The sequence below is a fragment of the Nyctereutes procyonoides genome, unplaced genomic scaffold, assembly GCF_905146905.1.
Source record: "Nyctereutes procyonoides isolate TBG_1078 unplaced genomic scaffold, NYPRO_anot_genome, whole genome shotgun sequence".
Taxonomy (NCBI): domain Eukaryota; kingdom Metazoa; phylum Chordata; class Mammalia; order Carnivora; family Canidae; genus Nyctereutes; species Nyctereutes procyonoides.
In genome coordinates this window covers 34,201,874-34,273,962 of record NW_026575042.1, presented here as the reverse complement: position 1 = coordinate 34,273,962, position 72,089 = coordinate 34,201,874, and positions in this window count along the sequence as shown.

Below are 72,089 nucleotides of genomic sequence, written 5' to 3'. Positions count from 1 at the left end.
TTTATCAGCTGTGAAACTGTCATTTCATATATTTTATCTATTGCGTTTTTGGGTTTGGATGTTTTTAAATTATTTAAGGCAAGAGGGTAAATCTGTAACCTATTGCTCCCTCTTGGTTGGAAGCAGATGTCTGCCACTTTTCTAATATTTCATGTAAATGAAATTGTATATTTTGTAGTTTTTTTTCTATTTTGCTTCTTTCATTCAGCATAATGCTTCTGTGATTCATGCATATTGTTGTATGTATCAGTAGCTTGTTTCTTGTTACTGCTGAGTAGAATTCTATTGTTTGGATGCACCACAGTTTTATAATTTAAAATTTTTTAACTTATTATATTTTTATTTTAATCCAGCACCACAGTTTTTTAAATTAATTCTGAGTGACCAGTATTTTAAACCTTTATACTGAAGTATAATTGATATTCAACATGCTGCTCACAAATAAAGTTAAAAATGTATTAAGTTTTGACATACATATATACCTATGAAATCATCACCACAATCAAGATGATAAACATAAAGTTTCCTTATGCCTCTTTATAATCTTTTCTTCCCTCTCCTTTCCACCTCTATCCTTGGACAACCATTGATGACCTTTTTGCATTCTCTAGAATTTTATACAATGTAATCGTACAGTATGATTGTCTTTTTTGTCTGACTTGTTTCACTCAGAATGAAAACATATCCATGAATGTTCATGGCTGCTGTACCTGCAGTAGCCAAAGAATGGAAACAGTTCAAATATCCCTCAACATTTGGTGAATGGATAAATCAATTGTAGGACATTCATATAGTGGAATATTACCCAGCAAGAGAAAGGAACAAACTATTGAAATATCTGAAACATGGATGAATTTCAAAATGATTATGATGATAAAAAAGCTAGACAAAATCAGTATGTACTTTATGGTTCCATTTCTAGAAAATTGAAAACTGTAGAAAATGCAAACTATATTACAAAAGCAAACTATATTATAGTTGCTTGGGGATAGGGAGTGGTGAGGAGGGTGTGAGTGAGTAATTACAAAAGGGCATGAGGAATCTTTCGGGAGTGATATGTTCACTGACTTAGGATGGTAGTTTCATGGGCATATACATATGTAAAAACTTATTAAATTTTACATTTTAAATACATGTATTTTATTTGTCAAATCTCAATAAATCTGTTAAAACAAAAAAACAACTAGGGAGCATTTTCCCAATAAACTTGATTAAATGAAGAGATAAATGTCAACATATGTCCAGGGGTAGAAACTCAGTAGAGGAAGCAGATCATAAACATGTAAAGGTGGGTGGGTGATGAGTGAATAGGTGATAGGGATTAAGAGTACACTTTATCATGATGAGCACTGAGAAATGTATAGAACTCTTGAATTCTTAAATCACTATATTGTACACCTGACACTAGTAAGATATTGTATGTTAACTACACTGGAATTAAAGTAAAAAAATGTAAACATATAAACAAGGAAGAGCAAGTCATTCAGCAGGAGTTACCCTAAAACTGACGTGTTGGGGGGGTATGTATGTATGTATGTATGTATGTATAGAAAGTCTACTGTAGCCTCAGAGTCCAGGAAAGGCTTCGCTAAGGAAGACATATTGGAGTTGACACCTGAGTGATATGAAAGGACAACATGTTAAGAATAGGACAGAGCTTTCCAGATAAAAGAAGCAGCTAATAGGGATGGCGCAGCGGTTTAGCCCCTGCCTTTGGCCCAGGGCACGATCCTGGAGACCCGGGATCAAATCCCACGTCAGGATCCCTATATGGAGCCTGCTTCTCCCTCTGCCTGTGTTTCTGCCTCTCTCTCTCTCTCTCTCTCTCTCTCTCTCTATCATGAATAAATAAATAAATAAAATCTTTAAAAAAAAAAGAAGCAGCTAATATAAAAGGTCTCAGGTGGAGCCTACTCATCACATTCAAGGAACAAGAGAAAGGCCAGTAGGGTTGGAGCAACTGAAGATGGGAGAGGCAGCAGCATTGCAATCAGGCAGGGTCTTGAGTCCCTGAAAGGAAGGACAGAAAACTCTATGGTTCTTGTCTCTTCCAATATTCTACTGCATTCATCTTGTCACTGTAATTATTTTGTAAAATGTTTGAGATCAGTGTCCATGGCTTTTGTTTTTTTTCTAGATCCCAGATCAGTTCATATCAGATGCTTGATTTAGTGCTTGTTAATTTATTGCTTATCATGTGAATTATATCTAAAATATACTGAGTTTAATCTCCTTGAGAACTCTTCTGTGTTCTTTCTTAAATCAAACTCATTCCTCTATTACAAAAGGAGAGCCATTGACTGAGAATTTGATGTTCCCTGCATCAGTGCTACTCTTGAATTCTGGAAGTTTTGCTTTTGATTTTCTGATAGGCAGAATAATGTTTAGAAAGGAAAGCTGAAGCTTGCTGGAAAAGATTCCCTTGGATAAGCAGAACCCTAGGAAATATATCACCCATCCCACTGAAATTCACCAGACAAAAATTGGGTGCCTGCTGTGTGCCATGTTCTGTGCTCAGCCATGGTGGGATCACATTGTTGGGTCACAAGCATAGACTCTGGAATCAGACTGTCAGGGTCCAGATTCTGGCTTTACCAATTATAAGCTGTAGGACCGGGTAAAAGTTAGCTAACTAGTCTTATCTTTCATTTTCTTTTCTGTAAAATGGGGATAATAATAAAACCTGCTTTGTAAGTAGTAGTGAGGGTCAGAAAAGATAATATATATAAAGTTTTTGGAATAATGCCTAAAGAATTTTTGCATAGGTACTGAAAAATCTGGCTATGGGCATACACACTTGACATATTTGTGTTGAACTCAAGGATCCCAGATAATGGCTACAGCCCTTCAAAAGGTAAGGGCCTGCCCATGGTAGCTGTGCTCTGAGGACCAGGGGCAGGAGGCCAGTGGGCTTTGCAGATTGTCAGCATGAGCTACAGCTGCACAGAAACAACCCTGCACGGTGGGACATCTCAGAGTGGTATTGACCTCGGCCCTCATTACTTGCCCATCTTTTCATTTGACATTCGATTAAAATCATGGCAGGAAAGAACTGGAGGTTAGGGTTTGTGTCAGTCCTTACTTTTCTATCATTACATTATACTAGCACCCTGGGACTAGGGCAATAGAAAGACAATTTTTATAAGATCAGTAAATAACCTTCAAGCAGATAAAGAATTATTACATAAGGAATGGTGTATCATTAATTATTCTCCATTTCTACAGGGGACAGGCAGTGAAAGTATGTTTGGCATTCCACGGGAGAGAGAAGTTGGCTAACCAGAAGAACTTCTTGACAAGGGGGCTATTAAACGCTATAATGTATATTAAGGATTGTGGATAAGTCTCTTACTAGAAAACATTTTAAAATAGCAGAGCCGGTTGTCTATCTGTAAGTTAAGCTGGTCCTGCTTGGTGGCACTGAACAAAGGAAGATTTCCAGCAGCCTGTGGTTGCATTGAAGCAGACAATGATACTCAACAGTGTTTACTAAACTCTCATTCTGTGCCCAGAGTACTGCTGCTGGGGATACAGGCCTGAACCAGAAATAGGCCCTACCCTCAGTGAGCTCACATGTAAAACCAAGTGTCCCGGGGGACCAAGTGTCCTGGGTTTGAGGGTATGTGGAGGTTGAAGACCATGGAGAACCATGGGTGGCTGACTACATGTTTCCCATACCGGACCTTGGATACCTGGTAGATGGGCCCCAAGGCACATATGCCCATTCAGCATGCCCATATGAAGCAGATCTTCCTGGTTTCTGTTGAATAGATGGCTACAAAGGTGACCCTTAGGCTATTCAGCTTCAGTCCCTATCTGTACACCTGTGGACTTATATCACAACTGTAAACCTGTTCAGGCAGCTCTCTCTCACTCTTAGCTCAGTTATGAGAGTCTAAGGACTAAGATTTTCCACTCTGACTCTCTTATCCCTGTGAGAGTTTAATAAACCTAAGAAAGATTGATTGAAAAGAATAGATGATCTACTTGGCTCTGAGAATGAAAAGTCCTGAAAACATCAGCCTCTTATCTTACTGAGGTGGTACAGTCCTTGTTAGGAGCACAGGCTTAGGAAACAGGCAGAAGAATGGTCACTTTCTATTGAGTGACTGGGCCTACTTACCTAACTCCTCCACATATCAGCTTCTGCATCTGTAAGGAAATGAGATAGTATATGTGGGAGGAGTATGACCAGCTGGCCTCAGTTTGCTGTGGAACACAGGATCCATTCTATCATTATCCTCTAAAAAACAGGAAGGTTTGTGGGCACATCCCTCAGGGGCCCCTAAGATGTCTGGTCCATGGGTGATTGAACCCAGACAACGAACAAGCCAGTGAGAGAGTGGAAGGAGAGAAAAAAAGTGCAGAGCCCAGAGATGCCAATATTTAATTTTATTTTATCTTTTTAAATAAGATTTTTAAAATTTATTCATGAGAGACAGAGAGAGAGAGAGAGAGAGAGGCAGAGACACAGGCAGAAGGAGAAGGAAGCTCCATGCAGGGAGCCTGACGTGGGACTCGATCCCGGGTCTCCAGGATCATGCCCTGGGCTGAAGGCAGCGTTAAACTGCTGAGCTACCTGGGCTGCCCGATGCCAATATTTTATGGACAAGATTAATAATTAAAATATGTTTGTGTTGATTTGTACCTTGATAATAACATTTAGTAACAATTAGGTTTTTAAAGTCTGTATTACAAACCCTGTAATCATTAGAAATACTTCACTAGGCCTGTGTGTGTCTGTGTGTGTGTGCATGCATTCCCTTTGACTATTTAGGGATGCCTTGCAAAAGATGCATCTAGAAAATGGAACAGTGTTTAAAATACCAAATGTAATTTCTGAGCTGGACTCCCACAGCAGTTATTATCTGCTTTTTTTTTTTTTGAATTCCATTTCTTTCTTTCTTTCTTTTTTTTAATTATTTATTTACTTAAGTAATCTCTACACTCCATGTGGGGCTGAAACTCACCACCCTAAGATCAAGAGTAGCATATGCTCTTCCAACTGAGCCAGCCAGGTACCCTAGCTATTATCTCTTCCTGGTCCTCTATGAGCCATGCAGTGTCTAGTTGTAACTCTTCCATTGCCCTAGGTGCATACAGAACTTTTCAGACAGACAGAACTGGCACACACTCCTCTGGGAATAGCCTGTTTGATTCCAGCACTACTTTGAAACTACTTCCAACTGCTAAAATGTTTTCTCACTTTCCCTTTGACCACAGTTTCCTCCTCTCCCCCTCTCTCCTTGTTCAGACTCATCTCATCTCTCTGTCTCCTTCATTCTCTGTCCCTCTCCTCTCCCCTCCCCTCTCCTCTATCTTTCCCTCTCCTGTCCTTTCCCCTCCCCTCTCCTGCCCTCCCTTCCCCTCTCCCCTCTTTCCTCCCCTCTCCCCTCTCCCTTTTCCTCTCCCCTCTTCCCTCTCCTCTCCCTTCTCCTCTCGTCTCCCCTCCCCTCAGTCTCTCTCTTTCACAAACATACCCTTCTCAATCCTGCAGCCACACACAGATAGCACATCTTTCTATCACTACAGTTTCTTCCTATTTCCTACCAGTTCCTGTCCTCGATGCCCTGCAAATGAGCAGTTGGGGTGGAGCATGAACAGTCAGGAATATTTGATCCTGGGATGTGAGGTGTGCATGTGTGGAGGTTTTGGGAAGGAAGTGAGGATGTGATACAGGAGAGCACGGCTTCACCTGGGCAGCAGCCTTCGGTTCCTATGCTCACCACAGATGAGATGATGGGTGTTTTGTTCTCTGTCCAGCTGCTCCTTCCAGTAACATGTGGAACAAATGTCTCTTTTGGACCATGATGAGGCAGCGTGGATGGGTCTGTAGCGTCGCTGCATTTGGACTCTCAGCTGGTTTTATTTCCTATTGAACCTTTAATGGAAACGCATACACAGCAAGTCAAGGCCTGTCCCTTTTCCCTTTTTTTCTTTTTCTTTTTTTTTTTTTTTTTATTTCTTCCAGGAGTGCTGATGATAAGGAAAGCGATGTCTAAATCTTCTTAATGGTGTTTATGCAAGCAGTTTTGCTTAGCCGCAGACTGCACAGCCCCCTCCCCGGCCCCCTCCCCTCCCATCACCCTGCTAATATTGCTGCTTCATTCCCTTCCCTGTTGGCTATTACTATGGACTACAGCAAATCTAAAACTAAATAATCCCCTTAGTGTCAAGTTTTCGGGGCTGAGCAAATAAATCTAACGAAATGCATTATCTAGGCGGAGGAGGCTGTTGTAAGGGGGAAAAGATGAAAGCTATTTTATTTTAAGGCAGAGAATAAACTGTCCATCGTTTGGGGCTCAATTGTAATTTTAAGTATTGTTATTTTATTTTACTTAACTACTGTACATGCCCTTTTTGATTGTAATTAAAAACCCCTGCAAAGCTTCTAAAGGCTAGAATTAAAGGGAGGAAGAGGGAATGAGGATCTAGTGAGGGAGTTATGCAAATTCCTTCCAGTCCAGGTAGTTCTAATATTCTGATCAGGCCAGGGTGCTATGAATGCACAATGGCACTTCTTTTCTTCTCTTTTGTACACTCTCACATCTTGAATGGGGACAGGGACCAGAGCAAAGACATTAACAGAACAGAGAAATGAGAAGTTGTGTTTATTTAGAAGAAATACCAGTCGGTGTATAGTCTGTGTGTGAAGCAGTTTTCCTTGCAGAAGGAAAGGAAGAGTTTCTGTCCCCTTTCTACCCATTTTTAAGGCCAGCTTCAAGGTCTAGGGAGCCTCTCAGTCAGCTGGGCTGAGGTCTTGCTTACCAGGTTCTTCCTCCTATTGGCTTTTTCTTAAGCACCCCAGAGAGGACAGTTCAATGAAGCTTGGTCTTTGAGCTTTACAAGTCTGAAATGGGAAATGTAGCCAAGATGGGTAGAAAGAGTCAACAGATGCTCTCTATTTATTTGCTCACTTACTCATACACTTATTTATGAATTCATTCTTCAAAAAAATGAGCATTAACCAAGTTCCAGAGATTATTCTGGGCACAGAGATTATATAGCAATGAATAAAACAAAATTGTCCTCATGGAGAGGGGAGACAGCAAACAAACAAACAAAAAAGGTTAAAACAGTCAAAAGTGGTGACAAGTGTTATAAAGAAAAGTTGAGTCAGGGTGATAGGAAGAGACAGGGAGATCATAAAGGACCTACTGTCTCATTCATTTATTCAACAAATGTTAATTGAGCACCTATGAGGACCAGGCCCTATTCCAGGCTCTGGGGATGCAACAATGAGCAAAGTAAACAAATTTTATGCCTTCATTGAGTTTATATTCTGCTAGGAGAAAGTTTCAATAAACAAGGCAAGGAAAATGTGTACTGAGAAAATTAAAGTCTAAAGAGAAAGGGAGTGGGGCATTGGGAAGTAGAAATTTTAGCTACAGTGACATTTGAGCAGAGACCTGAATTGAGGGAGTGAACTACATGAATACCTGAGAGTAGAATGTTACAGACAGAACAACCAGTACGAAGACCCTGAAGTGGAGCCCAAGCTTGGTATGTTAGAAGAAGAACAGAGAAGCCAGTGTGGCTGCAGCAGACTGAGTGCAAGAAAGTGGGCACTAATATGGTGCTCAGCAAAGTGAGCCACCCCTGTGTTCTGAAGGCCTCTGTTGCTTTCTTCTGTCACCATGACCTTTGCTGTTTGTCCCAGAGTGTTTATGCATCTGTCTCTGCATCACAAAAAGAGACATCTTTTTATCCTCTGAATCCTCAGCACTTGACACATTTAGATGAAACATGAAATGAGTAAATGGCACTTGTCCTTTTTTTCCTGATTCACACTTTTAATCTATTTTTTATGAGAAAAATCCTTGTTGGCAACCCACCACAAAAATCTCTCTATACCGAGAAGCTTCAATTTCAATCTCCCTCACTCTTCTGTATGGTAAGGCCCCTCCTCAAAGAAAGAAACCTGGTAACAGAATAACACAGTCTTACTGACTTACTGTATCAATAGGGAATACTACTATACAGGCGATTCTTAAATGGGGTTTTATTTTTTTATTTTATTTTTTTTTAATTTTTATTTATTTATTTATTTATGATAGTCACACAGGGAGAGAGAGAGAGAGAGAGGCAGAGAGACAGGCAGAGGGAGAAGCAGGCTCCATGCACTGGCAGCCCGACGTGGGATTCGATCCCGGGTCTCCAGGATCACGCCCTGGGCCAAAGGCAGGCGCCAAACCGCTGCGCCACCCAGGGATCCCTTAAATGGGGTTTTATAATGAAAATGGGGTGCACAATTTTTATTGCTTATGGGTTGAGCTTGGAAGTTCTTAGGGTAGGATATAAGAAGAAGGTAGTCTTTGGTTTAGTTGTTTTCTCAGGATGAGGGATGATGCCAACAAAGTGAGGTTCTGAACAAAGGAGGAGTTCTTAAAGTCACAGACATTCTGCAGTTGTGACTGCATGACTGATGGGAGTAGATGTGCTGGTTCAGATCCCTTTTACAATGACCCCCAATTGCTTTAGTTTTTTCTCGTATCTGTTTAGCACCCCCTTTAGGCAAGGCCACTGAGAGCCATACAGAGAAGTCTCAGAAATTCTCTTCAAGCTCTGAGCACAGGGCTCTGAGATGGACACAGCCCAGGTAGAAATTTAAAGACCTGCATTTCCTGCATGATGGCAGCGCCATGCCAAGACTTCTGGGAGATTTAAATAGAGACACATGAAACTGCCTCTGGCAATTTTCCATGAGAAAGATTGCGTTCTACAGATGCAGCCTCCAAGACAAAAGAGAACAAGGTATAGATGAAAAAGATTGTTACTTTTTTATTCTGAAATTATTTTAGACTTACAGAGAAGTTGCAAAAAGTAGTTCAGAGAATTCAGTTATATCCTTTATCCAGCCTAATGTTAACAATAGATACAACAATCACACAATTCTCAGAACTAGGAATTCACATTTCATATTGGTACTGGTACCACACCATTAACTAAACTACAGACCTTATTTGAAGGAAATTTCTTTTTAAGGCAGACTACCCTCCCTCTGATAAGTGTTAAACTCTGATAAGAGCAAAATTCAGCATCATAGTAAAGTTCTGTGCCATCTGTTGCTCTATAACAAACTGCTAGAAACACAGTACCTTAAAACAAGAGTCCTTTATTGTTACATCCCATGATTCTGTGGGGAGGAAATTTGGACAGGGTGTAATGGGGATAGCTTCTCTCTACTTCCTGATTTCTAGGTTCTCAACTGAAAGACTCAAATGACAAGGGTTGAAGCAATGGGGGACTGGCCGTGGATCAGCATCTCTATCTTCACATGGCTAGCTTGGGCTTCCTCACAACGTGGTGGCCTTGGGGTAATTGATTTCCTTCCATGGTGGCTCAGGGCACAGGGTAAGGAAGCAAAACCTGACAGTCCTCTTAGAAGTTGGGCCCAGGATGGGCACTGCATCTCTTCTCCCATACTCTGGATCAAAGCAGACACAAGTAAGCCCAGATTGAAGAGGAGTGCCGATGTGTCGCCTCATGATCAGAAGAGTGTCAAAGAATCTGCCATCAGTTTTACTGTGCTATAGGAAACAGTTGTATCAGCTAATTCCATGTGTTAGAGAGGAGCAAGTTACCTTAAAGCTGTTCCTGGACAGTGCTTTGGAGCGCAGCTTTATACATCTGCTCAGGACGATCTATGGTAGCTCTCACATCACATGGGCAGAGTCGATTAGTTGCAACAAAGACTGCATGGCCTATCAAGCTAGAAATATTTACTGTTTGACCTTTCATAAGAAAAGTTTTCTGACCATAATTTAAAGAATAAAAGTTTAACTGGAAAAAAAAATTCTTTATTCTGATAAAGTCACTTGGGAGGCCTTTATCCCTTACTTTGTAGGGAGAAGAAATGTAAAAAAGGTCTTTCTTCCTCTACATGGTTTAGCAAAATCTATCCCACTTCTTGGTATCCAGAGCTCTGAAGAAGGACCAGGGGTTTTCTCTGTATAAGGAACCCAGGGGTTTTCTTGGAAGTAAGGTTCATAGTTAAGGGAGACTGTCATGGGATGACAGTGATTCTGGTCAAAGTCAGTGGACAGAAAAAGACACCAAGACCATCTATAGATGAATGGATAAAGAAGGTGTAGTATATATACACGATGGAATGTTAGTCATAAAAACAAATGAAATCTTGTCATTTGTGACAACACGGATGGACCTAAAGGGTATCATGCTAAGTGAAATAAGTCAGACAAAAAAAGACAAATGCCATCTGATTTCATTTATGTATAGAGTCTAAGAAACAAATGAACAAACAACAAAAATAGAAACAGACTTGTAAATACAGAGAATAAACCAGTAGTTTCCAGAGGGGTGAAGGAGATAGCTGAAATAGGTGAAGGAGATTAAGAGGTACAAACTTCTAGTAAGAAGACAAATAAGTCATGGGGATGAGAAATATAACATAAGGAATATAGTCAGTAATATCATAACTTTGATGACAGATGATTACTATATTTATCATGGTGAACATGTCATAATGTTTATAATTGTTAAATCACTGTTGTACATTTAAAACTAATATAATATTATATGTCAACTGTATTTTAATTAAAAATAAAGAACTAGGAAAAGAAAAGGGCACCATGATCCCTAGGGAGGAGCTAACTGATAGGAAGGGGCATCAGGATTAATGACCCAGGCCACATATGATCCTACAGGTTTGGAGGAAAGAGGTAATTCCAGCAGCCCCACTAGACCCAGCCATCTTGACATAATAGCTTTGCTCTGAAAATAAAACATTTACCATGTGCATGTGACATGGAGAGGGTACCATCCTGGACTGTGTGGCATCTGTACTAAAGAGAATCAAGGCAGTGGCAGACAAGGACCCACCAAGGACAGAAGCAATGGGCAGACTACCGAGTTCCCTTCTGCTGGAAATTAGAAGTAGGACTTATTCCTCAAGGTTGCTGGACAGTTCTAGGGAAGGGAGAAAGATCTTAGGAAGGGAGACAGCAGACCGGCTCATAAAAGCAAAGAGGTGCCTGTATAACAGGAAAATTTGAAAGGGTGTGGGGTCTTTTTCTTCTGGCCCTTAAGAAGTGAAGAGGACCAGTCAATTATAGCAAAGATCAGCAAACATTTTTGGTAAAGGACTAGGGAGTATTTTAAGCTTATAGGACATATGGTCTTTATCACAGCTACTCAACTGTGTACACATCATAGCATGAAAGCAGCCACAGAAAATACATAAACAGATGAGATTTTTAATTATGGGCACTGAAACATGAATTTTATATATACTTAACATGTTATAAAATATTATTTTTAAAAATTTTTCTCAATCATTTAAACATGTAAAAACGATTCTTAGCTCACAAGCCACACAAAAATGAGGAATGGACCAGATTTGGCCTGTGGGTCACAGTTTGCCAACCCCTGAGTTATAGTAATAATGTATTATTCATTTGGGGTTTTTTACTTACCTAGGATGTTAGACAATATTTTATTATCTCATTCAAGAACTCAAAAGATAGGTAATTCCTGGGTTGGTTAATTCAGAAACATTAGGATTCATCTTCTACATTACTCAGTGCTGCCATTAGAATTGAGGTCAGAGACCAAGGAGGATACAGTAGCTCCAAACATCACCTCCTTACCAGTGGTTCTCCAATGTTAGCATGTAGCAGATCATCTCTGGAAATTGTTAAAATACAGTAGCGGGGGCCCACCTCCAGAATTTCTGTTTTAGTAAGTCTGGGATAGGTCCTAAGAAGTTATTTGTTGGTTGGTTCGTTCGTTCGTTTGTTTTTAGTACTCAGAGCTAAGATTTATTACAACAAAAGGATACAAAGCAAAATTAGCAAAGGGAAAAGGCGCATGAGGTAAAGGCTGGAGGAAATCACATACAAGCTTTCCAGAGCCCTCTCGCACTGGAATCACACATTGGATGCATCTAATTCCTCCAGCAATGGGTTGTGACAACACATACAAGATGTTGTCTACCAAGGAAGATCACTAGAGACTCAGTGACCAGAGGGATATTCACATAAGCATTTTCTGCCTTGTATGTACCAAAATTCCAGAAAGCAGCTGTTCAGTATAAATGATATTATTTTTAAAGTTTAGGCATAGTGAACTATTCTGAGCAGGGAGTGATGGGAACCCTCCTGAGATCCAGTTTTCAGACACCTTGTAAGCAGGACCTTCTAAGGAAAGCAGTCACCAGGCCTGCTATGCTAACATTTTTTAAAATTTTTTATTTAAATTCAATTTAATTAACATATAGTGTATTATTGGCTTCAGAGGTAGAATTTAGCAATTCATCAGTTACATATAACACACAATGCTCATACATCAAATGTCCTCCTTAACACCCATAACTCAGTTACTCATCCCCCCCACCCCCTGCCCCTCCAGCAATGCTCAGTTTACATCCTATAGTTAAGATTCTTTTATGGTGTGTCTCTCTGTTTTCATCTTATCTTATTTTTCCTTCCTTCCTTCTTCTTTACATATTTATCTGTCAATGGGCATCTGGGCTTTTTCCATATTTTGGCTATAGTGCTATAAATATTAGGGTGCATGTGTCCCTTCAGATCACTATGTTTGTATCCTTTGGATAAACACCTAGTAGTATAATTGCTGGGTTGTAGGGTAGCAATTTTTAACTTTTTGAGGAACCACCATACTGTTTTCCAGAGTGGCTGTACCAGTTTGCATCTCCACCAACAATGTAAGAGGGTTCTTCTTTCTCCACCAACATCTGCTGTTTCCTGAGTTGTTAGTTTTAGCTATCTGACTGGTGTGAGGTGGTATCTCGTTGTGGTTTTGATTTGTATTTCCCTGATGCTGAGTGATGTTGAGTACTTTTTCATGTGTCTGTTGGCATTTGTATGTCTTTGGAGAAATTTCTATGTCTTCTGCCCATCTCTTGACTGGAATTTTTGGTTTTTGGGTGTTGAGTGTGATAAGTTCTTTACAGATTTTTGGATACTAGTCCTTTATCTGATAAGATATTTGGAAATATCTTTTCTCATTCCATAGGTTGCCTTTTAGTTTTGTCAACTGTTTCCTTTGCAAAAGCTTTTTATGTTGATGAAATCCCAATAGTTAACTTTTGAGAATATATATTTTAACAAGTTGCCCAATGGTGTTATTGTTGCTGTTTGGGGACCACACTTTGAGAACTACCAGTTCCTTGTAAGTCCACAGTTAGGAAACAGGCTGGTGCAAAGCAGGGGCTTTTTCTTTGTAGCCTTTTACTCCTTATAGGGGAGGGAAATCCTTCTTTAAAGAAGGAAATCTTCTCTCTTTATATTTATTTGTCCAGAACTGGTTCACTTCAAAGCTAATCACTGGCTTGACCAACTTTGATTCATTCCTGAAGCTGGACAAATGACAATCCAACCGAAATTAAATTTCTATCACAAAATCAATATATAAGGTTTCTAGCTCCAGCACTTAGCCAACTAAGTCTTCCCTCTTTAACCTCCGAACTTGTGAAACAGGAATCTTTAGGTTGAAAGACCTTTCCAGTGCCAGCTGTGACCACCTGAGATGTGGCAAAGTATTACTCCCTTATCTCATTGCTCCGTCAGTTCAGCTGGCTTTGCTGTACCACCTGGGTACAAGGCAGGGAGGTCAGCTCTGAACTTTATGAGCAATTCAATCAGTCTTTCTTTAATATTTTGTCTAAAGAGAACAGACTAATGATGGGGCTCTTAACTAGGTTTTGTTATCCTCTAGAAAGTGTTCTGTGAACAGATAGGTACAGTTAAGTATTTGATCAAACATCAAAATTGGAATGAGTCTAGTCCAAGAACTTCAGCTTCCAAGTTAGGAGAGAATCTTTCATAACAAAGTATCTGTCTCATTATGGAATTTTTATTTTACTTCAACAGGATCCAAGTGATTCACTAACATTTTTATTAATATTTCTCATATCCTACATCAGTCGCATTATATTGATACAAGTATAATCAGTAATTTCCTCAAGGCCACACAATAAAGCCTTTTAAGAAAGATGAGCCAAGAAATATTCTATAGGGAATAAACCATGTGTGTCATTACCCAAAGAATCTGAAGTTCACTTCCCTAGGAAATAATCACTCTGTAAATTAAGAATCAATACCACAGTAGCTCTAACCTTTATACCATGATTTCCAATGTGAACTCAGCTTCAAAGAAATAACCCAGAAACAGTATAAAATCCTAAAAAGGCTGACCCTACTAAATTATTTTGGCTGCCCTTCCAGTCTCATTCATTCTCTTGGCTTCCTTGAACTTGAAGACAAACATTACCCTTATCTCTAGTAAACTAGACTTAGGAAGATGAATTTTAAAATGCCAAAGATTATGCCATGATTTCTGTCAAAGACAAAGAGATTAAAGAAACAGTCAGCAAGGAAGGTAATGATGACTGCTCATATTTTGAAAAACAGTCTGGCTGTAGTAGGTTATAATAAAATAGGCACAAATTAACCCCTGATAGCTCTGAAAAAGGGGAAGACTATATGGTCACACACTCAGATGAAGGCTTAAATAACTGAGAAGATGCTTTGGTTACTAAAGATGTACCTGTTTTTAAAGGGAACGTGATTTTTTTTAAAACTCTTTCTAGCTTAGAAAAAGATACCACAATGATCAATTTAGAGGTGTAAGCAACGTTGAGGATACATGCTAAGATATTTTGCTTGTCTTTCACTTAAACTCCAACTATACAACTGAAGGCTAGGTTGGTTGGTGTTCATTATCTGACCTCACAGTGAAGTAGCCAACTAATTCAGAGCACAGAGAAGAAATGTGGACCTCAGCTCTTAGGAAGTGTTCTTCTATTTCTTTTTTAGGATGGGTTCTTCTAAAACAGAGATACTTTCTTCCAAATGTGGGAAGTTGTATCTGCTAAGGAAAACTTGCTCCAATACTCCAAATCCCTAAACCCATTATTTTTTCAATGGAAAAATAGAGATCTTTCTGATGTCATCTCAGCACAAAAACCCAAAATTAATATTATGGTAAAATGGGAACCTAGTTATAGTCTTGGTTGTGACCTAAGCCAGGCTGACAAATACATGACATGCTATGGGTTCAGTCCTAAATTTTATCCATTGCAGACACAGCTAACTGATCAAGGAAACTCATTGTCCTCAACACAAGTATCTAGACATGAAAGGGTGTTCATTTTCATAGTGACTAGCTACATCTGGCTACTGAGCACTTGAATGTGACTAGTCTGTACTGACATGTGCTTGCATGTAAAACAAACACTATATTTTGAAAACGTTAAAATATATATAAAATATTTAATTAATAATTTTATATCTTGGGGCACCTGGGTGGTGCAGTTGGATAAGCATCTGCCTTCAGCTCAGGTCATGATCCCAGGGTGCTGGGATTGAGCCTTGCATCAGGCTCCCTTGCTTGCTGGGGAATCTCCTACTCCATCCCCCTCTGCCCCTCCTCCTTGCTGGTGATCTCTCTCTCAAATAAGTAAATCCTTTAAAATATAAATTTTATATCTTGAAGATTTTAGATATATTGAGTTAAACTACACACACACACACACACACACACACATATCATTGATAAATCCTGTTTCTTTTTTTAAAAAAACATGATTTCTAGAAAATTTTAACATTACACATGGGAAACCCTCAGCACATGGTCAAATGATCTTTGAGAAGGATGTCAAGTGTATACAGTGGGAAAAAGGATAATTTTTTCAACAAATCATGCTGGGAAAACTGGATAGCCACATGTCAAAGAATGAAACTGGACTGTTATCTTACACCATGTCCAAAAATTAACTCAAAATGGAGTAAAGATAAGAATAAGACATGAAACTGAAAAACTCCAATAAGAAAACCAAGGAGAGCTTCATGACATTGAATTTTCCCATGATTTCTTAGATATGGTACCAAAAGCAGAGGCAACAAAAGTAAAAATGGAGAGGATGCGGAGAAAAGGAAACCCTCTTACACTGTTGGTGGGAATGTGAAATGGTGCAGCCACTCTGAAAAACTGTGTAGAGGTTCCTCAAAGAGTTAAAAATAGACCTGCCCTATGACCCAGCAATTGCACTGTTGGGGATTTACCCCAAAGATACAGATGCAATGAAACGCCGGGACACCTGCACCCCGATGTTTCTAGCAGCCTGTCCACAATAGCCAAACTGTGGAAGGAGCCTCGGTGTCCATCGAAAGATGAATGGATAAAGAAGATGTGGTCTCTGTATACAATGGAATATTCCTCAGCCATTAGAAATGACAAATACCCACCATTTGCTTCAACGTGGATGGAACTGGAGGGTATTATGCTGAGTGAAGTAAGTCAATCGGAGAAGGACAAACATTACATGGTCTCATTCATTTGGGAAATATAAATAATAGTGCAAGAGAATAGAAGGGAAGGGAGAAGAAATGGGTAGGAAATATCAGAAAGGGAGACAGAACATGAAGACTCCTAACTCTGGGAAACGAACTAGGGGTGGTGGAAGGGGAGGAGGGCAGGGGGTGGGGGTGAATGGGTGACGGGCACTGAGGGGGGCACTTGACGGGATGAGCACTGGATGTTATTCTGTATGTTGGCAAATTGAACACCAATAAAAAATAAATTTATTATTAAAAAAATAAAAATGGACAAATGAGACTACGTCAAACTTAAAAGTTTCTGCACAGCAATGGAAACAACAGAGTGAAGAGGTAACCTACAGAATGGGAGAAAATACTTGCAAATTATATATCTGAAAAATGGTTACTAGGTAGGATATACAAAGAACTCCTACAATTCAATGCCACAAAACAAATAATTTAATTAAGAAATGGGCAAATAACTTGAATAGACTTTTCTCTAAAGAAGATATACAAATGGCCAACAAACATGTGACAGATGCTCAACTTCCCTAATCCATAGGGAAATGCAGATAAAAACCACAATGAGGTATCACCTCATACTTGTTAGGATGGCCACTGTCAACAAAGGCAGAAAATATCAAATATTAAAGATGATATGGAGAAATCAGAACACTTGTACACTATTGGTAGGATTATAAAATAGTATACCCACTCTGGAAAATATATGGAGTTTCCTCAAAAAATTTAAAATGGAGTTATTATATGATCCAAAAACCCTACTTCTGGGTATTTGTCCAAAAGACTTGAAAGTAGGATCGTAAAGAAATATTTACATACTCATGTTCATTGCAGCATTACTCACAGAAGCCAAGATGTAGAAACAACCCACATGTTTGTCAATGGATGAATAAATAATAAAAATGTGATACATACATTAAAATAGAATAATATGCAGCCTTAAACAAGGAAATCCTGTCACATGCTACAACATACATGAACCTTATGCTAAGTGAAATAAGCCAGTCACAAAAGGACAAATACTGTCTGATTCCATGCATAGAAAGTATTTAAAATAGTTAGAACCAAAGAAAGAGAGAGTAGAGAAGAGGCTGCCAAGGACCAGAGGAGGGGGAACAGGGAGTTTGTGTTTAATGGGCATAAATTTCAGTTTTTCAAGATGAACAATTTCCAGAGAACTGATCCATAACCAGATGCATATAATTAAAACTACTGTACTGTGCCCTTAAAATGGTTAAGAGGGTACATTCTGTGTCATGTGTTTTTTACCACATTTTTAAAAATTTACAAATGTGGCTCACTTTTATGTTTCCCATATTTCTATCAGACAGCACTGCTCGAGATAGCCACTGCCTGTCAGTCAGAGTTGGCACATAAGACAAAACCTATTGGCCATGACAGGCCTGCCTGAGCAGTAGTGTCATGTTTTCTCAGATCTGGAGCTAAATTGAAATTTTCCACTTTTTAAAGAATGTTTATTAGAACACTTGGTTGCAAAGCATTTTTAAAACCTAAAAATCAAAGGATAATAACAATACATATATATATATACACACACACCCACACATATATAGTTGTATATCATACATTACAATATTATATATCATATATATTAAATAACTGTATTTGGGGATCAAATTATAGATTATGAAGACAATAAAAGGGATTTTAAGGAGTATTTGGCAGAGATTTCATACCCTATCAACTGGAGAGATGAGGCCCAGACTGTGAGAAGCTTTCCTAAAGTCACACAGAGCTCTTTGAACCCAGAACCTCTACTTCCTCTTCTCTCCACCAGCACTGCCTCTGGCTCATTCTAATTCCTCCTGTTACCTATAGGCTATGACCAAGTGGTTTTGTAACATTCTGTGCTTTTCTCAACGGAAAGTCCTTCCCTCATTGTTTAATCATCCCATAAGCCTTTTCATTCTGAGTTCTTCCCAGGGACCCGAGAACAGATTCTCTCTCTCCATGTCTTTACCCTTCTACCCTCCCTTGATCAGAGTGAGAGAGTGAAGTTCACATTGGTGTGTCCCTCTCCAGGCTCAGAATGTGAACCACCAGGACTGATTTCCCATTACATGTTTTCCTGCAGGCAAACCATCCTAAATTCACTTTAAACAAAAGGAGAAATACACCTCTCACTCCTTAGCTTTCCCCCCCTGCTTCTCTCTAGATCATTTTCTGCTCCTGGAAACTAATGACCAGTGGCATTAGTTTCTAGAATGAGCCAGTGGTTCCAGCAGTGCTGGTAGGGAAAGAAGGAGGTGGGGGTTTTGGATTCAAAGACCTCTGTGTGACTTTAGGAATGCTTCCAGTGGTTCCCTTGGCAACAACTCTGTTACAAACTTTCTCCAAGCACAAACTTCTTTCTACTAAAGGGACTTGGTCCATTCCTGCTAAGAAAACTTTTTATAGTAACACTTTAAACTGTTTAGAACAGGTCTGGGACCAGGGTTGTGTTGTTTTGTTTTGTTTTGTTTTGTTTTGAAGTTGGTTTCATTTCATTTATGTTGCTAAGACCTGGACACCTGAAGATTGTATTCCTTAGAGGAATAAAGACATTTCTCTCACCTTGTTTTTCTTTGGACTAATTATCTAGGAGGTTCCCTTTCTGTGCTGAAGAAGCCTCAATAGGTTTGGCAGGAGACACTTGTGACACCGTCATCTGGGGCTCAGAAATGGAGTTAGGAGTAAGGGGCAAATTTTTTTTAAAGGAACAAAGCTTAGGTATTTTTTAAGATGCTGATTTAGTGGGTTATTGAAAATGCTGCCCACATAGCCTTTTAACCCTCAAAGATATCAGATAACTTTTTTCTTGCAGTGAGATGAAGTGGCTGTCATTATCTCCGAAGGTCTGTATCATATTGGAATCTGTCAGTGCAGGTCAGGGAGTCTGCGGCGCCCTGGGCCCAGCTCGGGGACTGAATTACATTTCCCGGGCACAATGGCTGCAGAATGGGTGGGTGCTTTGTCATTTAAACTGCATAAAGAGGCAGAAATTGATTTTTATTGTGGATCTTCATATCTAATAAAGCTCCAAGGGGCTCTTTTCTTCTCCGATTGAATAGCCATTGAATGCTTTCAATCTAGTTCTGTGTTTCATGCCTAAACTGAATAGCGGGAAGGCAGAAAATAGATGGGGGAAAAGAGGCCAAGTCACTTTCCAGATTGAAAAGGATATGGCAGAGAAATAAATAAAAAAATAAAATAAAATAAGACTATTTGGAAAAGCATTTAAGTGGAAAGGGGAACTTTCTTGATGCTCTGGGGGGAAAATTGCTTTTTGAGGTGTGTGTGCACGTGTGTGTGTGTGTGTGTGTGTCTGTATACACAGGAACACATGTGCAAATCCACTTGTAGATGTGTGTGGGCAACTGGAGTACTTTATGTGCACTGTAAAAATCTGTTTATGATCAACTGGCCCAGAGCTAGAGTGCTAACCACAAACTTACCTCTCAAAGCCCCCCTGCCTATCTTAAGGGCCTCAATGCAAAGAAATCTCAGCCAGACAGGCTCCAGGCTCTAGGACCAGAGGCTGGAGGTTGGGGTGGGGAGGAATGTGCAGTTCCTTTTGCAGAGACCCTGGGAGATTATGGGCCCTGGATTCTTATCCGATGCATACAGATGTCCTATAACCTCTCAATTTAATAATCCAGAAGAGAATTATAATGTTCCTGGATACTTGCACTGCAAAATCCTGACTTGCCTCTCTTGAATGGGGCTTCCTAGTTATCAGGGCTTTTGAATTTTCATCCCAGTCAATCCTCTAAAAAGCAGCCCTGAATCTTAAGAACTCTGCGAATGTTCATGCTTTCAACCATGGACCCCAGACATCCAGCTCACCAGAAATGTGCTCCGCGCCTCCTCTATATGCAGCCCTACACTAATGATAAAATTTTAGTGTGGACCCTGGAAGACTAGGAGGCTAAAGATGCTGCCACCAATTTGCCCCTCAGGGAGAAAGCTTCCTTGAGAAAGAACCATTACAGAGAGCAGAAAAGACCCTGGACAAGAACAAGAACAAAATCAGGAATCCTTGGATCCAGCTCTACCTGAAGCTAGACTTTTCACTAAACTTTCTTTTGGGGGGCACCTGGATAGTGCAGTCAATTAAGCATCTGACTCGTGGTTTCAGGGCTCAGGTCATGATCTCATGGGTCATGGGAATGGAGCCCTGCATGGGGCTCTGTGCTTGGCAAGAAGTCTGCTTGAGACTCTGCCCTTCCCTCACTCAGGCACACACACACTCTCTCTCTCTTGCTCTCACTCTAAAATAAATAAATAAATCTTTAAAAAAATAAATAAACTTTCTATTTAAATAAGCCAGTATGTTCCCTTTGCACTCAGTTCAGTTTGCTTTGGGGTTTGGTCCCTTGCAAAGAAAACAGACTTTATTTACATATTAGATAACTATTATTTGTAGAAAGATTTTTAATACTTAGTTTAGAAGGTTGTTTTCATGTACACAATCTCACTTAATGTAATCACATAAATACCTTCATGGGGTAGAATCTTTATATATAATATTCAAAAAAATCTCTTTTCAGATAAAAATGCTACATTTCAGAAATGATGAAACTGAGATCTAGAAAGAGATTAGTGACATCCCAAATTGGAGCACCAAAAATCAGATTCAGTCCCCCTCAGTCTAGGTCCTGCTTCTGTGAACTCCATCTAAGATTGGCATGTCCATCCACCTAGGAGCCTAAAGCAAGACTCTTTCCTTTGCACATCTAATGGGTCACCAAGTTCCTAGGTTCCACCTCCTTATGTCTTAGAATCTGTCCTTCCCCCTCCATTCTCACCATCACATAGATGCTCTCCTGCTTCTTCAAATTCCATGGTGACCTGCTAACTGCTGCCCTCTTTCTGCCTCACCCCACTCTGGTCCATGCTTCTCACGGCTATTGGAGGAAGGTTTTTGCAACTGAACCCTAGGCAGGTGCTCTTGCACTTAAAATTCTTCACTTGCATTCCAGAAGACTTAGGATTTATTTAAAACTCACACTCTGGTACATTTTAAAAACTATTTTGCCTAGTTTCACATCATGACCCAGCATGCACACACATATGCACACAATTATTGAAACAAAATATTTAATATCATACCTCTTACTATATGAGATACTTTCTGATATTTTCCATCACATTCTGCTCTATTCTATATTTTCCTTCTAAACGTTGGACATGACTCTGTCAATCAGGGGTTCTTAACACAAGGTCAATAGTTACTTTCATTGAGGCTGTGAATATATTTTAGAGGGTGGGTTCATAAATTTTATTTTTTAAAAAATGTTATTTATTCATGAGAGAGACACACACACACACAGAGAGAGAGAGAGAGAGAGAGAGAGAGAGAGAAAAGCAAAGACACAGGCAGAGGGAGAAGCAGGCTCCATGCAGGGAACCTGATATGGGACTCGATCCTGGGTCTCCAGGATCATGCCCTGGGCCAAAGGCAGGCGCTAAACCACTGAGCCACCCAGGGATCCCTGAGGGTTCATAAACTTTAAGGGAAAAACTTAGATCTTCATTTTCACTAGCTGAAACTGAAATTTAATGTTTCCTTCTATTATTAGCATAGGCAACAAACTACAGTAGTATTTGTACTACCTGTGACTTTACCACCCATAGAACTCACAGATGTTTAGATCATTGAGTGTATCCTGAAATAGTGTTCATCCTTATCACCACTTAAAAATTATGCCCCAAGCTTCCCAGAGGACTCTTCCCTCCTTCTTTACCTATTATATTTCCCCTGGGCCTTGCTGGACTGTGATATATCGGTATGCATACTCAGACTCACTCACAAACATATGATGAAAATCATACATACATGTAGTTTTTTTATTTTTTTAATTTTTGTATTTATTTATGATAGTCACACACACACAAAGAGAGAGAGAGAGAGGCAGAGACACAGGCAGAGGGAGAAGCAGGCTCCATGCACCGGGAGCCCGACGTGGGATTCGATCCCGGGTCTCCAGGATCACGCCCTGGGCCAAAGGCAGGCGCCAAACCGCTGCGCCACCCAGGGTTCCCCATACATGTAGTTTTGAGCACACCACCATATACATACACTCATATTTTCAAGGTCACATATACACATTCACACACGGCCACACACCCATTACTAGTGTACATACACATAAACATATTCATACTTATGTATATTTACATAAGTATAATTTTCTAGATGTGCTTAAGAAAGAATCCTAAGCTACTTCTCTCTTTGACATGCTCCAGGGACTTAGGGCCTTCCAAAGTCATTTCTCTTTTGAGGTCTTGTTAGGAGCAAAGAACCTCAATAATGAATGATCCAGAGAGACATACAACAAGTTCATGGGGAAGGGACCTTGGTCCCAAACAGCCAGATCAGCTGAACCAACTGTCATTTTAATACTTGGTCCTAATTTATTATAACTTTTATGTTATAGGCATCTTTGTAAATAATCTCATTTTTTTGGAATAAGATGACATATAAACATACAGTTTACTAAATCATTAACTCTTTTGGAACATGGACTATTTTAAGAATCCATGAATAACACATAACAAATGAAAGTTATTAATTTTCTGCTCAAGAAAAAAAAAGAAAGAAAAAATTCTCTTACATAAGATTTTGTATACAATTTCAGGGTATTCTGAACCTCCTAAGCTGTACTTCAGTTCTAGGAAATCTTTCTCCACACTGTATGAAGATATGTGGAGTTGACATTAATGGATTGGAAAGTTACCATTCCCAAAGATCCACAGCATCTAGTCAAATCCAAGATATTGTCTGTAACAGTGCATGCTGTTCTGTGTAAATATAGCTTTGGCCAGTTATATATGCCTAGACTTGTAAGGATTACAAAAACAAATGCCCACAGGGGCCAGGCAAGCACCATAAATGAGTGAGGCATGCTGACAAAACATGCAGCCCTTGCGGTTTCTCGTTTCCTCCAAGAGAGACACAGGAACAAGAAAGAGTCCATTTCTTCTTTACTGTAGGATGAACAGCAGCACAAGTAGAATAAGCAATGAATGGCAGGGACAGTTAGCCTCTGTGAAGAGTGGTCCCTAGGGAGTGGTATGGCCTCTGGTGAGCAGTGTGTGCACCCACCTAACCTAATGGGAGTGGCTGCCCCTTGCTCTCCTGAGGATTGTCACCAGATAGAATACAGCCCAGAGTTACCATATCTCTCAAATTTGCCACAGCCAGGAAAGTGTTATGTAAAGTGTACTCTTTCCCCAACCCAGCATTGTATGAACTAACTGTGCTGAACAAGGAAAACATACATGTGAGCTGGACCCAGTTGTGGACAGGTGGGGACAGTTATTTCTCTGGACCCTCCCCACCTCTGAATCAGTCCCTAGGGAAGAGAGAGAGAGAGGGTCTGTGCACAACAAACTCTGAAATGAGGCTAACACAAATGGGCAGAATTTTGCACAGAGAGCATGTGCAGAAAGTGCTTCATTTTCACAGACTGTTGCTACTACCCCAGTGCCCTCCCAAAGGTTCGAAGGAGCAAGGCTACCCTGTACCCTGACTGCATTGTCTTAGCACCAGCAGCAGCCCCACTTCTAGAAATGAGAAAAGAGGCAGCCACAGGAGGCTCCCCTGGAGCTGGAGGGCAGGCAGTTTAGAGACTCAGGCTCAGCACAGTCCAATGGGGCTGTCCCCTTCAGGGTTTCACAGATTCCCCAGATATGTGATGCCGTGTCTGGCTGAGTCCTGTGTGCAGAGCAGAAGAGCCAGGATAGTTCAATCTCCTTGAGTTGCTAGAAAGTACCAGTCTGCAAAGCTAATGCAGCTCTCCCTTAGGTGAGAGACACACCTGTGTCTGAGCTTGACCCACAGTACATGCATCTCAACAAACTTGTCATTACCCTCCACGCCACACTGTTTGGGGGGGGTCATCATTTGATTGGATTAGCCTGATAGGTAAACATTGAGAATATTATCTTAAACTATTCTCTTCTCTCTTCTCATCCTTCTTTGCGTTTTCCTGCAGTCACTTTATCATTGGAACTCTCAATTTCCCTGAATTCTTATTCAGAAGTTCGGGGACTTTAAAATATGCTTTACTTCATCTGTGCGTGTTTTAAAAACCATGAAACGTATGTAATGGAAACTGAAGATAATTGCAAACTATTCTTGATTTTACTAGTGTTTTATTAACAAATCTGCCTTAATCCAGGATTAAAACTGAGTGAGATTAGAGAATTTCTCTCATCTGCAGTTTGGAGCAAGAGACTCTGTAATAGATGTGCCTCCTTGCTCGCCATAAAGCTGTCCTATTATAGTCACAGCAGTGCTGAGTGCAGACTGGGTCTCTCCTGCCCCTATGATGCACACACGCAGTGACAGACAAGAGGAACACCCTGCCTGATTAAAGGCCTGTGCCCCTCAAAAAGGTGTCAGAATCAAGTCCACATTTTCTTAGTGTCTGTGTCCTGAGTTGCCTTTTCATACCATATGGCCTTTCCTCTGAATTTAACATTTAATTTCAGCACTTATGTCACAGGGCATGTTATTCCAGGAAAGCAGCCAGGGACTGGAGTATAAAGCACCCTCTGCCGGGCAGGACAGGTTTGCTCCATTGATTAGAGCACCATTAGCAAGGTGAAGGTCACAGGACTTCAATTCTCATGGGGGCCATTCAGTTTCTTTCTGCTCCAAGGTCTTAGGCTGCACCTGTGGTCGGGACCAGCTGCCGCTGTGAAAATGTCATCATCGCAGGGAGGATGAGGACTCAGAGGGCTTCTCCTGTGGGCAGTGGGTAGTGGTGTTATATCCATAGACACAGTATGTCACTTTATCTATTTAAGGTCACCATTGCAGGGAACAGATCATGCCAATCAGAGGTGACTGAAGACAAAGCAGGTCTAGGTCATTCCACAACCCAGTGATTATGCACATAGTTTCTTTCCTGGCCCCCGTCTCAATCTGAACCATTTTGGGAAGATGCATTGTTCTTTTATGTTTCTTGAAAGCACCTTTTTAACCCCTTCTGTCACTTTTGATTTTGTGTTTTCTGTTTTAATGTCAATAATTACTAGTGGGTGAATGGTGTATATGCACACATGTGCACAGATGTATGTAATGGGCACATCTGTGGGTACCTGAACTCATTCTTTCTATCCCACCTCCAGGTAGAATCCAGGAATGTTTCCACCATCCAGAAGTTTACCCAAAATAGGCACACTGGCTGTCATTTTCTCTACTACTTTCTTCAGTCCTCTATATACAGTTGACCTCAAAATCCTGTTAAATCTACCATTAAAATGTCTCTCAACCCTCTCTCCTTTCCCCCTTCCACTATTCAAGTTCAGACCACAGCTGTGTCTCTCTTAGCTATCCCCAGCAATTTCCTTTTGGTCTCCCTGCTTTTGAAATGCCCCCTCCATCCTCTATCCACTCTCACTGTTGCATCCCCACTGACCCACCCAAACACATACCTGATGCTTCCACATTCTTACTCAAAAGCCTTCAGTGGCTTCCACTGCCCTCCAAAAAAAATCTGAACTCCTCAGCATGGAACATAACAACCATTGAGATCTGGCCCTGGTCTCCACACTGGCCTTAGCTCCTGCTTCCCTGTGACTAAGCATTCCATGCACAGTCATATCAGACTACTTGCCATTCTCAGAACATCCCAAGATCTCTCAAGCCTCCAGAAGCTTACATGTATGTCCTCACTTAAAGCAACCCCTCCCGACTTGTCCACAGAGTGGATTTCTAATCTTCCTGAGACCTGTCTCCAAGTGACCCAATAAGAGCCAGCCAGGCCTGTCTCTGTGAGGCATGGATTATAGCACTTACCTGCCTGCCTCTCGCACTCAACAAAAGGACTGGGATTCATTCATCTTTGCATTTCCAAGTTCCACCAGCACATCGTAAGGACTCATGTATTCACTCGCCAACTACATATTATCTATACCATGTGCTAGGAGCCATTAGAGAAGCTAATGATACAGTATCAATGAAAGAGAGGTATGATCCACATTATGGCACTAAACAGTCTGTTTCTTGGTTTCACTCTCTCTCTTCCTTTGTTCATTTATTTCTTAAATTCCACTTGTGAGTGAAATCATATGGCATTTGTCTTTCTCTGACTCACTTATTTCACTCTAGCTCCATCCATGTCTTTGCAAATGGCAAGATTTCATTCTTTATTATGTTATTATGGCTGAATAATATTCCAGTGTGTGTGTGTGTGTGTGTGTGTGTGTATTTGTTGTTTCTTTTATTGTTGATTTTAGCCATTCTGACAGGTGTGAGGTGACATCTCATTGTAGTTTTGATTTGCATTTCCCTGATGATGAGTGATATTGAACATCTTTTCATGTGTGTGTTGGACATCTGGATGTCTTCTTTGAAGAAATGTCTATTTGTGTTTTCTGCCCATTTTTAAATTGGATTAAAAATTTGGATTATTTGGTTTTTCAGTGTTGAGTTGTTTAAGTTCTTTATGTATTTTGGATACTAACCCTTTGTCAGATATATAATTTGCAAATATCTTCTCCCATCCCATAGATTGCCTTTTAGTTTTGTTGATTATTTCCTTCACTGTGCAGAAGATTTTTATTTTTTTGTAGTCCAAATATGCCCCAAGAGACATATCTAGAAAAATGTAGCTGATGTCAGAGACATTACTGCCTGTGGTCTCTTCTGGTATTTTTATGGCTTCAGGTCATTGTGATTAGGAATTTAATCCATTTTGAGTTTATTTTTGTGTATAGTGGAAGAAAGTAGTCCGGTTTCATTCTTTTACATGTTGCTGTCCAGTTTTAACACCACCATTTGTTGAAGAGACTGTTCCCCCTCCCTGCACATTCTTATCTTCTTTGTTGAAGATTAATTGACCATATAATCATAGGTCTATTTCCAGGTTCTCTATTCTGTTCCACTGATCTATGTGTGTTTTTTGTGCCAATACCATGCTATTTTGATTACTACAACTTTGTAATATAACTTGCAGTCTGGGATTATGATACCTCAAGTTATGTTCTTCTTTTTCAAGAATACTTTGGCTATTTGGGGTCTTTGGTGGCTCCATATAAATTTTAGGATGATTTGTTCTAGCTCCATGAAAAATGCTATTGGTATTTTGATAGAGATTGCATTAAACCTGTAGGTTGCTTTGGGTAATATAAACATTTTAACAATATTTGTCTTTCCAATCCATGAGCATGAAATGTTTTTCCATTTCTTTGTGTCATCTTCATTTTTTTCATCAGTGTTTTATAGTTTTCCGAGTATAGGCCTTTCACCTCTTTACTTAGGTTTATTCCTAGGTATTTTATTATTTTTGATTCAATTGTAAATAGGATTCTTTTCTTGATTTTTCTTTCTGCTACTTCATTATTAGTGTGTACAAATGCAATGGATTTCTGTATATTGATTTTGTGTCCTGTGACCTTACCAAATTCATATATCAATTCTAGTAGATTTTTTTGTTTGAGTCTTTAGGGTTTTCTCTGTATGGTATCATATCATCTGCCAAAAGCAAAAGTTTTACTTCTTTCTTACCAGTTTGGATGCCTTTTATTTCTTTTTGTTTTCTAATTGCTGTGGTGAAGACTTCCAGTATTACATTGAAGTGAATGCAGACATCTTTTTTTTTGTTCCTGACCTTAGGGAAAAAGCTCTCAGTTTTTGTCCATTGTAGGATTTTAGCTGTGAGTTTTTTATATAAGGTTATTATTATGTTGAGGTGTCTTCTCTCTAAACCTACATTGTTGAGGATTTTTTTTAAAATCATGAATGGATTTGTATTTTGTCAAGAGTTTTTTCTACATCTGTTGAAATGATCACATGGTTTTTATTCTGTCTCTTGTTGATGTGATGTATCACACTGATTGATTTGTGAATATTGAACCAGACTTGCATCCCAGGAATAAATTCTACTTGATCATGGTGAATGATTTTTTTTAGTGTATTGTTGGCTAATATTTTGTAGAGGATTTTTGCATCTATATTGATCAGAAATATTGGCCTGTAATTCTCTTCTTCTTCTTCTTTTTTTTTTTTTTTTTTTTTTTTTTTGTGGTGTCATTACCTGGTTTTGGTATCAGGGTAATGTTGACCTCATAGAATGAATTTGGAAGTTTTACTTCCTCTTCTATTAACTCTTCTTTAAGTGTTCAGTAGAATTCACCTGTGAAGCCTTTTGGATCTGGAGTTTTGTTTTTTTGTTAGGAGTTTTGGGTTAATCTTGCTGGGGCTCACTCTGCCTCTTGGATCTGGATATCTGTTTCTTTCCCTATTTTAGGCAAATTTTCAACTTTATTTTTTCAAATAAGTTTTTTGCCCCCTTATCTCTCTCTTCTTCTTTTGAGATCCCTTAATGTAAAAGTTTTTATACTTGATGGAGTCACTGAGTTCCCTAGGTCTCTTCTAATTCTGCATTATTCTTTTCTATCACCTATTTAGCTTGATTACTTTTCATTACTCTGTCCTTCAGGTCACTAATTCATTCCCCTGCTTCCTCTAGTCAGCTATTTATTCCATATAGTGTATTGAATTTCACTTATTGAGTACTACATCTCTGGTTCTTTTTTAAATCTCTTTGTTAAGGGTCTCACTAATGTCCTCCACTCTTTTCTCAAGTCCAGTGTCTCTATGGTCATTAGTTTAAATTCTCTATCAGGCAATATTACTTATATCTGTTTCACTTAGGTCTCCTGCAGCAATTTTGTCCTGTTTCTTCATTTGTAACATATACCTCTGCCTCCTCATTTTGCCTGACTCTGTGTCTGTTTCTGTGTGTTAGGAAAGTCAGCTATATCTTCTACTCTTGAAAGTAATGGTCTTAGGAAGAAGAAGCCCTGTAGTGCCCTGCAGTGCAGTGTCCCCCGTTCACCAGAACTTGGTGCTTCAGGAGTGTTCCCTGTGTGTGTTGCATATACCCTGCTGTTGTGCCTTGGCCACTTTTTTCTTCAGGCCAGTCATCCACAGGGGATCTCTTTGCCTGTTGTGGGCAGTATTTGGTCCCTGTGGTGTTAGTGGATTGGTCTGGGGCCAGCTTGGGCTTGAGTTTGGTCAGACTAGGCATTTGCCAGACATGCAGTAGCACCAAACTACTGGGTGCTTTTTCTGTGTTATCCTCTGGGAAGTTTTTGTTCTTGAGCAGGGCCTGAAATCAGACCAGCTGTCTGCCCCCAGTCCACTGTTAGGATCACAATCTAACTGGTGTGTGGGTTTTTATCTCCTCACTCCAAGGCAGAAGTTACTTTAGAGTGTTTCTGGCCCCCTCATGGAGCTTCTTGAACATTGCCATGGTTGTGGCCCCAGTTTGAGAGCCACACTGAAAGGGACATGATGCCACCACGGGGACCAGGCTGGCCAGGTTGGAGCACACAATTTTGACAAGGTATGTATTGGGCTTGCCACTACCACCACCAGGACTAAGGCCCCCAAAAGCCCACAGGTCTGGAGATGCAGTATTGGTAAGGTTTGTTTCAGTCTTCTGGGGAGGAGATCCTCAGTGTTGGAACTGAGGCAAGTGTTACTGGAAGGGATAGGTCCCTGAAGCCCAGAAGGCAGGGCTTGGTGTTAGCAACTTAGGTAATGTGGGTCAGCACTTGTTCCTGCAGGTGGCTGTGTGTCTAGGCTGGGAGGTGGAGCTGGGAAATGGTGCCTGCCAGCTCCTTTGTTCCTCTTTGTCCCAAAGATCTCTATCTCTCCAGCACATGCTCTGAGATTAGTAAATAACTCTCCCTCCCATATGCTCCATGTGTTTTTCAAACTGCTGCTTTTATGCTATAACTCCACCGGGCTGTTTGTTATGCTATCTCTTTAACAGTGAGGACCTCAGTGTCCTCTCACTGTCCAGGCTCTCCCAGAGCTGAGACCACTAATTTTTAAAGGTCCAGACTTTTTAAAGTTCCAGCATGACACAGGTTGTAAGAACTCACAAAATTCAGCCCCTCTAGTTTTCAAAACCAAATATTATGAGGATTCATCTTCCCTGCACAGGCTCCCTGGTGTGAGGGTTTGTTTCTTTCATCTCTGAACCCACAGCTCCCTCCATCCTGTAGATGGCCTGCAGTCTGGCTAGCTCTGCACCACATCTCTGTGCTTCCTAACTTCTTCAGTGTGGTCTCTTCTCTACCATTAGTTGTGGAGTTTTTCTGCCAGTCTTCAGGTCATTTCTGGATTATTTACACTGATGTGAGTGTTATCTAGTTGTATCTGTGGGATGGGGTGAGTGTTCTTAGGGTTCTCCTACTTTACCATCTTCCTAGTCTCTTCTATTATCCCCATTTCAGAAAAAAAAGGAAACCAAGGTACTGAAATGTTTAGTAAAACTTGATTAAAGCCTCACAGGTAGTAAGCATGGGAGCTGGGTGTGTGTTCCAGCAGGTTAACTGCAGCCCACACTGTGCTCCATCTCTTTTCCTACTATGGGTGGTGTAGCTGCTCGCACATGCAATATTAAGAGGGTGTGGTCTGTGGTGCACCTAAGCCCACATAACAAGGAACTATCTGAATTTTAAAATAGAGAAACTTTTTCAAAAGTATCTGTAAAAGTATAGGGCTAGAAAACAAATCAGTGGTTGCTGTAGATTGGAGGATAGGGAAGGTCTGACTACAAAGGGCCACGCAGGGGCATTTTGACTATGTAGTGCTAGGGCGGTGGGTGCATTTGTCAGAATTCATAAAACTGTGTACCACAAAGTATGAACTTCACTGTGTACTCATTAATAAACAATAAACTAGGTTGTTGGGGGATCCCAAGATAGAATGCAGACTGAGATAGATGAATCTAACTGTGTGACCAATGCTTGACACACATTCGCTGAAGGGGATAAAGTAAAAGGGAACTAACATAAGTAGCTTTGAAAATGATGTCTGGACTGGAAACTAAGGCTAGAGATAAAAAGAATTGTACATAAACACTATACTGTAGTTGATGAATTTATTTCTGATAGACATATAGGTTAACAGTCATGACTACATGTATTTTAGGATCGAACAAATAAAGAAAGACATTGCAGACAACAGGAGCCAGTTTCCTCACTGTCATGGAAAGGAGTCATAAATAATCAAGAAAAAAAGGCTAGACTAGATCCTGTGGTGCGGGGTTAGAGGCACAATACTGGTGTGAACTCTCATTTATTTTGAGAAAGAGAGATCTGTGTATATGCATGGGTTAGTATACAATACATATATTTCCTAGCTTTGTCCAACTACTAAGTCTAGGAGGGAAAAGAAAGAGTTAACAGTGGAGTCATGTCAAAAGGACCAGGGAGCCAACTGGAAAGAGCTCCCAGTGGCCACAGCTGGAACAACAAGCTTTGCTTTATGGCCTTGCACAACAAAATTACTTACAATAGTATTGGATTATAACCCAAAGAATGAAATGAATATCTATGACTCCATATTTACATAAACAAATGATTGAATAAATAAATGGGAGAATAAGGAACAAAATTTCCCTTACAAAAGAATTTCAAGTAATATGTGTAGATATTCCCCTCTCTTACAGTTGGACCTGGACTCAATAACACAGGTCTAAAGGACAGAGTGTGGAAAGGGAAAAATAATAAGTTTATGGAGGAGAAATCTGAAAGGCAACAGACACTACCTTAACCAAGTGAATGTTAACTGGTGTTGTGTGCCCCTAATATGGTACAAGAATGGCCTTCATCTGTGGCAGTCTACTCCCAAACCGATGATCATACAAAACATCAAGCAGATCCCAACTGAGGATCTACAAAATATCTAGCCAGGATTCTTCAAAACTGTCAAGGTCATGGCAAACAAGGAAATACTGAAGATCTGTCACAGAGCAGAGAACTCTAAAGAGATACATACAGTAACTAAATGCCAACTTATATCCTGGGTCAGATTTCAAGGAGACAAAAGGACATCAGTGGAAACACTGATGAAATCTGAATAAAGTGTGTATTTAGTCAGTACCATTGTACCAATGTTAACTTCTTATTTTTGACAGAAGTACTACAGTTATAGATGATGTTAGTATTAGCGGAAGCTGGGTGAACAGTTCATAGGGACTCTGTACTCTCTTTGCAACTCTTCTATAAATCTAACATTCCAAAACAAACAAACGGACAAAATAATGGAACCTGAAATTATTATTGCTCCAGGTACAGACATATATTGTTTTAATTTTTAAAACATGTAAATATGTTACCTATTCAAAACAATCAACTTAAAGAATAAAATAAGCACTGGATTCACTGTAGTATGCTTCTGATCATGGTAGGGTTATAAATTTGCTCCCTTTTTAATTTATTCTGCACTACTTTAATGCATTGTTTTTGTTTCCATACTAATTCAGATTTAGATCTGGGAAAATATTTGAGTTCTATACAAATGTAAGGTTTTACTATTTGTCTTTTCTGGTCTTAAGGGTTGAACTTGAATTTAGGGCAGACTTGGCAATAATAGAAAAGAATCTTTTCTAATTGAAATTCATTTGCAGTGTCTCAGCCAGGGCCCCTCCCCTGGGTTTCACTGAGCCCAAAGGTTTATACATGGGCAGAAGGAAGAAAGAAGAAAAACAGCAAATGCCTCTAGTATATTTGCCACACAGAAACTTTCAGCCAAGAGGCCTGTTTTCATTGTGAAATGTTGGTCAGAGAACTAATTTGGATATCTACCTCCTTCCAGATTTGTTTCATGCCCATTTCAACTGAAACATACAAATCACTGATGGCAGATAGAGGCGTGAGCTGCTCTGCCATAATAGGTAATTCTAGGTATATAATCAGGTGTTTTGTGGTTGTCACTTAAACAGCCCCTGACAAACGTCATTGCCAATGAAGCCTGACACAAATATATGAGGTGCCTTCTGCCCATCTCTTGTGCCAAACCATCAGGTGAAACACATCATCTGTGACAGGGCAGCATTAAGCGAATTAATGTTCAGGAGTTTTAAAAATTATAATTTTTTTAAAAGCAAGGAATTTATTTTTCAAGCATGATTAAGGAGAAAAATTGTGGCAGTCAAATGTGGGGATGGCTCTCCAGCCACAGTAAACAGTTTCCACAGGATTCGAATCACTCCCTATTGCCATGTCTTCTATATTCTGGAATTAGCAGGAGGGATCTGGCATATGAGTGTCATTTTTCCCTTGCAAATTCTGAGATGGGTGGTAGGAGGAAGACACACATCCCTTCAGTGAGCCCCCTACCCAACCCAGGCCTCACCTCCATGAAGGCTAAGGAGAGGGGTTCTGAGGAACAGAAAGGTCCAAACTATTGATGCTTGTCTCTGGGCTCTCAGGGCAAGAGAAGAGGACACAAGACTGACACAGTCATTTCTGGAGTGGTTTCCCGACCTTTACTTTAGCCAGGTACCATCTCTTCTCAGAATAGTCCAATGATCCAATGATCTTTGTAAAAATGTAAATCAAATCCATCATTCCTTTGTTTAAGGACCCTCTGATAGCTTTTCATCACACTTGAATTAGAATTCAAAACCCTAATCATGGCCTTACAGGGCTCTCCATGGTCTGGCTCCCTCCACCCCTTGTCCATAACCACCTTCCCTGCTTCACTATACCCTAGCCAGTTGGTCTCTCCAGCTGTCCTTCAAACATATGATGCTTATTCTAACCTCAGGGCCTTGCTGTTCCTTTTTCCTAAAATGTTCTTTCCCTAGATTTTGAGGGTCATTTCTTCACTGAAACTCTCAACTCAAATGTCATGTTCTCAGAGGTCTTTCCTAACTACCTTCTCTGAAAAAGTTTTCCTCAATTTTTCGTAGCACTTAATTCTGCTTAAAATTATTCACAGATTCATTAAGTCTCTTCCCTGCTAGAATATTTTCTCTATCAGAGTGCCTACAGTAGTATCATGGCTGTCATCAAGGGTGTTCACAAATATGCCAGTTAATGTCCTTCCAGATGCATTTGGTCATGTGACTGGTTTTAGCCAATGAGATGGAAGTAGAAGCGATGCGTATCATTTCCAAACAGAACCATGAACAGCCAGTGCATGATTCATCACATTCCTGCCCCCTCCCCCTGCTATAGAGGTCAGGGAAGCACACATCAAGATGGAAGCTGAGAAAAAGCCCTGATCACTCACATTGGATATATATCGGGAAAAAAAAAGTGAATTTTTCCTGTTTTAAATCCCTGAGCTTTGAGGAGTGGTTTGTTTATTTCAGCATAATCTAACCTATCCCAACTAGCACAATGCCTTAGTGAGTAAATCAGTGAATGAAAGCAATAAACAGTCAGATGACCTGCTGACCTGCTGAGCCAGGCAGCATGCATCTCTGGCATTGGTAATACAGGCCAACTCAGACTTGCCCACAAACAACAGGATGATAAGAACAGAGCCAAGGCCAAGACTGTGAGCCCGGGAAGAAGAATGCAGGCAAAGTGTAGGTGTTAGCGACCATATTACAGGTCCAGCCTAACTCCATAGCCAGGCTCACGCACAGCATGCTCCCCCTACTAAGTTTTTTTCTTAGAAAATAAGTTTCCCAACAGAGCCGTGGGAGAGGGGTATGTCTGGTGCAGAAGCCTAGGTGAGATAATGTGAAGAAGGAAGCCTAGTACCTCTCTTGTTCCCATTGGTCAGCCCCCTTTGATGAATCTAAAAGCATAGCTTTGGCATCCACTGGGCTTGTGTTCCAATCTCTACTACTCCCTAGCTATGTGACCTCTGGCAGGTTACTTAACCTCTCAGACCTTCAGTTTCCTTACCTGTGAAAAGAGGACAATAAAGTCTCCTGTCTCATAGGGTGGTGAGCACTAAAAACAAAAAGCATTTGCAACACTTGACTAAGTGTTTGGCACAGAGTATGTACTCAATAAATGTTAGCTACAAATAGGAGTATTTTCTGAAACTCTAGAAATCTCTCAGGCAGGAACTATAGGACAAGTCCCAGAAAGGAGACGCCACCATCTCAGAATGGATCAAACATAGTAGAAACAAGTGAAGAAATATTCTTCTAAAACAACCAAAATGGCCCAGAGTCTAAAATAATTTGAATTCAAATGAAAGCCTAGAAGAACACAGAGAGAAGCCAGCCACAGCCACTCCACACGAGTCGGCATGCCATTAAGGAACATGCACACTGGTCATGTTTGTTGCTTTTAGTGTTATCATATTTTTGCACAGACCTTTTAATCTCAGAAATTAAATGACTACTCTAGAAGGTTACAGGACTTCTTACCCCCCTCCCCCTGGTTGTATTTCCTTTTGAGACATTTAAAAAGTTTTCAGTAAAAAAAAATATGCTGTAAAAGGCTAGGTTGAATTATATGATACATTGAAATTAAAATGAAATTTTAAATTATCATGCAGTTCAGGATGATGTAGAATGAGTGATAATAAATAAAGGTTAAAAGGATGATGGCAGATTCTTTTTCATGGTTTTTATTTTTTTCCCTTTCTGTTGTTTATAAAAACCTTCTCAGAAGATTAAAAATAATATTTCTTTCCCTATTGATTTTTTCTTTTCCCATTTGGCAAACATTAATTTATTTCCTGTGTTTCTAATGGAGATGATATTAATATAACTTTATTTATTTATTTCTTCCCCCTGGACACTGGCATTGCTGATGATAGCATAGGGATGCCTGAGGATAGCAGCCAGACAACTCTGGAGGTGACAGGGCATTCCTGGGGACAATAGTGCAGGATCCTATTTCCACCAGCCCTTTCCCAGTGTCCAAATGGAAATGCAACTGGCTTATACCACCTGAGACTCAAAGGACTTCTTGCCCATCCCACTGCCCTGTGAAAGTTATTTCAGATCCAGTGTCAGGCCCTGCCACATGGTTCTCTGGAGTTCCTGTTCCCTCCTCTCCTGCTTCCTTCAGGCTCCAACTCAGATTCTGTCTTTAAATGAGGATGGCCCTGATCTCTTCTTTATGTGGGATGCAAATCTCCAGCAGAACAAGTTTCTAATGTGTTAGAAACTAACACACCTTTGGTATGCTAGACCCTGGGCCACATGCTAAAGATCCACCAGTAAAACACAGTTCCTGCCACCAAGAATATCCAGTCCACTTGGAGAGACATGGTCATGGTGCTATGGTGCAGCTGTCCTCTGTGGGAGCATGAAGGAGGCGCACATGCCCGACCAGGGTATTAAACCCTGGCTGCAATCAGGGAAGACTTCCAGGAAGAAGTGACATCAGGGCTGAGTCTTGAGAGAAACAAGGAATGAAAAGAGGAAGTTGGAGAATGGGGCTACCAAGGACTTGCTTAAAATAACACATCAAAAAATAATAATAATAAAATAATACATCAAGTTGGCCAGGCCAGGACTGAAACTGAGGTGCCCAGATAGACTTGCTGTGCCCTGCTTTCTCCCAGTTCACATCTGGCTTTCTCATATTGTGGACATTGCCCATTAGTTAAACCTTGCTTTTCAGTTTATTAATTATGCTTTTTCATAATTGATATCCAATTTAACAGAATCTTCTGGAATCAAAGCTAAAGCTCATAAGAACTTCTCTAGGAGTGGAGATTCCCAACATGTGGCAAACAAAATTTTGGTTGTTTTTTTTTTTTGTTTGTTTGTTTGTTTGTTTGTTTTTTTGGCAAACAAAATTTTGAAGGCACAAAATGCCTCACATTGACCTGGCTGTTACCTGACTGTTCACTCAGCTCACTGTCACTGAGGCACTGAGGTTCTTTAGAGGGCCTAAGACTGTTCATCATACAAGAGTGAGGAGAATCCCACTCCTCACTCCAGACCATCAAACTTTCTCCCAATGGGTAGAGTTGGGCTGGGGTCTGAATATCCAAAAGAGAACCATTGCTCTTCTTTGAGTCCTCCTCTCCTACCATCCTTTCTATAATTGTAGAATCTTCTGCCAAAATCTGCACGCAAACTATCTCCTCGGAGGGTCTCTTCACCAGTTCACCAACACCTTGTCAAAGATCCCTGTATTCATTGAGGATATTCTGACTGCTGTAATAATCAGGCTAAAAAGAAGAATGGCTCAAACATGTTAGAAGTGTGTGTGTGTGTGTGTGTGTGTGTGTGCGTGTGTGTGTGTGTGTGTCTGTGTGCGCGCGCAAGTGAAATCCAAAATGACTATTCCTGATGGGCAGGGGACCTTCCTCCAAGCAATGATTTAAGGACCAAAGCTCCTTCCACCTTGTGACTCTTCTGTCCTCAACACATGGCTTCCAAGGCCACCAATGCTTGTCTGTATTAGGTTTGTAGAAGAAGGAAGGGCAGAAGATAAAACAGTCCATCCTGGATATATGTACATCACTTTCATTCTAATTTCTATACTTGACCTCAGTCACATGGCCACATCTAATTGTGTAGAGTCTGGTTGTGTGCCCAAGATAAAAAGAAAACAGTTATGTTAACAACCAGCTGGCCTCTGCCAAAACATGATTCCAGTCTTCAAATCCATGGGGACACACTAAAAAACAGCTGTTATTCTCTGGATATAACTGTAGGCTTTTGGATATTGCTAGGGGATGGCATGGTCCATCCCTCACCTGTCTGCTCAGAAAAAGCAGTGTATTCATACAACAAATCATGGAATGGACTCTGTCTGATTCCAAAGCCACTGACTAGCAGCAACATTCAAGATGGTAGATAATTCCTCAGCCTGGGCCCTGAAGTAAGGCGACATGCTGTAGAGTCCCCAACCTGTAGAATGAGCAGAGAAAGATACTTACTGCTAGGAACCACTAATCTTTTGCTGTTTTTGTTGCTGCTGCATAAAGTAGCCTATCTTAATATTCCCTTCCCCGGGAAGTATTACACTCAGAAATTTAAAAGCATAATCATTTATTTAGGGAACTCTTGGTTTAAAAGAACAGAATTCTTTTAGGCTAACAGAATATTCACAGAATTATAGAAGTTCAAATAGAGTACACATTTATGAATTTGCTCCTAGATGGGATGGTGGTCTTTTGTTCCATTTTATAGTTATCAAAGAACGCCAAAGCTTAGAGTAATACTGGTGATGTTCTGATCTGAGCTGTTGAAAAGGCTAATGAGGAAAACAAACTGGACTCTTTCAGTACTGGAAAGTGGCTAGTAGGCTGAAGAAACAAAAACAGACAAGTATCAAAGCAGTAAGAACCCAATTCTTGGATTCCATAAAATCCACCCATAAATGCCACACTGTAAACAGATCAATTGAGGCATCTCATCCAACAGGGATGAGAGGCCTTAAAGAGATTGTGTTTAGGAAAAGAGTCACAAAAATTCAAGTCCTGCCACATAGCAGGAACATCTCAATTAGAGACTTCTGCTCTTAGACCAGAGACAGGCAGGTTGAAGTTTGAGTGTCAGCAATCAGTGATGATGAAATAACAAATGGTGAGCAGTTACCACATAAAATAATGGAAAGGCCCTATTTTTTTAAAAGATTTTATTTATTTATTCATGAGAGACACAGGGAGAGGCAGAAACATAGGCAGAGGGAGAAGCAGGTTCCATGCAGGAAGCCTAATGTGGGACTCGATCCCGGGACTCCAGGATCATGCCCTGAGCCAAAGGCAGACGTTCAACCACTGAACCACCCAGGCATCCCGGGAAAGGCCCTATTAATCACTTTTAACCTAGACATGTTTCCACTTCCTTTTGGAGGAAGAAGGAAATACCATGCAATGGTGGACTGTGGAATCTCTTCTCCCTACGTTAGAATCCTGCTGTGCTGCTGAACTTGAGCAAGTTTCCCAACTTCTTTCCATCCTCAGTTTTCTTTTCTGTAAAATGAACATAATTATATGATTAAATGGGATAGAATTGGGTGTTCTTTTTTGTGTGAAGAAATTTTATTTCTTAAAGATGTTATTATACCTTGGAATGATGTCTTCTCATCCTGCCTAACATGGGCAGCAAATGAGAGATTTATTTTTTATAACTCAGGCAAAATGTAAAGGTAACATTTAGGGAGAGAGAGAGGGAAAGAGAGAGAAAGAGAGAGGGAGAGACTCCCAATAGGAGAATTACTAGTAAGTTACACAGGGCTTATAGATGACATAAAACATGTTGTTAGTAAAATTTACTAAGCAAATACATACTTGCACAGAATTGAAGCCATGAAAAAATCTGAGAAATGCTAGGAAATTTTTATTTCTTTCAGAATTATTTCCTTAACCAAGGTATAATTTATGTTCTTTAGCTGCCCATGAAGATCTGTATTTTATTGGCAAAGACAGAAGGAGAAGAGGTTTTTAGTGCAGAAAATCCTAGGGAAGAAGACAATAGGGAAGAGGGTCTGGGGTAATGGACTGAGATGTCTCTATTCCCTGGCAGGTCTGGAGGGTGGTGAGAGAAGGGAACTGAAGAAGCTGCATGCAGGAAATCTATGGAAAACTGAACAGCCCCTTGGTGCTGCTCCTGGGTTTGGGTGATCCAGTGAAACCTAGAGTGGAGGTGGGGGGGCATTCTATTTCTAATGCCCCCCATGCCCACTCTGCCACATTCAAATGCACTGAATGATAAACTTGAGAAATGTCTGTTACAGAGGCAGCATCCATAAATCTCTAGGACTGTGACTGCTGTGGTTTGAACTAGGTAATTATGCACTCTACTTCATTAAGTCTTCAAGAAGTGTTCTTTTTGAAATGCAAGCATGGTATTTCATAAACAAATTTTAATTTCTTAAACATCGTTTAGATTTATCTAGAAAATAAGATATGAGTGGATCTCAAGGGCATCCCTAACTGCTTCAGTTTTCTCAAACTGCAGCAATTCTAACAGTAGATAACTGCTACACAACCTAGGGTTTCTCCAGAGCCAGTCTATGTCTAGGTGCTAGACTGACTGCCTAAAAATTATTGAACTGATCAAACATGGAGACTTTCAAGCTCTACTTTGAGAAATTCAGATTCAACAGATTTAGAGGATCCCACAAGTGACTCTGATATGCATTCTAGCTTGAGAACCACTATCTCAAGCAATTCCATTATTCACTTGTGGCAACCAGTAGAATTGCAGACAGAGAAACATAAAGAGAGGGGTGCCTGGATGGTGCAGTCAGTTAAGTGTACAACTCTTGGTTTTGGCTCAGGTCATGATCTCAGGGTTATGAGATAGAGCCCCAAGTTGGGTTCCAAGCTCAGCAGGCAGTCTGCTTAAGACCCTCTCTCCTTCTGCCCCATCCCCACTAAAATAAATAAACCCTTTTTTTAAAAAAAGAAGCATAAATAGAAAATTTATTCTTGAGGACATAATTTGTAAATCCAATCTGTTTCAACAAAATAAAGGGCATAAATGAAAGTTCAAGTAAGTGAAAGAGGAGGAATTGCCCATAAATAGATTTTTTGTTGACTCTTGATTTTATTTCTATTCTTCCTGAGGCGTGTTGAACAGAAAATAAACCCCAATGGTATATAACGATGCAAGTGTTAGCATTAGGGAATCATGTGGATAATATGTTCTTCTGGCAAAAAAAAATTAGAAGCAGCAACTTTTTTTACAAGACTTTATTTTATTTATTCATGAGAGGCAGAGAGAGAGAGAGAGAGAGAGAGAGAGAGGTAGGTAGAGACACAGGCAGAGGGAGAAGCAGGCTCCATGCAGGGAGCCCGACGTGGGACTCGATCCCGGATCTCCAGGATCAGGCCCGGGCAGGGCAGAAAGCGGCACTAAACTGCCGGGCCACCAGGGCTGCCCAGAAGCAGCAACTTTAAATAGAAGCAACTTTCTAAACTCCAAGGGTATTTTAAAGAAAAAGTATCAAACAAGAAGTTCCTGGCTCTTTTATAGTTCATCAAACACCACGTATTCTTTCAAAATATATTTATTGAGTACCTATTATGTGCCAAAACTGTTCTAAGTACTAGATATACAGCAGCAAATGAGAGACAAAACTACCTACTGAGTGAGCTTACATTTCAGCAGAGGGAGACACAATAAACAGATAAATAAAATAAATAGTATATTTATACTATATTAGGTAGCACCAAATGCCATAAAGAAAAATAAGGAAGGACAGTGGAACATTTTGAAAAGAATGTTGTAATTCTCATTGAGGTGGTCAAAAATGGCCCAGGCTGAATAGGTGACATTTGAGCAAAATAAAACCTGAAGGAGGTCAGGTAGTAAGCTTTTTGGTATCTGGAGAAGGGTTTTTAGTGGGAGCTTGTGTAGGGTCTTTGAGAGTTAGAGAGACAAGTGTAGCTAACAGGGAATATGTGCAGAAAAGAATAATAGAAGATAAAATCAGAGAGGTAAGGGAGGAGACAGATCATGCAGGGTCTTATATGACATTGTGAGGACTTGTCCTCTAAGACAGGAAGTCTGGGGAGTTTCATGCACAGATATGGCATGATCTAACTTAGGTATTCACATGATTGCTCTGGCTGCTTTTATAGAGAATGGACTATATAAGAGAAAGGAGGAGGAATAAAATGGAAAACCTTTGGGAAGAGATCACAATGATTCAGGTAAAAAATAATGATGGTTTGACTGGGTAGTAGGAGTAGAAAGGATGAAAAGTGATCAGATTCTGGATATTTTAAAGGTAGGGTTGACAAAGGCTTACTGATGGAGTATCCAAAAGGAGGAGCCAGAGATGATCACAAGATGTTTGACCTAATAAGTTAGAAGGACTAGTTGCCAACAACTAACATGGGAAAGGATAGGAAGTGGAGTGTGATGTTTGGAAAGGTCAGTGAGTTCTCTATTAGAATGGAAGTTAATCAAGAGTTTATTCTAAGGGCACCTGGCTGGCTCAGTCAGTGGAGTGTGATCTCAGGGTTGTAGGTTCAGGCCTATGTTGGGTGTGGAGATTACTTTAAAATCTTTTTTTAAGAAAGAGTTTATTCTATTTTCAAAAAAGAAAACTGAAAATAAGCATTAGTCATCTGTCCAGGATTGTTGGAAGGATTAAAAATAGTCTATGTATCCAGGGAAAATTTCTAAATGAGAGTTATTGATAACGGTTTCTTGTGAAGAGTATAAAGGACAGAATTCAGAAAATTTTCCTTTTACTTTTGTAGATCATAAATGTCTTACTATGAACATATTTTAACTTTTAATCAAGTATCAATGCTGCTTAGCAATTAAATAAAAGGAACTACTGATACTTGCAACAAGGTGGATGAAGCCCTCAAAACAATATGTTAAGTGAAAGAGGTCAGACACACAAAAAAGTACACATTGTTTGATTCTGTTTATGTGCATTTAAAGGACAGAAAAAAGTAATTTATGGTGATAGACATCAGGATGATGGTTGATTCTGCAAAGCAGGATTTGAGGATTGAAAGGCAGAAAGGAATTTTAAACTGGACTTTAGTTTTTTTTTCTTTTCTTTCTCTTCCTCCCTCCCTCCCTCCCTTTTTCTTTCTTTCTTTCTTTCTTTCTTTCTTTCTTTCTTTCTTTCTTTCTTCCTTCCTTCCTTCCTTCCTTCCTTCCTTCCTTCCTTCCTTCCTTCCTTTCTTTCTTTCTTGTTCTAACCCAAGATTATTTGCTTTATTTTCTTTTAAGTTTTTACTTATATCCAGTTAGTTAACATACAGTGTCATATTATTTTTGGATGTATCATATAGTGATTCAACACTTCCATACATCACTGGTACTCATCACAAGTGCACTCCTTAATCCCCATTACCTATTTCACGCATCCCCCATCTGTCCCCCTCTAGTAACCATAAGATTGTTTCCTATGGTTAAGAGTCACATCATGGGAGCACCTCAGTAGTATAGGCAGTTAAGCATCCAGCTCTTCATCTCAGCTCAGGTCATGAGTTCAAGCCCCACATTAGGCTCCACACTGAGCATGGAGCCTACTTTAAAAAAAAAAAGAGTCAAATTATGGAAGCAGCCTAAGTATCCATCCATAGATGAACAGATAAAAAAGATGTAGTGTGTGTTATTATACAGCCATATAGTTTTCCTTCCTTTTCCATTTTTTAGAATAGTTTGAGAAAGATAGGAATTAAGTATTTAAATGTTTGGTAGAATTTGCCTGGGAAGCTCTCTAGTTCTGGACTTTTGTTTGTTGGGAGTTTTTTGATTACTGATTCAATTTCTTTGCTGGTTATTGATCTGTTCAAGTTTTTTATTTCTTCTTGTTTCAGTTTTGGTAGTTTATATGTTTCTCAGAATTTATCCATTTCTTCTAGGTTGCCTAATTTGTTAGCATATAGTTTTTCATAATATTCTCATAATTGTGGTTCTATGTTGTTGGTTGTTATTTCTCTCTCTCATTTGTGATTTTATTTATTTGAGTCCTTTCTCTTTTCAATTTTATTAACTTTTTCAAAGAAGCACTTCTTATTTTCATTGAACTGTTCTATATGGCTTATATATCATTTATTTCTACTATAATCTTTATTATTTCCTTCCTTCTGCTGGATTTAGGCTGTTTTTTTTGTCTTTTTCTAGCTCCTTTAGGTGTAAGGTTAGGTTGCTTATTTGAAAATTTTCCTGCTTCTTAAGGTAGGCCGGTATTGCTATATATTTCCCTCTTAGGTCAGCTTTTGCTGCATCCCAAAGGTTTTGGACCAATGTGTTTTCATTTTCATTTGTTTCCATGTACTTTATTTCTTCTTTGATTTCCTGGTTGACTCATTCATTGCTTAGTGCATGTTGTTTAATCTCCATGTTTTTGTGGTCTTTCAAAATGTTTTCTTGCACTTGACTTCTAGTTTCATAGGGTTTGGGTCAGAAAAGGTGCATGTTATGATTTCAATCTTTTCTGTACTTGTTGAGAATTGATTTGTGACCTAATATGTAATCTTTCCTGGAGAATATTACATGTGCACTTGAAAAGAATGTGTATTCTGCTGTTTTAGGATGGAATGTTCTGAATATATCTGTTAAGCCCATTTGGTCCACTGTGTCATTCAAAGCCATTGTTTCCTTGTTTATTTTCTGCTTAGATTATCTGTCCATTGATGCAAGTGCAGCATTAAACTTCTTAGCTATTATTGTGTTATTATCAATTAGTTCCTTTATGCTTGTTATTTTTTAATATATTTTGGTGCTACCATGTTAGGTGCATAAATGCTTACAATTGCTATATCTTCTTGTTGGATTGTCCCCTTTATTATGGTTTTTATTTTATATATATTTTTATTTTTTCTATTCGCTTTATTATGATATTATGTCCTTCTTTATCTCTTGTTATACTCTTTGCTTTAAAGTCTGCTATGTCTGATAGAAGTGTTACTATCCCAACTTTCTTTTGAGACCACTGGCATGATAAAATGTTTCTCCATCTCCTTCCTTTCCATCTACAAGTGTCCTTAAGTAAAAATAAAGAAAAGGGAAAATAAATAAAAAATAAATTTAAAAAAAGAAAAGAAAAAGGAAGGAAGGGAGGGAAGGAGGGAGGTAGGGAGGGAAGGAGGGAGGAAGGGAGGGAGCGAGGGAGAGGAAAGGAAAATCCAAAGAGGAATTGACCAATGAAAACAAAAGTGAAACAAAGGAATGAAAAGTGCTAACACTGGAAATGAAACTCAAATCAAATGTAAGCAGTTATAGAATAAATAGCTGACTATGGGAATGTTGACACTGCTGCCATTCAAGATAGTTTAGATATGCTGCCTAAAGAACTTAATGAAGGCAAATTTATGGGTATAAATGGGTGTTTATGATGAAAAGGATGAAGATGGCCCAGAAAATCACAGCAAAAACTTCATATTAAAGGAACTCTCAGAGATATTTCATGACATCAAAAGTAAAAAGGATAAATGTTGGAAGCTGATTCAACTTAAAAAGGAGTAGGCCATTTTGTCAAGACAGGAAAGATTCTCACTTCATATTGTAAGAAGGCAATCAGTATTCAAACTTCTCTTGACAATTTTTTTAAAGATTTTATTTATTTATTAGAGAGAGAGACAGAGAGAGAGAGAGAGAGAATATGGCAGAGACACAGGCAGAGGGAGAAGCAGGCTCCATGCAGGGAGCCCAATGCGGGACTCGATCCTGGGTCTCCAGGATCACACCCTGGGCTGCAGGCAGCACTAAACAGCTGTGCCACTGGGGATGCCCCCAACAATGTTTTTTAAAAAGAAATAAAACACTTCTCAATGTTTCAATATTTTAAGTTGTAGTGTCTAAATAAATATTATTTTTATCATTTTTTATTTCCCAATACATTTATAAACAACCTAAGAGTTTTTAAGGTTTTAATAAAAACTTTGAGAGGCCATGGAACAAATGTAATTTTTTCCATTGATAATTAAGTCACTTTGTATGATTTCAGTTTGCACAGTTATTTTTTTCGTCCCAAACTACCATGTGAAGTGAGAACTACTGGTACTTGTATAACTTTAAAAAGATATACATTAAATTATATTTCTTATTTTCTCCATTTTAGACAGTATCTCTCTCTTTTTTCATTTCCTTTTTTGGGAATGCATTTAATTTCACTGTGTATTACATTTATTTAAATTATAGTTGGCTTTTTTAGTGTTCAATAATTTATCAATTGCATATAACACCCAGTGCTCATCAGATCACGTGCCCTCCTCAATGCTCATCATTCAGTTACCCCATCCTCTCACCCACCTCCCCTCCAGCAACCTTCAGTTTGTTTCCTATACTTAAGAGACTTTCATGTTTTGTCTCCCTCTCTGATAACTTTCCATTTAGTTTTCCCTCCCTTACCCTAGAATCTTTTGTGCTGTTTCTTAAAAACAGGGAAACTATAGCTTTTTTAATTGAAGCATAGTTCACACACAAGGTCACATTAATTTCAAGCGTACAGCATAGTGATTTAACAACTCTATACCTTATATTATGGTCACCATAAGTATAGCTACCATCTGTCACTTTACAATGCTATTACATCCTGACTGTATTCTCTATGCTCTTTCATCCCTGTGACTTATTTTTTCCACAACTGGAAGCCAGTACCTCCCAATCCCCTTTATCCATTTGGGCCATTTGCCCCTCTACCCTGACAATGATCAGTTTGTTCTCTGTATTTATGGGTCTGTTTCTGCTTTTTATTTATTTTGTTTTTTAAATTCCACATATAAGTGAAATCTTATGGTATTTGTCTTTCTCTAATTTATTTCATTTAGCACTACACTCTGTAAGTCCATCTATGTTGTTGCAAATGGCATGATCTCATTCTTTTTTACGGCTAATATTCCATCATCACACCTCACCTCCTTTGTCCATTCATCATTGATGGATACTTGGATTGCTTCCATATCTTGAGTATTGCAAATAATGCTGCAATAAACATAGGGGTGTGTATATCTTATCAAATTAGTGTTTTCATGTTCTTTGAGTAAATATCCAGTAGTGGAATTACTGAATCATATAGTATTTCTCTTTTTTATTTTTAGAGTAAACTCCATACTGTTATCCACAGTGGCTATCCCATTGTACATTCCTACCAATAGTGCATAAGTGTTTCTTTTCTTCCACATCCTCATCAATACTTATTTCCTATCTTTTCTATCTTAGCCATTCTAATAGGTATGAGGTGTTATCTCATTATGGTTTTGATTTACATTTTCCTGATGATGGTGATATTGAGCATCTTTTCATGTGTCTGTTGGCCATCTGTATGTTAGTGAGTATCTCTTAATACCTCTAAGGTTGAGTGATGAAATTAATACTCTGACCCTATATTCAACCTCTATTCCCCCTTCCTTCCCTAATTTTTTCTATTACTACACAATTGTACAAATAATAAAGTAGTAGTCTTAATTTTGTCTTTGATAGATTCTAAAAATTGAAATCCCATAAATAATATTTAAATTGAGTTGAGTTTTTCAACCTTGGCACTACTGACCTATTGAATAAGAAAATTCCTTGTAGGATGCTGTCCCATGCATTTCAGAATGTTTAACAGCATCCTTGGCCTTTACCCAGTAGATGCCAGTAGCATACCCTCATTCGTTACTATCAAGGATGTCTGTAGACATTCCCAAATGCTCCCTAGGGAAAGAAGGAGTAAAATCGTTCAAGTCAAAAACCACTTGGGTTTTAATTATACATTTTTACTGTTGCAGTCTACCTTCACATGATGTGATAATCATTTACATTGAGTATAAGAAACTTATGAAAGTATAGTTCCCTTTTTCCCCTCCCAAACTTTGTCCTATTTTTTCATACATTTTACTTTTACAAATGTTATATTTCCCACATTTCATTTTTTGTTGTTTAAATTATCAGTTATTTTTAAAGAGCTTTAAATAATAAGGAAACAATATATTATCCATATAGTTAACCACTTCTTCATTCCTTTGTGTAGATTCACATTTTCATCTGACATCATTTTCTTCTGCCTGAAAGACTTTAACAGTTTTTATAATGCAAGTCTGCTACTAGAAATTTTTTGATCTTGTGTACATCTGAAATAAGTCCTCACAACATCATTTTAGAAACTTTTTGGCTAGGTAAAGAATTCTAGGTGTAGGATAAACAGTAAACAAAACATTATCCCCCTCCTTATAAAACTTACATTCTAACAGAAAACACAAAAGAAAAAGTATATAAAGATACCAGCTAATGATAAGAAGTATGCAGAAAATTAAAATACGGGTAGAGTAGCAGAGATAGAGTGGATGCTTTAGGTGGATTGGTCAGAGAAGGTGGCATTGGGGCTGCAATCTGAAAGGAGGGAAGTTTGCTATATATGACCAGAGGAAGCACATTGCAGGCAGAGGGAACCATGAGGATTGCTTGTTTTTCTCTCATAGCTGGTAAGATCTTGATGTAATTAAATGTTAACCCTTTGTCCATGCCATATATTTAAAAAAAATGGTTTCCTCTGGTATTTAATCTTCTGTATGTTGTATTTTGCCTTTCACAATTTTTTACTTATTTGAATAAATAATATTTTCTTTGTGGTGACTCCTACCCTCTCTTTTCCCTCTCCCTAACTCTTCTTTCCACACAGCAGTAGGGTATGTCTATTGATGAACCAGACTAGGAGTAGGTACTGCACATGCTCACTCAGCCCCTTAGGGTTACTTCCTCCTTTGTTGCCCTGACTTGGCCTCAAGACGCATAGGTTCTATGATAGCTCGTGTGCCGCAGCTGCCTGTTCCTGCTACTTTCTCCAGACTCAATAACCATTCCTGACATCTACAGTGGAAAACCTCCCAGTTGTTTAAAGAACTTCACTCATGGATTTAATTGAGTGACAGGTGCTACAACAGACACTCTGGGAAAAAAGAGCAGTCATTTATAACTCTGTGATTAAGTATCCTGCTTTTGCTCCTGGCCCCACTATCTCTGATCTGGGACTTTTTCTCAAAATACTATTTTAGAAATCATTTTCTCTTCCATTCAGTTATAGATTCCTCCACTCTCTTGAGTATTGCCATCAATTTGAATTTTTTTGTTTTATGTTTTACAGTAATTTCTTAATTTTCTAATGTGCTCGTGCCATCTTATAGGATTCTTTGTAGGATCTGTATAATTACCTTGTTATTTCAATGAAGCATTGGCAAGAAAGAGAGGCCAATGCCTCTGATTACCTGAACTAGAGTTCTCATGTGAACATTACTTTTTTTCTAACTAAAGTTATACCTAGATTAATTTGGGGAGAATTGACATTTTTCACAAAGGAGTCCTTGGTACTATCCAGTCCATATGGTACTATATAACTTATTAAAATTATACTTTCCCCACTTCTCCCATGCAATTTAACAATAAATTGTATCACATTTCCATCAAAATATATCTTGAATACAATTACTTCTCTGCTACTACCCTATCCAACAGTTGTTTTAAATTCTATCTTCAGTTGGTCATTGATGTTTTTGTATGGTATATAAATAAGAGCTGTACAAAGAATTAAAGTACAAAAAGCCACTTTTTTGAATGTGCAATGGTTCTAACAGTTTATTTGATTCTTTGGGGTTTTCCAAAGAGACCTTCATCATCTGTGAATAATAAAAATTGTACCTCTCCTTTCACACTTATTGATTTATTAAGGTCTTCTACCTCTAATTAGATAAATTGTAATCACTCGATATTGGACCAGAAAAGTATCCAGTTCATTGTTTCAAAAGTATATGTATCTGGTGTTATGTTCCTCACTCATACTGTACATATTTCTTTTTTTTCTTTGACATAGGCATATGATTTGTCAGATTGGGGCTTTCCTGGCTTCAGTGCCTTATTTTAAATAACACTCTTTGTCATGTTGAGAAAAATACTTCCTAATTTTTCTTACTTTTAATACAAAATTTATGTCAAGTTTTATTAACTTCCCCTTCAAAACCTTTTAAGGTGACTGTGTAATTTCTTTAAATCCTCAAAAAACCCTTTGAAGAATTTCCTATCTTTACTCCCATTTTAAAAGCAGGACGCTAAGGCCTAGGAGGTTAAATAATTTTCCCAGGGTCACATAACTAGCAAATACCAAAATCATAGTTCCAATTCTGATCTCTCTGGCACTTTGCCCTCTTAACTACAACACTGCATTTTAGTTTTGAATATGTATACACACATACATGTATAAAACTCTTATATACACATAGAGTTTTTTACATTATATCTCTATTCTGATGCAAAAGAGCCTGAAGAGAGGAAGCAGTTCAAGATTCAGAAGGTTGAGAGGACACCATCCATTCAGAGGCTCTTGAGTGGTCAAAAGAAGTAGAACATAGAGTAATTGTAAATCCCTATTTGCCCCATCTTAAGTCATCTTGTCTGGCATCAAATGCTGAGATTCATTTGACCATCCTAGCTTGTCCTAATGGTGTGTCCTTGCTACTCAACCTTGTCTGTTGCTTCTGTTGCTCATGGCTTCCTCCACCAGGGGGCACGGAGTATCACTGGTGTTACTCCCTTGTCCATAGAATTCAGATTCTTCTAAAATGTCTCAATAGCAGTGTACTGGATTAAGTAAAGTCCCCACCCCCAAATTAATGTCCTCTCAGAACCTCTGAATGTGCCAGTATTTGGAAATAGGGTATTTGCAGATTTAATCAAGTTAAGATGAAATCATACTGGATTTGGCAGGCCCCAGTCAAATGACTGGAAAGGAAGTGGATAGAGGACTTGTCCCTAGAGCATTTGGAAAGAACACAGCCCTGCTGGTACCTTGATTTCAGATTATCTGGTCTCAAGAAATGTGAGGGAATACATTTTTTTTTTGTTTGTTTGTTTGTTTGTTTGTTTGTTTGTTTAAGCCACCTAGCTTAACTAGGTGATTTGTTAGGAAACTAATATAAGCAGGAAGTCTCCCAGAGCCACCTCTCCAACACCTCCTCCCACCCCTGCACATCTAGCAGTCACGCAAACCATTTTTCTTTCTAAATGTGGGCAAAACTCCATTTTCATTTGGGGCTTACATATGAAGTACTATTCTTCAATCTCTAAAAGGGACATGAAATGAGTAAGTGGGGAGATGACCGTAGTTCAATAATTCTACATTTTGCTCTATACAGTTTTTTCAAACCTGATGCCAGCACGTGCATGAGCACACACAAACACACATGCTATTTCAAAGTCCTTTTCTTCTTCAGAATCTGAGGGTTGAAGTAATAAAGTCAGGCTTATTCCAACACTCTCAGAATAAACATACAAGTTGTCTTGTAATTTCTTTTATTTTCTTTCTTGATAACTTGTCTTTCTTTCAAAAAAAGAAAGAGGAATCTTTCTTTGAGGACTATTCTTAAATGAAACTCTCTGGACCTCTGTGATTTGCAGGATGACATTTCTTTCATGTAATGAATTTGTTGTTTCAGGATTGGTCTTTCCCATTTCCTCTAGTGCCCCTTTTATTTATGAGTTTCCTCTATTTACATGGTTTTCCACCTTTTTTCTGGGGGATATTTAGATATCCTTGATTTTCTGGGCTTCTGTACTTGATTTTGCTCTTAGCCTCCTGTGACTTGTTTTTGCTCTTTACCATATTTCCACATTATGTACAGTTCTTTGGTTGTGTAATTTGTTTCATTTTTGGCAATCATTATTTTTTTTAAAACTTTTCCAACTCAGTCAAACCTCCTCCAGGAGTTGGTCTTTCCTCTCTAGTAGCTTCTTCAGGTGGTGTTGCAGAACTGCTTAATTGAATCAGAGCCGCTGCATTTACTTAGGTTTGTTCATTATTTCCTAAGCCTACACTGAGAGGGTATCGATTTTCTTTTATCAGACAATGCTACTGTTTTTCTGTTACATAGCTAAGAGGAAGGACCTGGGGCCTCTTTTTAATCCACTAGCTTCTGAGAAGTCCCATCTAATCTTTAGGCCTTTTGTGCCAGTCAAAATTCTTGTTCTTGATACTTCATTAAGTTCCTTTTTGCATGCCAACTGCCTCGCTTGCAAGTTGAGCTTTTCATAAACTTTGCTATCAATTCTTTGTTCTAAATAAATCATCCAGTGTTATGCCAATACAAATAACATATTTACTTCTCGCCATAGCTAGATCACAATCACAAGATTGACTCATCTACTTTTATCTCATGTTTTAAAACTTTCCTTGTTCAAGTAGGATCTCTATTAAAGAAAATTTAGAAAACAATCTTGTTTACACTTTTCTGTTAACATTATTATAAACATTTTCACATGTTATTACAGAGATGTGCATTAACACACTTTTTTGGGCTGAATAATATTCCATTAAGAGGCAGCACCACAGTTAGACACTTCATTTGTAGAGGAGGTATGTATGTCTGCTAAGCATGCTTTCCCTTTTCTTCAGGTAGCTACACTCTCTTACCTCACCTTCCCTTTGGAGAACTGTCCTTCCCTGCCTTTCCTCAGATATGGTTCTGATGATATTTATCTCAGTACTTTGCCTCTAACATCCCTCTGCCCCCTGTCCCAGTGACAGAGGGGAATATGTCTCAGGCCTGGTTAATCCTAATTCCTGCCGTACTTTGGACCTAGCGCCAAGAGCATTCTTGTGATTCTAGTCTTTTCCCGGTTATATCATTTCAGACCCATTTGCTGCTAGAAACAGAAGACCTAACTAATAATAGCTTAAACCTTAGGGACATCTGTCATTTTACTTAAAAAGTCTAGAGATAGTGATTGTTACTGGTTGATTAGCATCCGCTCAAAAAGCTATGTTCAAGTCCTAACATCCAGCACCTGTGAATGTGGCCTTTGGATATAGGGTCTTGGCAGATATAATCAAGTTAAGATGAGGTCATTATGGTGGGCTTTAATCTCTTATAAGAAGAGGACACCAGCATGTGAAGACAAAAAGGAAGGCCATGTGACAATAGAGGCAGAGACTGGAGAGATTCAACTGCCAGCCAAACACAGCTAAGGATCAACAACCATCACCAGAAACTAGGAAGAAGCAAGGAATGATCACACACACACACACATACACACACACACATACACACACACACACACACACATACACACACACAAACGTTTCAGAGGGAACATGGCCCTGATTTTGGATTTTTAGTCTCGAAAACTATGAGAGAATAAATTTCTGTGGTTCTAAGCCACCCAGTTTATGATACTTTGTTATGATAGTCCTAGGAAATTAATACAGTGGTGCATTAAGATTCCAGAAACAAAAAACAGAAAACCTGCCATTATATGTATAGAGAAAAACTGGCCAATGAAGGTGGAGGACATGTAAACTAGTATTCGTTCATTCCAAAAAATATTTACTAAATGTTTACTATGTGCCAAGAGATGCAAAGTGGCAAAAGGCAGCATGACTCAAATAATGGGATGCAAAAACTTTATCACCGCTATTTTTATTGTGGCTTTTAATAAATGTAGAGAGAAATTTATTACATGCCCAGCCCTCTGTATGGTGCTTTCAAGACATTATCTCACTCAGTCATCTCAATTGCCCTGTGAAAGAGTAGTTATCCTGAAATTTCCCACTTTAAACAAAGAGAAAACTAAAACGTTTGACCAACAATGTATTTGATGGACTGGTGAGTTAGAGGTCCACAGGCAAGAGAACCTAGTAAAAGCCATCTGCGTCTCACTCTTTGGAAAAAGACCAAATAGTTCTCCCAGTTTACAAATGTATCAAAGACTCACATCAAACTTACCTGGATACTGTGGCCCCAGGCCTTTGGCTTCTGCATGATCCCACACCTTGGCATCAGTCATTCTGACAATAGATCCACAGCAGGTTCCCTTTGGAGGTCAGCATGAGGACCCAGCCTCAACCACTGCCAGTCAGTTAGTATTGATGAGAGGCCCACAGTTTATACTGGCATTTGTAAGCTAGTCTAAAGTTTTCTAGTCCTGAGAGACCGAATAACCCAATGTAGGTTGTGGTGAACAGTGTTTTATATATGAAAGGAACAACTAGGAATGTGATTTGAGGTGGAAAAGGAGCCAAGGGATGTTTATGCTTAAGAGTTGAATAATGCTTACCAAACTAAGAACAGGCACAGTATTATAAGAGATGTCTATTGGAGCCTGCCCAAAATGGGTTCTCTGTTTTAACAAATGAAAATGGGAAATAATGCATAATGGAGGCCCTATAAAGTACTGCTTTTAAGAAACCAATTTAAACAGCATTTTCACGCTTGTTTGACCTTGGATGCATTCCTTCCTCCCCATACCCCCCACCTCCCTTTCTTCCTCCCTCTTCCCCTCTTTCTCTCCTATTAATGTCCTGTAGAACAGTGTATGTGGGATATCAGTTATGAAATCCTGAGCTAAAGAACATTGTAATAGTGCCCCAGAGATGTTCACATGAAAGTGAAGAACAGCAGGATAATGGCATAGAGCATTTTAGGAATGTTTCTAACTACACATTGCAAAGTCTGGGTAAGACTCCTTGGCAGGAGGTAGGGTCCTTAATGATGCCAAACAGGTGTGAGCACACTCTTTTTGTTATAGAATTATAAACAAAAGTCATCTTGCATTGTGATATTTTTGTAACTTTTCAACTGAAATTTTAACAAATTTTGCAAAATATCTAAAACTTTTTGAAAAAAAATACCATTTGTGTCTCAGAACAGGAAATCTTAAAGTAGGCATACCACTTCTACCTGGTGCAGGTGTCACACAGCCATGAGTGTCAAGTGATGAGGTATAAACCAGAGGCCGAAGATAGACACAAGTACTTTTTCCCCTTTAAAAGTGAAGATATGTTTTAATTAAAATAGTTTAAGGAAAACCACTTACTTAATTAGGCACTTTGTTAAGCATAATATTAGCACCAGCAATAGAAACAAAAACACAGTCTCTGCCCATGAGAGGCTCACAGTCTACTGGGAAAGACAAGGGCATGGCCAGTAGATTGACTGGGATAGTAAAGGGATACTTAAAAGGGAGTAAACCCCACATGGAGGTTTCAGGGCATTCAGGGTTTAAATGGAGTGGAGCCTTGAAGAATGAGTGAGATTTGCCCCATAGGAGATGAGGAAAGAACAGATTCAAAGGTACAGAAGCCTGAAAGGTGATGTAAGCTCAGAGACCAATCAGTTCTGTGTAGAGAGGTACAGGGTGGGAAATATACGGGGGGGGGGGGGGGGCGGCGCAGAGAATGAGGATGAAGATGAAGGGGTAGGTTGAGGCAGGCTTACAAAGCCTAGTGTGGGATCCAGATTCACCAGTGCATTGGCTGTGTGACCCTTGTTAATATGTCATCTCCCCTTTTCACACTTCATATATTTCACTGAAAGCAGTTTCTGGAGGCAGATTCTCAGGCTCGAATACTGACTTGTCTTTGCTTCAAGCTTCTTCAACTATAAAACAGTACCGACTTAAAAATAAATAAAATAGTACCATCTTTAAAAGGTTAATGAAAGGATTAAATGCAGCGATATGTGTGCTTGACACAAATGAACATTTACCAGTGTTTGGGATTATTGTCACTGTCATTGATGACATCATTCTCTTCATTGTCTGGAAGGATATGCTAAAATAACATATGTGAAAGTGCTTGGAAAACTGAAAACCAGAATTGTTAGCATTACCATGCCAATAATGTACTCACTACCCATGTGCCAGCATCTCTTCAGCAGGGCTGCCTGCTGGCCTACCACAAATGTCTCCGCAAATGGTATGGTGCACAGCTATGGGGCACCATCCATTTAGATTAGGGTTGATAGAGGTGTCCTAGGTGTTGACTGGAGTGCTGGTCACATGGATATAATACATATGTCAAAGCCAATAAAATGTTTACTTAAGACCAGTGCATTTAAAAATATTTTTGAAAATCACAGCTTAGAGTCAATGGCACTTCTGGCAGTTTGGGCTTGTTTCAGATCAAAGCAGCGATGCCTCGAGACCACTCATGCCTCTGCTTCAGTCCTGGCACAGAGTCATTGCAGAATGCATTACAGAATGCAAAGACCTTAAGTGACCTTTCTCTCTCCATTTCTACCAGTTCTCTGTCTCTTTGGGTAAAGAAATGAGGCAAGAAAATCTACTCTTTGCCCCCAGGTATGGAGACATTTGGCTCAATCCATTCCTCTCAGAATCTCCCCCTCTCTCACAGCTGGCTGGCTGACTTGCCTCAGGACAAATTTTAAGTTCCCAAACTTTCAGAATGCTTTTTTGAAAAGCAAGTTTCTCTTATACAAAACAACACCTTAGAAAATCCAAGCGATTTATTTTTAACAGATTCTTAAAGTGCCCTAAATCACCAAAACTTGCCAGCAGGGCACGATGTAAGACTCGGCCATCATTATCAATCAAGGTACTGGGTCTGCAGTGAGCAGGGCACTGAACAAAGCTAGAGGCACAAATTAAGGATGTTTTCTGAGCTAAGCCCCTGGTGGGCAGGGGGCCTGTCTGGCTAAATTGCTTTGTGCCACACAGAAGAGAAGAAACGAGCAGTTTTTTATATTAGTGATGGTTATGTGCTTGCTGTGAGCCTTCAGAAGTAAGCAAAGGCCAGAGCTGTCTGGGGTGTTTGACAGAAGATTTTCTTGGGGGGAACACAAGACTTAAATCCTCAAGCAGGTTGAAGTCTCCTGGCAAAGAAATCGTGGAAAAAAGGCTAGAATTGCCTCTGAGCTCCAAATGCCTAACAGAACTCACATTGATTTGTTTATAGTTCTTGAAAGACAAGCCATCAACTACTAATGGTTCCAGAAAACCTGAGGAACAAGTGTCTGTTTCAGAGGAGTGTGCATCAGCAGCTTCCCACACCCAAAGCCCCCAGGAGCCCCGCAGTCCCTCTGCTCACCTTCCCAAGCCCCTTTCATCCAGCCTGCATTTTCCTGACTGCGCTCAAGTGTGTCTGAAGAGAGATCACCAAGCAAAACAGCTATGTAGGTCTTCCTTTCTCCTCCTTTTCCTCTCTCTCTTCCCTTCTCCCTCCCTCTATTCCTCTCTCCCTCTCCTCTTCTCTCTCTCTAAACCTTTTACACTGCAGTTGAACAAGCCCCTGGATAAAGACTTTATCCAAAAACCCCCTCTTTAAAGTTATTTCAAATTTCTCTGCAAGGCTTTCAGAAATCTGTTTGTTTGAGGGCAGAATTAGATGTGACCGGCGTTTTATTGTGACATAAAACCATATTTCTTCCCTGGAAGATTAAAAAATAAAATCGGTTAATAAGAAAAGCTGTCAGCAACAGAAAATGGCTGACATAATCCGTTTATCCTCCGAGCAATAAAGATATTGGTCCTTGGGAGTCTATCCTCTCTCTCATGTTATTTCGCCCAAAACATTATCTTCCCAGCATTCTGATGGATTAAGAAGTCATATGGGAGATAGCAGGGAAATGACAGATACAAAAAAATATATAATATCCTTTCATTTCCCCTCCTCCCTCCACACTCACTCATATTCCCCCTCTCTCTTCCTCCCTCCCCTTACCAAAAAACACACACACACTTTATTTTCTCTCTTTTCCCTCTCCCTGACACCCTCCCATTTTTCTCACCCTTTGGAAAAGAAATAGATCTTCTTTTACCCACAATTCCAATACTCTGATAATCCTAATAGGGGTGATGATGCAAAGTGGCACTGAAGTCGGTGCCTGCTGTTTGTGTGTGTGACTTGCACACATCTACATAGACACAGATCACCAAAAAAAGAGATGGACCCTTGATAAGGCTGTTGACCACCTAGAGAGAAAGAGAGTTAAGTATATCTAGCCATACTCGTAGATTTTTAATCTAGGATGTCTGACAATAGCATAAATTTCAGGAACAAGGCTGAAGGAAGCACAAGCTAAAGGAAACAATAAATGGAGCTTTGGAGAGGCTACAATTAAAATACTGTTTGGATTTTAGGGGATTAAGAAAAAAATTTACAAATAAAAATAAAGCACAGTGTGGCTAAACTTGTTTTCCTCTTTTCTCAATTAATAGTACCAATCACTACCTTTTCTCATATGCATGGAGATTATTCTGAGGAAGAGATTCTTGAGATCATCCATCAGAACCCTCAGGATACTTTTAAACTGCTTTATAAATAATCCCTAGAACCCCTTCTTGGTATTTTAAGGAGGGATAAGGGGAATGCAAATAGAAACTAAGCAACATCTCTAAAATGTATTCTTTGATTTGGAATGTTACTCTCTTTTCCATCTAGGTCTCACCACTCTCTTTTTAACATGCTGCTTCTCTCAAGTGATACACCAGCCTTTCGGTCAGTCCTAGGAATTTTGTTCAAACAGCTAAATATTAAGTCTTACTGACCAAGCTGTGTGTTTCATATGAATTGAAAGAAGAATATTGTTTTCCTGGGAATCTGACCATGTGAGTTTACTGCCAACATGTATGCTCTCTTAGGTAAGATCACAGGTAGCTGAGAAGGAATCATAAATACCAGGAGGAGGTGGTGAGCCCCCAAAATTGTGGTAGAATGGAGGATTTCTGGAAATGATTTTCAGTGTCCATGAAAGTGGACAATTATGTATGTGTATATTTATCTACATGCATATATTCAATATCTAAAAATCATCTAAAATATACCACTCACAATTATTTTTTAAGTTCACCAGTCTATCCTCACCTAAGTTACCAGAAATTGAAAATAATACAATTTCCCACTTATCTAATAGCTAATCTTCAGGTAAGTCTGTGACTATAGTATCCTCACATGGTATAAGGATAAGAATGGACCAAGTTAAGGGTAAGAGAGAAGGTGAGATGAGGAAGATGAAGGATGTGGTTTGGGGATCCCAATTCATAAATTACCCTTTTTTTTTTAACTTGACAGTTTGCAAATGATATAATAGAAATACCATCAGGGTTCCAAGGGGAAAATAATTTTGATTTCTTTCAATTCATATACTTCTATGTACTCACATCTTTCTGCAGCAAATCTTTCTGGGATTACAACTTTCTATACATTTTGAAAACCAGTTGCTATAGAAGGCTTAAATTTAAGCCTTTCATTGTATAAAATACACTCCCATAAAAAATGATGTTACCCACTCAAAACAAATATACACATTTTATTATGGCAAAACCTCTTTATTTAAATGGCTATAAAACCGGATGTTGAGCAAATGTCTACAGCAATTAAAAACATTGTGGCTTAAATTCATAAGCCACAATTACTAAAGCTAAATGTTTCACTGAAAAAGAGGCTGTTTCTCAATTAAAAGCCTTTAGTAAATAAAAGCTGCTTGAATTTTAAGTGTTTGGATTCTTTTTTTTTTTTTTTATAATTTTTTTTTTTTTTTTTTATTTACAATAGTCATACAGAGAGAGAGAGAGGCAGAGACACAGGCAGAGGGAGAAGCAGGCTCCATGCACCGGGAGCCTGACGTGGGACTCGATCCCGGGTCTCCAGGATCGCGCCCTGGGCCAAAGGCAGGCGCCAAACCGCTGCGCCACCCAGGGATCCCAGGTGTTTGGATTCTGTAGCACAAAGCTGAGCACCTCAAATATTTCCATGTGATGGTATTAATGATCAAAATAGAAACCCTGAATTAAATTAGTTCCTAGTTCGACAATTGACCATGCCTAAAACACGATTCATTTATTACTTCGCTGAATATGTTATTGTCATTGTGTTAAACCAGGCATCATAAATCATCCTAATGCAAGGCTTAATATGGCCATAAACCACTGCTAGAAATTGACTAGGAATTAGCTTGGAGTTGATTACAATCCCTGGATTATACATTTTGCCTAACATTTGTTCATTCTTCTTCAAACAAACATTTAGTGAGTGGTCACCATGCATCAGGTGCTATACCAGGTGCTGGGAATCTGTAGCTAAACAAGACAAGGTCACTGCCTTCTGAAATGCCAGTCTGGCAGCAGCAACACCTTGATGTGGTGGGTACTCTGATAGAGGAGGTAGAGGGCTGGAGCACACTGGTCATTCCCCAGAGGTAGAAGTTCCAACATAACCTGGGTGTAGTGCCATGGCAGTTCCTTCTTCACACACTACTGGTATGCTCAGGTGCCCAACATGAATGTGACTCTGGGATGGATGCCAGGGTCTCATCTCCAAAGTCCTCCCAGGACTTTGTTGCAGGGGAGTTTATGGCAATCATGGTGATGAACATATATGTACCTCTGTTGTTGAATTACCTGCCCATCATTTATCTAATCTAATGACCCTGAAATAATCACAAACTACAAAATGGAACAGATTAAATTTAGATAAAGTTCTCTTCAAAAGCACTTTAAAAATTGAAGACTTATCAGATTATCTTTATTATAAAAATTATAAAAATCAAGACATTTCTAATACTCATGTTGTCTCCTTCATAGCACCAATAAAACTCTATGGAAATTCTAAAGAACCTGCCTGTTTCTCCAATGACATTGTGAGATCCTTGACAACCGGGGTGGTTCATGGTGAGTGGTCTATAAATGTCTGTCAAATCCAATCAAATGGAAATATTTTCTAGTTAATAGAAAGTACAAGTCATCTGTATTGAAAACTACTCAATTTATCGATAGCAATGAGTTACCTTTTTCTTGTCAGAGCAAGATGTCTAGATGGTTGGTCTATATAAGTCTTGACCTGGTCATGAAGTGGGTTGTTCTACTTAAAGAATGCATTTAGGTTTACAGAGGATTACCCAAAATACTTTATTTGGGTTACCAATTTAGAAAGGGGATCTTAAAATACAATGTAATTCTCTACAGTAAAACTAAATGGACAGGATTAAATTGTTGATCCAAGAGGCAGGTCATTGTGAAGATAAAGTTATCACTTTCTCAGAGACTACAAATGCTAGTTAATGGCATTCTTTTAGTGAGTTATCACTGGCATATGAGACACTTTTAAAAAGAAACCCCAGATTTCCTCAGGTCCACTTGTACTGTTCTGGGAGCTGCTTGGCAATTTTTTTTCTTATGGAATTCCCTGGTTGTATGAATTTGAGCACTTCTAGTAATGTAGTGTATGCATTTGTGTGTGTGATTTAAATTACTGCATCTGCAAACTACTAAGCACTCATTTAGTTCTTGCAACAATGCTCTGAGCCAGATACTATTATTATAGCCAATTTACAAATAAAGACACTGGCTTAGAGTTTATTTGCCCAAAGTATAAAACCAGGACTTCATAAATCCAGAGCTAGGATTTCAATGTTCTTTCTCTTAATTACTATTCCATACTGCCTCCATTCAGTTGATTTACAGAAATATTAAGTAAAGCATGCAGAATTTAATAGCTTCCTCTCAGTTAAATAAAACTTGAGAGGAAAATGTGAATGAAATCTTCAAACTTCTCTTAGGGGTTTGGTCTCAGTTTTTCCTCACCTGGATCTTTCAAGATGATTGTTATTCACTTTCCTAGCTAACCTGCCAGTATTCTTTTTACTTTCCTGATGTATATAAGTCTAAAGTCAGGCAAAGGTCTGTCCTTACCACTTAGTCAATCAGTAAGGACCTGCCACAGGCTCAGCTCCATGCTAGGTGGTATTGGGAGTAAATATGTTTAGAAAAAATCCAACTGTAGTGCAGTTCTAGAAAAATTCCAGGTCATGGATATAAGGCTAAAATGAGGAGACAAGGAAACTAGACTGGTTTTCAAAATTGAAGCCAGGACTTATGCACATGCCCTCTGTTTTCTTCTTCATTCTTCCCAGGAATGCACAATGAATAGTTAGAAGAGATCTGCATCTGCAAGGAAAGCTCTTGAGTAGTTCCTTTTGCATCTCTTGCCTTCTAATGAAACTACTGAATATCTCATTTAGAGTTTGTTGTATATAGATTTAAATAACTAAAGAAAGTTTCCAGCTTGGAAACAGATGTGCAAGTAAAGTAAAAGTCGTCTCCTGATTGAGAAGAATAAAAGTTCTTCCTGCTGCTATGCAGATATGCATAAATATCCCAATTTTTTTTAAAAAAATCTTTTTCTGATTGAGAGGGACCACTTGGAGCATAGAAAAGCTTCTTGCAGAGAAAGTAGTTCCCTCATGTGCAAAGCAGGTACAGGAAATATAAATCCCTCAGATTAGTTTAAGAAGGCTAAAGATAAGGCTCCTTTATAACAGCAATTAGAGGCCAGCACATGGACTCTAATTAACATCAGCACATAATGCTGACAGGGAAGAAAGTTGTCAACCTAAGACAACTTTGGACAAGTTTTTGATACCCAATATGTACATGAGAGGAAGAAAGAGATACCTTTTTAAAGCAGAACAAGAAAATCTACAACTGGATGAATAAAGAATGATACTTTCGGTTGACAACGTGAAAAAACTTACATATATTTCTTTAACTCTTGATGTGAATGGCACTTTCTTTAAATTTGGTCTGCAAAACCAATAATCAGCTAAATAATAAGAATAAATTTTATTTACAACTTATATAATAGTATAGTAACTATTTGCAACATGTAGATAATATCTTGTATAAGAGAGCTCTTACAGGAGGAGGGGCAAGATGGCGGAAGAGCAGGGTCCCCAAATCACCTGTCCCCACCAAGTTACCTAGATAACCTTCAAATCATCCTGAAAATCTACGAATTCGGCCTGAGATTTAAAGAGAGACCAGCTGGAACGCTACAGTGAGAAGAGTCCACGCTTCTATCCAGGTAGGAAGACGGGGAAAAAGAAATAAAGGAACAAAAGGCCTCCGAGGGGGAGGGGCCCCGCGAGGAGCCGGGCTGAGGCCGGGGCGAGTGTCCCCAGGACAGGAGAGCCCCGTCCCGGAGGAGCAGGAGCTGCACCAACCTTCCCGGGCGGGCGGAAAGGGGCTCGCAGGGAGTTGGAGCAGGACCCAGGAGGGCGGGGATGCCCTCGGGCTCCCGGGGACACTAACAGACACCTGCGCCCCGGGAGAGTGCTCCGAGCTCCCTAAGGGCTGCAGCGCGCACGGGAGCAGTTCGGAGGGGCTCGGGAGCGGCTCCGCGGAGGGGGCTGCGGGGCGGGAGCGCGAATCCAACAACGCAGGCCCCGGAGCACAGGGCGCAGGGACACAGCCCAGGATCCGGCCTCCCCCCGGGACAGGCAGACGCCGGGAGGGCCCAGGACAGCAAGGACGCTCCTGCCCCGAGCTGAGCAGATCAGCGGCCCCGCCCCGGAGCCTCCAGGCCCTGCAGACGGAGAGCCGAGAACCCCGAGCCCTGTAGTTCCTGCGGAGGCTGAATCCAGGCTTCCAGAGTTGCCATAGCAACTGCGGCTGTTCCTCCTGGTGCCCCACGGGGTAAACAACCCCCGCTGAGCCCTGCAGCAGGCAGGGGCAGAGCAGCTCCCCCAAGTGCTAACACCTGAAAATCAGCGCAACAGGCCCCTCCCCCAGAAGACCAGCTGGACGGACCAGTTCCAGGGGAAGTCAAGGGACTTAAAGTCTACAGATTCAGAAGATACTCCCCCGTGGTTTTTGTTTTTTTTTCTTTTTTTCTTTTTTCTTTTCTTTTTGATTTCTGATTGCTTCCCCCACCCCCTTTTTTTTTCACCTTTCTTTCTTTTTCTTTCCCTTTTTCTTCTCTTCTTTCCTTTTTCTTTTCTTTTTTCTTTTTCTCTTTCCTTTCCTTCTCTCTCCTTCTCTCCTTTTCCCAATACAACTTGTTTTTGGCCACTCTGCACTGAGCAAAATGACTAGAAGGAAAACCTCACCTCAAAAGAAAGAATCAGAAACAGCCCTCTCTCCCACAGAGCTACAAAATCTGGATTACAATTCAATGTCAGAAAGCCAATTCAGAAGCACTATTATACAGCTACTGGTGGCTCTAGAAAAGAGCATTAAGGACTCACGAGACTTCATGACTGCAGAATTTAGATCCAATCAGGCAGAAATTAAAAATCAACTGAATGAGATGCAATCCAAACTAGAAGTCCTAACGACGAGGGTTAACGAGGTGGAAGAACGAGTGAGTGACATAGAAGACAAGTTAATGGCAAAGAGGGAAACTGAGGAAAAAAGAGACAAACAATTAAAGGACCATGAAGACAGATTAAGGGAATTAAATGACACCCTAAAGAAGAAAAACCTACGTTTAATTGGGTTTCCCGAGGGCGCCGAAAGGGACAGAGGGCCAGAATATGTATTTGAACAAATCCTAGCTGAAAACTTTCCCAATCTGGGAAGGGAAACAGGCATTCAGATCCAGGAAATAGAGAGATCCCCCCTAAAATCAATAAAAACCGTTCAACACCTCGACATCTAATAGTGAAGCTTGCAAATTCCAAAGATAAAGAGAAGATCCTTAAAGCAGCAAGAGACAAGAAGTCCCTGACTTTCATGGGGAGGAATATTAGGGTAACAGCAGACCTCTCCACAGAGACGTGGCAGGCCAGAAAGGGCTGGCAGGATATATTCAGGGTCCTAAATGAGAAGAACATGCAACCAAGAATACTTTATCCAGCAAGGCTCTCATTCAAAATGGAAGGAGAGATAAAGAGCTTCCAAGACAGGCAGGAACTGAAAGAATATGTGACCTCCAAACCAGCTCTGCAAGAAATTTTAAGGGGGACTCTTAAAACTCCCCTTTAAGAAGAAGTTCAGTGGAACAATCCACAAAAACAAGGGCTAAATAGATATCATGATGACACTAAACTCATATCTGTCAATAGTAACTCTGAACGTGAACGGGCTTAATGACCCCATCAAAAGGCGCAGGGTTTCAGACTGGATAAAAAAGCAGGACCCATCTATTTGCTGTCTACAAGAGACTCATTTTAGACAGAAGGACACCTACAACCTGAAAATAAAAGGTTGGAGAACCATTTACCATTCAAATGGTTCTCAAAAGAAAGCAGGGGTAGCCATCCTTATATCAGATAAACTAAAATTCACTCCGAAGACAGTAGTGAGAGACGAAGAGGGACACTATATCATACTTAAAGGATCTATCCAACAAGAGGACTTAACAATCCTCAATATATATGCCCCGAATGTGGGAGCTGCCAAATACTTAAACGAATTATTAACCAAAGTAAAGAAATACTTAGATTATAATACACTTATACTTGGTGACTTCAATCTAGCTCTCTCTACCCTTGATAGGTCTTCTAAACACAACATCTCCAAAGAAACGAGAGCTTTAAATGATACACTGGACCAGATAGATTTCACAGATATCTACAGAACTTTACATCCAAACTCAACTGAATACACATTCTTCTCAAGTGCACATGGAACTTTTTCCAGAATAGACCACATACTGGGTCACAAATCGGGTCTGAACCGATACCAAAAGATTGGGATCGTCCCCTGCATATTCTCAGACCATAACGCCTTGAAATTAGAACTCAATCACAAGAAGAAGTTTGGAAGGACCTCAAACACGTGGAGGTTAAGGACCATCCTGCTAAAAGATAAAAGCGTCAACCAGGAAATTAAGGAAGAATTAAAAAGATTCATGGAAACTAATGAGAATGAAGATACAACTGTTCAAAATCTTTGGGATGCAGCAAAAGCAGTCCTGAGGGGGAAATACATCGCAATACAAGCATCCATTCAAAAACTGGAAAGAACTCAAATACAAAAGCTAACCTTACACATAAAGGAGCTAGAGAAGAAGCAGCAAATTGACCCGACGCCCAGCAGAAGAAGAGAGTTAATTAAAATTCGAGCAGAAATCAACGAAATTGAGACCAGAAGAACTGTGGAACAGATCAATAGAACCAGGAGTTGGTTCTTTGAAAGAATTAATAAGATAGATAAACCATTAGCCAACCTTATTAAAAAGAAGAGAGAGAAGACTCAAATTAATAAAATCATGAATGAGAAAGGAGAGATCACTACCAACACCAAGGAAATACAAACGATTTTAAAAACATATTATGAACAGCTCTACGCCAATAAATTAGGCAATCTAGAAGAAATGGACGCATTCCTGGAAAGCCACAAACTACCAAAACTGGAGCAGGAAGAAATAGAAAACCTGAACAGGCCAATAACCAGGGAGGAAATTGAAGAAGTCATCAAAAACCTCCCAAGACACAAGAGTCCAGGGCCAGATGGCTTCCCAGGGGAATTCTATCAAACGTTTAAAGAAGAAATCATACCTATTCTACTAAAGCTGTTTGGAAAGATAGAAAGAGATGGAGTACTTCCAAATTCATTCTATGAGGCCAGCATCACCTTAATTCCAAAACCAGACAAAGACCCCACCAAAAAGGAGAATTACAGACCAATATCCCTGATGAACATGGAGGCAAAAATTCTCAACAAGATACTAGCCAATAGGATCCAACAACACATTAAGAAAATTATTCACCATGACCAAGTAGGATTTATCCCCGGGACACAAGGCTGGTTCAACACTCGTAAAACAATCAATGTGATTCATCATATCAGCAAGAGAAAAACCAAGAACCATATGATCCTCTCATTAGATGCAGAGAAAGCATTTGACAAAATACAGCATCCATTCCTGATCAAAACTCTTCAGAGTGTAGGGATAGAGGGAACTTTCCTCGATATCTTAAAAGCCATCTACGAAAAGCCCACAGCAAATATCATTCTCAATGGGGAAGCACTGGGAGCCTTTCCCCTAAGATCAGGAACCAGACAGGGATGTCCACTCTCACCACTGCTATTCAACATAGTATTGGAAGTCCTAGCCTCAGCAATCAGACAACAAAAAGACATTAAAGGCATTCAAATTGGCAAAGAAGAAGTCAAACTCTCCCTCTTCGCCGATGACATGATACTCTACATAGAAAACCCAAAAGCCTCCACCCCAAGATTGCTAGAACTCATACAGCAATTTGGTAGCGTGGCAGGATACAAAATCAATGCCCAGAAATCAATGGCATTCCTATACACTAACAATGAGACTGAAGAAAGAGAAATTAAGGAGTCAATCCCATTTACAATTGCACCCAAAAGCATAAGATACCTAAGAATAAACCTAACCAAAGAGGTAAAGGATCTATACCCTAAAAACTATAGAACACTTCTGAAAGAAATTGAGGAAGACACAAAGAGATGGAAAAATATTCCATGCTCATGGATTGGCAGAATTAATATTGTGAAAATGTCAATGCTACCCAGGGCAATTTACACGTTCAATGCAATCCCTATCAAAATACCATGGACTTTCTTCAGAGACTTAGAACAAATTATTTTAAGATTTGTGTGGAATCAGAAAAGACCCCGAATAGCCAGGGGAATTTTAAAAAAGAAAACCATAGCTGGGGGCATCACAATGCCAGATTTCAGGTTGTACTACAAAGCTGTGGTCATCAAGACAGTGTGGTACTGGCACAAAAACAGACACATAGACCAATGGAACAGAATAGAGAACCCAGAAATGGACCCTGAACTTTATGGTCAACTAATATTCGACAAAGGAGGAAAGACGATCCACTGGAAGAAAGACAGTCTCTTCAATAAATGGTGCTGGGAAAACTGGACATCCACATGCAGAAGAATGAAACTAGACCACTCTCTTGCACCATACACAAAGATAAACTCAAAATGGATGAAAGATTTAAATGTGAGACAAGACTCCATCAAAATCCTAGAGGAGAACACAGGCAACACCCTTTTTGAACTTGGCCACAGTAACTTCTTGCAAGATACATCCACGAAAACAAAAGAAACAAAAGCAAAAATGAACTATTGGGACTTCATCAAGATAAGAAGCTTTTGCACAGCAAAGGATACAGTCAACAAAACTCAAAGACAACCTACAGAATGGGAGAAGATATTTGCAAATAACATATCAGATAAAGGGCTAGTTTCCAAAATCTATAAAGAACTTCTTAAACTCAACACCAAAGAAACAAACAATCCAATCATGAAATGGGCAAAAGACATGAAGAGAAATCTCACAGAGGAAGACATAGACATGGCCAACATGCACATGAGAAAATGCTCTGCATCACTTGCCATCAGGGAAATACAAATCAAAACCACAATGAGATACCACCTCACACCAGTGAGAATGGGGAAAATTAATAAGGCAGGAAACAACAAATGTTGGAGAGGATGCGGAGAAAAGGGAACACTCTTACACTGTTGGTGGGAATGTGAACTGGTGCAGCCACTCTGGAAAACTGTGTGGAGGTTCCTCAAAGAATTAAAAATAGACCTGCCCTACGACCCAGCAATTGCACTGTTAGGGATTTACCCCGAAGATTCAGATGCAATGAAACGCCGGGGCACCTGCACCCCGATGTTTCTAGCAGCCATGTCCACAATAGCCAAACTGTGGAAGGAGCCTCGGTGCCCATCGAAAGATGAATGGATAAAGAAGATGTGGTTTATGTATACAATGGAATATTACTCAGCCATTAGAAACGACAAATACCCACCATTTGCTTCAACGTGGATGGAACTGGAGGGTATTATGCTGAGTGAAGTAAGTCAATCGGAGAAGGACAAACAGTGTATGTTCTCACTCATTTGGGGAATATGAATAATAGTGAAGGGGAATATAAGGGAAGGGAGAAGAAATGTGTGGGAGATATCAGAAAGGGACACAGAACATAAAGACTTCTAACTCTGGGAAATGAACTAGGGGTGGTGGAAGGGGAGGAGGGCGGGGGGTGGGGGTGAATGGGTGACGGGCACGGAGGGGGCACTTGATGGGATGAGCACTGGGTGTTATTCTGTATGTTGGTAAATTGAACACCAATAAAAATTAATTTATAAAAAAAATAAAATAAAAAGCACTTTAAGATGGTTAAAAAAAAAAGAGAGAGCTCTTACAAATCAGAAAATCTCTGTAGAAATTTGGGCTAAGGATTAAAAATAGGCAATTCACAAGAGAAAAATCCAAATGGCCAAAAAGAAAGACATTTAACAGAATGTGGAAGTAAATGAGTGAAAAAGCAGATGCCAAGGATCATCAGATTCCAAAACAATGATTGTAAAAATCATTTTAAAAAATGATTGTAAAATCCATTCTGCCAACTCATAGGATCACCCACCTCCAGGCTAAAAAAAGGAGAAGCTGAAATGTTCAGTTGAAAAGAGTTGTCGGTGTGCCTGTAGTTCTTCTCCCACCCCCACCCCCACTTCCTTTCTCCCAGCCTTTCTCCTCACCTCCAACCACTGTCAGGATTCTCTAGAGCATGACTTGTGGTCCCCTAAGTCTGCAGTAATGCAAGGACTGGATTTATGTTGTCTAAGAAGACCAAAGGTGGAGATTGTGTCCAGAGCTCACAGAATGAAAAGACATATCAGGAACTAGTTCCTTCCAGTAATGATGGGTTATGTCTGTGTATTAAATAAATCCAAGAGAAGCAATAGGATTTTTGTAAAAGACCATACCAAGTGAGCATCTTTCTGGAAGCCAGACAACCTCAACAGAAACAGGTTCTGGATACAGAGAGAGCCAGGGTGCATAAGATGCCAGCCAATGAAAAAACACTGTTCATATGAAAGGAGCCCAGTAGTTCATCTCAGAGAAGACCAGGAAAAACTCATCACTCAGGTTATATCTGACTCCTCTGGAGTTTGGGGGGGAACCAAGTTTAGAGAAAAGTACTCTTTCACTTATTCAAAGTTTTTTAAAAACTGTATTTTTTTATTAAAAACTTTTTTAAAAATATTTTATTTATTTATTCATGAGAGACACAGAGAGGGCAGCCTGGGTGGCTCAGTGGTTTAGCGCCACCTTTAGCCCAGGGCCTGATCCTGGAGACCTGGGATTGAGTCCCACGTAGGGCTCCTTGCATGGAGCCTGCTTCTCCCTCTGCCTATGTCTCTCCCTCTTTCTCTGCATCTCTCATGAATAAATAAATAAAGTCTTTAAAAAAAAGGAGAGAGAGAGAGACACACAGAGAGAGAGTGAGAGAGGCAGAGACACAGGCAGAGGGAGAAGCAGGCTCCATGCAGGGAGTCCAATGTGGGACTTGATCCCAGGTCTCCAGGATCCGGCCCTGGACTGAAGGCAGTGCTAAACCGCTGAGCCACCTGGGCTGCCCTACTAAAAACTTTTCTTAAATTAATTAACTAATTTGCACAAGTTGGGAAACTTGCACAACCACTCTCTTTTCCTTACTGAAGCTTCCTAGCCTAGAGCATTTTTTAAATGGGGGAGATGAAGTTTTAGAGTAGAAAGGAGTATTAAGTTATATATGACACTGGACTGGATATTTTAATTTGTTCTGTGAAACTATTCTTAAAACAGGAAGTGACAGAAGGACTATTTGAAAAGTTATAGAACCTGCTAGAGGAGTCTTCCAAGGCTCCTAGAAGAATGTATCTGCAGTGGTTTGAATGGATAGTAGAGAAATGAAAAAACTTGCTTTACCCTACTAGAGCTATTTGCTCAATAAACTGGTTACAGAGATAAAAATTTTCAACTTTGTAAGGAAGGAAAGAAGGAAAGAAGAGAGAAGAAAAAAGAGGGGAAGAAAAGAGGAAGGACAGGAGGAAAAAAGGGATAGAAGAGAGAAAAATGGGGAGGAAATAAATAGCAAAAGGAAAGGATAGAGGGAAAGAAAGAGGGGAAGGAAACATATGCTAATAGAAACAACCAGATATCCATTTTCATGTACCAATTTGGCAAAGATGTTTTCTAATAACCAGAGAAAGCACTGTTGACAAGAACCAGACGTTCTTGTATACTGTTGGCAGGAGAGTTAATACAACTTGCTGGAGAGTTTTTGGAAATATGTATCAAATGCTTTTTAAGAACATACTCTTTGATATAGATATAACTCTACTGCTAGGAATTTATTATAAGAAAATAATTGTGGATGTGAACAAAAGTTTTACTACAGAGATATTCAATGTGGTGTGTTTTATAATAAAAAAAACAGGGTAATGATCAAGTAAACTATGTAATCCTACAGAAAGAATATATATATTATATATATATACACACACACACACACACACCCTTGGAAGTGTATTTTAGTTTTAAAAAGTACCTTTTAAGAGTGTCTATGGTATATAGATAACATGTAATGTACACACATACACATATACATACACATATACATGTGTGTGTATGTGTGTGTGAGATGGATGTGGATGATATACATCAAAATGTTAAAAGTAGCTAAACTTTGGATGATGAAATTATGGATGATTTTTATTTTCTTCCTTTTGCTTAACTTTCTATAGTAAGCATGCATTACATTTGTAAGAAAAGCAAATATTTATGAGGCCATAGGGAGAAGGTGACCATATGTAAGCCAGGAAGAGGTTCCTCAGCAGAATATGAACTTGATGACACCTTGATCTTGGATTTCCCAGCCTCCAGAACTATGAGACACAAATTTCTGTTGTTTATGCTACCCAGTTTGTGGTATTTTAACAGCCAAGCTAATACATCATGCTAAATAGTGACAAGATTAACGGAGACTGAAAGTCAGTAGAGCTTTGGGGACCTGAGAAAGGTAAGCCCACGGTTATCCAGTGAAGATGCTAAGGATGATTCCAGAAGGAAGAAGGGGAAATTACCCACTGCTGAATTCATGAAGGGATATAGGTGTGGCTTTTGGGGATGGTTAAAAGAGAGAGAGAGAGAGAAAAGACAGTGTCTTCCTATACTACTCTTCACTTCCTTCTACCATCCATCTCCAGTGTTATCCTTTTCAATCTAATCGTTTCAACTCAGAGTGGCTTCTAGGACAAGACAGAAGAACTAGCACAGGCAAAGAATTCACTCTCCATTCCAAAACTAGAATGATATACAAATATTTTAAGCTAAAATATTTGTTCACTTAACTGGCAAAAAATTAAGCTTGACATTACCAAATGTAAGAAAGAATGTGGATCTATTTATCTCTTTACATATTGCTTTTGTGAGTATAATTTGATGCAGTCAGGCGTAGGGAAACACTGGTATTGGCATTCTCGGGCGCGACCCGAGAGAGAGATGGAGGGCGATGCGTCATATTCTTCGCGGCGGTGAAGTGTGAGCGTCTCAGCGGATGTCTCGGACTCTAATCGCTATTGACACAATTCTATCGGCACGTTCTGAGCTGTGAGGTCGCGGTGCAGGAGGAGGCGCAGAGCTACTCATGTGACGGCGTACCCTTGACTACACAAGTGTGACAACTGGACGAATAGATAGAGTCTGATACTCTTATGCCCGTGTGGTGTTGTTGGCAAGTAGTGTAGGACGTGGACTAGTGAGGGCTGAACGCCTATGATCAAGTGCCACCGGTCGATAGTACACTCCTATATACTCATGATGCTAGATCAGCAGGTAGGATGACTAGAAATTTCTATGGTCGATGGGCATGTTTCATGCATGAGCGCAGGACTAAGATATGATACGAATAAAACACGATGAGAAATATGTCAGTTGTCTGTCCATCTTAAGCGGATTAGACCATGGACGGTCGCGGTTATGAAGTACTCTTGAAGGGCAACAGCAGTTCAAATGGGAATACTATACTATGTTCTTTCCATTCGTCCCCTACAACGGCTTACGACTTGCGCGATAGCCCGCCGTACGTTCGATCTGTAGTACAAGTGCTTTTGCATGAATAGCTCGACATAATAGCAAGTGTATATAAAAATCGACGACACTCTCTGATGAGATAATGATGTCTGTTGATGGATCACACACAGGTAATGAGCAGTGTTTTACGTAATGGATGATTTCTTCCAGTTTATGTTCTGAGACTATTCTATGGAGTTACGTGAAAAGATCATGTGATAAGATCGCAGTGCGTGGTTGGTAGGAGGAATGAAGCGGGGGCCG